The 70,829-nt window shown below is 31.9% G+C and overlaps 6 protein-coding genes across 15 annotated transcripts in view; 3 read left to right on the top strand and 3 right to left on the bottom strand.

Moving 5' to 3' along the window:
• Positions 1–13,166, bottom strand: part of LOC111695865 (transient receptor potential cation channel subfamily V member 5) — a 25,886-nt gene extending 12,720 nt beyond the window's left edge. The window contains exons 1-14 of one of the 3 annotated variants that reach the window (XM_023465346.1): positions 12,760–13,166; positions 11,584–11,692; positions 11,463–11,533; positions 10,368–10,407; positions 9,606–9,611; positions 8,717–8,813; positions 7,977–8,028; positions 7,756–7,789; positions 7,231–7,267; positions 6,540–6,598; positions 3,365–3,438; positions 1,570–1,594; positions 1,351–1,434; positions 567–638 (exon numbers count right to left, since the gene is read on the bottom strand). In XM_023465346.1, the coding sequence (XP_023321114.1) occupies positions 567–638; positions 1,351–1,434; positions 1,570–1,594; positions 3,365–3,438; positions 6,540–6,598; positions 7,231–7,267; positions 7,756–7,789; positions 7,977–8,028; positions 8,717–8,813; positions 9,606–9,611; positions 10,368–10,407; positions 11,463–11,533; positions 11,584–11,692; positions 12,760–12,815 (816 nt within the window). In that variant the 5' untranslated portion in view covers positions 12,816–13,166. The remainder of the gene's footprint in view (positions 1–566; positions 639–1,350; positions 1,435–1,569; positions 1,595–3,364; positions 3,439–6,539; positions 6,599–7,230; positions 7,268–7,755; positions 7,790–7,976; positions 8,029–8,716; positions 8,814–9,605; positions 9,612–10,367; positions 10,408–11,462; positions 11,534–11,583; positions 11,693–12,759) is intronic. The other 2 variants (XM_023465332.1, XM_023465339.1) reach the window with 2 other exon arrangements.
• Positions 13,167–18,343: 5,177 nt separating this feature from the next.
• On the top strand, positions 18,344–22,876 carry LOC111695589 (uncharacterized). Of its 2 annotated transcripts, none has more exons than XM_023464977.1 (4): positions 18,344–18,606; positions 20,749–20,807; positions 20,862–21,051; positions 22,529–22,876. In XM_023464977.1, the coding sequence occupies exons 1-4, from the start codon at positions 18,509–18,511 to the stop codon at positions 22,683–22,685; spliced, it is 504 nt and encodes a 167-aa protein (XP_023320745.1). In that variant the 5' UTR covers positions 18,344–18,508; the 3' UTR covers positions 22,686–22,876. The 2 variants fall into 2 exon arrangements, with proteins under 2 accessions (XP_023320745.1, XP_023320738.1); XM_023464970.1 differs by having other exon boundaries at positions 18,345–18,606; positions 20,862–21,058; positions 22,536–22,876.
• A 9,484-nt stretch (positions 22,877–32,360) lies between these two features.
• LOC111695560 (nucleolin) lies at positions 32,361–43,148 on the top strand. 2 transcript variants are annotated; one of them, XM_023464935.1, is made up of 12 exons: positions 32,361–32,639; positions 33,886–33,923; positions 34,577–34,639; positions 35,651–35,687; positions 37,596–37,667; positions 38,925–39,037; positions 39,221–39,421; positions 39,482–39,579; positions 40,522–40,604; positions 41,792–41,922; positions 42,454–42,618; positions 42,993–43,148. In XM_023464935.1, the coding sequence occupies exons 1-12, from the start codon at positions 32,508–32,510 to the stop codon at positions 43,036–43,038; spliced, it is 1,179 nt and encodes a 392-aa protein (XP_023320703.1). In that variant the 5' UTR covers positions 32,361–32,507; the 3' UTR covers positions 43,039–43,148. The 2 variants fall into 2 exon arrangements, with proteins under 2 accessions (XP_023320703.1, XP_023320695.1); XM_023464927.1 differs by having other exon boundaries at positions 32,362–32,639; positions 41,786–41,922.
• Positions 43,149–45,123: 1,975 nt separating this feature from the next.
• On the top strand, positions 45,124–52,735 carry LOC111695852 (T-cell activation inhibitor, mitochondrial). Its single transcript, XM_023465312.1, has 16 exons — positions 45,124–45,128; positions 45,307–45,372; positions 45,687–45,861; positions 46,296–46,376; positions 46,520–46,588; positions 46,820–47,008; positions 47,852–47,879; positions 48,500–48,566; positions 48,719–48,774; positions 49,649–49,731; positions 50,036–50,128; positions 50,720–50,787; positions 51,403–51,476; positions 51,595–51,705; positions 52,365–52,447; positions 52,592–52,735. The coding sequence occupies exons 1-16, from the start codon at positions 45,124–45,126 to the stop codon at positions 52,715–52,717; spliced, it is 1,374 nt and encodes a 457-aa protein (XP_023321080.1). The 3' UTR covers positions 52,718–52,735.
• A 3,775-nt stretch (positions 52,736–56,510) lies between these two features.
• On the bottom strand, positions 56,511–60,420 carry LOC111695914 (Krueppel-like factor 6). Its single transcript, XM_023465388.1, has 4 exons — positions 59,956–60,420; positions 58,926–59,570; positions 58,433–58,533; positions 56,511–57,455 (listed from the first exon to the last, which is right to left on the bottom strand). The coding sequence occupies exons 2-4, from the start codon at positions 59,241–59,243 to the stop codon at positions 57,335–57,337; spliced, it is 540 nt and encodes a 179-aa protein (XP_023321156.1). The 5' UTR covers positions 59,244–59,570; positions 59,956–60,420; the 3' UTR covers positions 56,511–57,334.
• A 3,321-nt stretch (positions 60,421–63,741) lies between these two features.
• Positions 63,742–70,593, bottom strand: LOC111695943 (uncharacterized). Of its 6 annotated transcripts, none has more exons than XR_002763976.1 (10): positions 70,500–70,593; positions 69,977–70,184; positions 69,679–69,782; positions 69,337–69,379; positions 68,561–68,655; positions 66,953–67,084; positions 66,657–66,723; positions 65,137–65,209; positions 64,867–64,982; positions 63,742–64,226 (listed from the first exon to the last, which is right to left on the bottom strand). XR_002763976.1 is itself a non-coding variant. In XM_023465432.1 (10 exons), exons 1-9 carry the CDS (start codon positions 70,559–70,561, stop codon positions 64,899–64,901), a joined length of 873 nt encoding a protein of 290 aa, XP_023321200.1. In that variant the 5' UTR covers positions 70,562–70,593; the 3' UTR covers positions 63,743–64,226; positions 64,867–64,898. The 6 variants fall into 6 exon arrangements, 5 of the variants coding, with proteins under 5 accessions (XP_023321200.1, XP_023321192.1, XP_023321219.1 ...); XM_023465432.1 differs by having other exon boundaries at positions 63,743–64,226; positions 65,137–65,214; XM_023465424.1 differs by lacking the exon at positions 63,742–64,226 and having other exon boundaries at positions 64,857–64,982; positions 65,137–65,214.
• Positions 70,594–70,829: the final 236 nt, after the last annotated feature.

The raw sequence follows: 70,829 nt of genomic DNA, 5'->3' as shown, positions 1-70,829 counted from the left end.
TATGATTCGCAGCAGGCAAACATTGTAATTGAATAAAATCCCTTAACCTCATTTCCCTGAGGCACTTACACAATTGCAAGAGTGCACAGTTCAGATGGAGACCTCAAACCGAATCCCTAATCTCTGCGAATTCATAAAAAATAAATGTACATGATAAGCAAAAAAGAGACAGATACTAAAAAAAGTTGTCAATTTTTGAACAATTTCAAAATGCTTTAGAATTCAGTGTAAACCGTGTGATTCGATTTTCTTACATATTTCTTTTGCTTCTTTTATTTCTTTTCAATTCTGACTTTGAAGCGTTTCGAATAAACTTCCATTTATCTTAGATATGCTTTAAATATTTCATAAATCATTTTTTTATCATGCAATACAATGTCTTTTTATTTACATGCATTTACAAAGCGAGGAGTTACATTAATGAACTTAAAAAATCCAATATTCAAAGATTTAATTAGTTCCTAATTGCTTTAAACATTTCTCCACCTCCCTTACAAAATACTTGAGTTGCGCCTCTTGGCATTGTTTATGTTTGCTCATGGTGCATAAACATTAAGAATATTTACCAATTGTACTGTGACCACGACCATGTGAAGGACTGTGTTCCCGTATGCGTCCTGATCATCAGGATTTGCGTCCTGTGTAGTAAAGAACAGTATTATACGGAATATCTGTTTCATTTTTCAAACTTCTACATTTCACTTTAAAAATCTGTTTTCTTAATATTGAAAATTAACTTAGAACATTTTAATATTCTTTACAGTAAAAACATAACTAAGAAACCGTGTTTAAGGGTTTCAATTTATCTTCTTTTTCAAAAAAATATTTTTTAGATTTTTATCTTTTCAGAATTCAAATATCTACCAAGGAGAATTACCAACTAATGTTGAATTAATCACTTAAAAATCTTTATCCTGAATGTGTTTTTTCCTCAAGACAGCATCTTTCCTATCTATTTATTTTATTTTGTGAAGATTTGAATTCAATGATCGCAGTCATGTTTGCGCACACAAGGAATTGCAGAGTTAAAATTATTTGAACAATTTAAATACAGTTTAGAGTTGAAGTCCTGTTTTCATTCTGCAAATTCTTACAGGCAGATTTTACAATATTAATTTTAATTTAAGGAATTTTAGGAATCTAACCTATAAACACTTTGAATTTATTGTCTAATTTGATTTAGACAGATAAACTTGATGTATACTATTCTAGTTTACCAATTATAGGACAGCTAGAAGCAGGCCACAGTCTAAGATAAATTGTTGAAATTAGACAACAATTTACTTTTCCGTTGTCTCATGTATACTAGTTCTAATAGTATAGTCATTTTAACCGCAGTGTCGAGTTTACCTGATCTAAGAGCAGATTATAAATGGTTTCATTTCCTAAACATGCAGCCCAGGCTAGCGGATACTCGCCCATATACGCCAACCCCTGTATATTCAACATAGGCATACATCTTTTAAATTTAAATTGATCTATTCTTCAAGGGGACAAAGTTGGATAAATTGGAAAAGACGGTAAAAGAAATTTTGAAAAATGAACCTAGTTAAAGAAATTAGATCTTACCTCATAGGTTGTATTTTTTACTGGTCTATACAAACCTTACTCTTAAACCATATAGATAATATTTTACTTGACTTTATTTTGACTAATAATATGAATGTTGATCCTATAAAGTTATGAGTATATATAATAGTATATATCTTTATTTTCTTATTTATAGATAATGCAACTTTAACTTGATTGATTTGTAAATGTAAGACCTGTAAAATTATCATTTTACAAACTTTAAAGGGGCTAAAAATGAAAGGGGCTATAGGTGGATTGCAATTTTCTCTATTTGGGTGGATGCTACCTTATTTAGTAAAATTCGTTTTTAAAAATTTTTTCTTTACAGACGCAACAGATAGAAGTAAGATTAGTAGCGATCAAAAGCACTTATTTTTTCACCGTATGCCTATACCCCCTTTCATTTTTCGCGAACACTCCCTTTAAGTTGGCTTTTCATGTGTTCTAAGAAAAAATGCACGATAAAAATCTTATTTTTCTCTGAAAACCATTCGCAATGTTCATCTGGAAAAAAAGTTCCTTTTTAGGTAGGGATAAGTGAGGTAATCGTATTTTTGAACGATCCTATGCCTCAAATTATAATCCAAACGTCATTATATGCAATCGTACGAAAGGAAAAAAAAATATTTTGGAAGGAAGAGGGAAGGTTATCATTAAGTATCCATGCATAAATGTCAGAACACAAAGTTTGTATGTATCATCAAGATTAAGAAATTTCATTTTTGAAAATAATGGATTTGAATGTGCCTTGAAAGTACTATTATTAACCACTCTGATTGCCTTTTTTGCAAAGATCTGATTTTTTGCAGTTTAGAGTTTTTAACCCCTTCACATGTAACAATTCCATATTCAATATGAGGCCTTACAAGAGAGTTATAAACAAGTAGACGAATGTTTAATGGTAAGATATTCTTAATTTGAGACAATGCAAAGATTGAGCTAGCAATTTTATTCGAGATATGTTCAATTTGAAAATCCCAGTTTAAAAATTCGTCAAGTTTAAGTCCAACAAATTTGAAATATTTGTTCACACAGTCATAATCAAATACCAATCCTTTAAGGTATCTCATTTCCTATTAATATATAACAACTGTTGGGGTCAACGTGCATATTTCTATTTCTAAATACTATATACTTTGTTTTGGAGATATTTAGTGACAAACGATTTTCCTTGAAACCATTTTGCTGCTTTTTTTAGTTCAGTGTTTGCATCAAGTATTAGGCTTGCAATGTCAGGAGATAACTTTAAACAACTAGTATCATCTACAAACAGGCTGGTAAAAAAAAGATGTTGCTAGGGGCAAATCGTTTATATAAAGCAGAAACAGCAGGGGCCCTAGAACACTTCCTTGAGGAACACCTGTACATGTTATAATTCTTTCTGTTGAAAATACTCCATTTATACATACATATTGAGCTCTATTAAGAAGATAAATAAACCAGGTGTTGGCCACATTTTTGAAACCATAATGAATTAGTTTTTTAAAAGTAAATGTTTAAATCACAACAATCAAAAGCTTTCTTTAAGTCTAGGAATATTCCAAGAGTAAAATTTTAAGCTTCATACAAAATCATCTCAGGTATTCATTTTTATCAAAAGATCAGTAATTTAAGTTTTCCTCAATTTACTTAAAGCGTGTGTCTAAAACTCATTTTCTTTCTATTTTTTATACGTACGTGAATTGTTTTTTAAAAATGCCGCAGGGTTATCGATTGAAAAACTAAATTATCTCTATTGTGGATTGGATGCAGTTATTGTTTTCAATGAAGTTTTGCTTAAAAGTAAGATTTCCTGTTGCTCTGTTGATCTCTGGGCAGGAAAAAGACTCCTATGGCTCTCTCTCGGATTGATGCCCCACAGCTAACCTGGAGTTATATTATCTGTTAAAATCATGTGATCAGAGATCAGAAATTTTGTGCGGATATTGTTAATCTTGAACACTTGATCTCGATATGTGGGCACTTTTAAATTTTGGGATTAATGCTGGATAGCTTCATTAAAGTTATCCCTGCAGGGTATGACTATCACGAGCTGATGAAAGAGGAATTGAATTAATTTGTAAATGGAGATTAATGCTTGAAACCCGAGCTTCAGAACACAAAGTTTTTGACTTGCGATTAACTTTTAAGAAAACGAACTTTTAATCTATTTTTAATCAATTTCGTGTTCGTCGCCATTACTTATCAAAGTGTTAGTAATTTCAAATATTAAAAATCATTTATTTTAATAATATTTTCAATTCTTCAGAATGTTCGAGAATATTGCAGCTCTACCTGAGCCTGCGATTAAAAAAAATCGGGTAAATACGACTCAGGTCTAAGCTGTCGTCAGGCCTTATTTACGGCTTGAGCTTTCGAATTCAGCTGCATCTTATTTTCCACAGAATTGAGTTAAAAAGAACCGGTTTATATTCTATTTGGCGGATTTTCATGTTAGGAATTGGCGCATTCCGAGTTTTGATGAGAACAAGACTTAACATTGAGCCTTATTTTCCCCTGAAACCAACCAAGGTCGTTTTCATTTTCATTGGGCCTAACTCCTTAAGTCGAGCCGAAGATTTTTCACCTGTTAATCACGTGACACAAGCTATCGTCAAGTTGGGTCGAAGATTGGGTCTTAAAGTCGGGTTCAAGGAATTACGACTCGAGCCGAAATTTTTAAATCGCGGGCTGAGTTCGAATTTAAATAATTTGAGCCGCTTCCAAAATTCCCCAAAACCCGGTTTAAATTGAGTGCTGGCTTAAATCTTGAAACATTTAATAAGATTTTAAGTGGAACCAACCATATTTTCGTCGTCGCGGCTTAAATGCGGCCTCTGTCTATTATTTTATTTCAATTTCGATTTCTAAATCTTCTCATCTTTTCATTAATTTCATTTGAGAAATAATTTCTGTTTAAACTTAGAGTAATTACCATTATTCACTGAATTTATATCTGATTTAATTATCTGAATATCTTATTAAAAGAAATTCATGACAATAGAACATTTCCAAACCGACTATTTAAAAAGTGTATATATTCAGTCTTTTCAATTCTAGTCTACTGGTGGTCCTATAGACATGAGAATAAAGTGACAATATTAAAATCGTATTCTATTTTTTTGCCTCCCAACAAATGTCTTACTTTTCCTCCTGTAATATAGAAAACGAACTTTTCTAAATACATAATTGTACATCAGACATTTTTGAGATGCAAAAAAAATAGGCGACACAAATGTATCATTTTCTCTCGGGAGTCAATGAATCACTCGGACAAGGGTTTAATTTCCATTGATTCTAATTTGTAAGGAACTGAGCTTTTGCCGCAAACTCAAATTTTCTCATTTAAATATCTCTGCAACCTTTGAAATTTCAAACTTAGCTTATTTGATCTAACAGGATTAATAGTTTGAAATATCTAAGGTATAGGGGTAAGAATATTTGAATTTGTGGCAAAAACTCAGTTCCTTTGTCATATGTAAATGACGTTCCTTTGTAAAGAGCTGGTTTTAACCTGTGCAAACATTAATAAAAAATTTATTGAAACCTGACGGGATTTTTCATTTAACACTTAATTAACTTATCTTAGAAAGGCGCAAATTATTTTTTACAAATATCGCCAATTCAAATATGAAATCAGTCAGTTCTCTTTAAGCATTCTACGTGAACAGTCGCACTTTTATTATACTGTATCAAGTATTCACGATCTATAAGAAATATCTACGAGCATGGAACACCTTCATTGTCTTCAAATAAACGAGATGGATTAAGTTGAATCAAACTGGGCCAGTCCTATTGGAAAGCTGACTATATACACTCTACTTCAAATCGTCAGTTCATCGCCAACATCAAACATAGACATCCGCACCTCTGTCACTAATTTCCAGTGTCTATACGTCAAGATGAACGAGATTTTCTTTGGGATACATCTACGAGCCTAAAACAACTGTATGGGTTTCTCCGAGCTATCTTCAGATAAAATAGATTCTGCGTCAGCTGGAATTAAACTGTGCCTTGTGGAAATCTGACCTGTTACTGTTCAAGGCTCATCAGCAACAAAAGAAGCGTGCGGAAAATGGGGCTATAGTCCCTAGAAAATGAGGACAAAACTATTGCAAGCCATTTACGATAGTCCAAGAGAATTGAAAGTTGTTGTAAACCCTCACACATAATGCCTGTCCGTCATTCTCACTAAAGCTGGACCAGGAGAATATCAAAATAAAGAGCTATAGGAATAGTTTTTGGTCTATGAATCCGAGGAGGGAGGGTGTGCAGGGCCACCATGAGCCCCGCGAAATGACCTTGAAGCCTCATGGCACACAGAATGACCTCCAAGCACGGCAAAACCGTCTCCGCTCCTCTCGCTAACTCTCCAAGCCTTCACCATTCTATCTCCATGCCTCGCAGTTTAAAATGCGGGGCGCGGAGACAGAGGCTTGGAGAAATAGATAGAGGCGCGAAGATGGTTTTACGGGGGTTGGAAGAAATTCTGTGTATTCGTAGGCTTTGAAGTCATTTTACAGGGCTCATGGCGGCTCTGCACTCCCTCCCTTATCCAAGGCCCATGAACCATTTAAAACAATGAAGAAGTGAATGTTATTCATTAAAAAACTGATTACTCGAGATTCAATCTTAAATTCTTTGGATGATGATTGTGGAGATTATTCCTACCCGCCGGCCAAGTATTGTAGTTTTAGTTAAACCGAATATGAAATTTTCTGATAGGAAAACAACCCAGGAGCATGTTGTATATATTCCAGCAGTCAAAATTGAAAGAAATTGAGTCTTGCCACAAACTCGGGTTTTCTATCTAATCCCTATATTATTACAACCCAATGTTGGAGACCTTAGATATTTCAAACTATGAATTGGGTTAGATCAAATAATCCAAGTTTGAAATATCAAAGGTTGTCACCATCGGATTGAAACGATATAAGGAATAGAAATCTGGATTTGTGGCAAAGACTCATGTTCCTTTTGTAACTTACCAGTATATCTGCTAACTCATCGTTACCGTATGCAATAGCTAGATGCAAACCGGTTGCGCCTACACATTAATATTAAAAGGCGTAATTTCAAGTGACCCTTAATTTCATAAATGCTTTGACTGATCAAACATGTCGGACTCATCCGTATTAATCTCAAGAAACTCTTGCAATTGTTAAACATTTGATTTGCAAGCTGTTTTATATTTAAGTAATGTTTCTGTAAACTTTCTAGAAGTTGCAGAAATAAATTATTTACATTCAAATTTTTGAAAACCGCTTTAAGGACATAGAATATTCAGCATTTTCAAAATATCCATTTAACGTATAGCTGAGTTGAGTTCATGTACGCTAGCGTACACTCCCGTTTGCGGCAATTCAAATAATTTATGAGATATATGCATGAGTCACTTGAATTTATGCTTACAGTCCCTTTTATAATTTGGAACATTTCATGGACATAATAAGACATTAAGAAATATAAAATTATGAATTATAGAAAAAAACTTATCTAAAATGCGAAATAAACAATTCAAACAGTTCCACTTAAACCTTTATCTCTGAGGTTTTTCTAAGGTGACAAAAAAGTGATCTTTTTTACTCTACAGAGGTTTGGTCCATCACCATCACCGAATTTTAAAGATAATCTTTATATTGCAAAAGTTATACTTACGGTTCCATGTATACAGTTTACCTAGATATTCCTCTCCCTCTACTCTATCTAAGGCACACTAGAAGCAAAAACAACAAACTTTTTGTTGAATAATTAAAAGAATTTCTATTTTCTATGGTTCAACACACAAATTCAATTTAGACCAAAAGTTATTTGGAATTAAACTTTGTTCATATTTATTTTGCTTTAAAATATCAAGAGATATGTTTATCTTGCTTTTTATAGTTATTATTTTTCTGTTTAATTTAGCTGACTTTTTCTTGTAGAACCTTCAAAATTATGTATTGTTACTTTTCTTTTTAATCGGAAAACATTTTTATAAAAATGTTAAATATTTTTTTATATGAATGAAAGCTAAAACAACCATAAATAAAAGACAAGGCGTTCAAAAATAAAAAAAAATTAGGTATTGTTTGTTTTTGATTGGTATTATTCATCGGGCAACATTTGATTAAAGGGAACGCCATACTGGTAAAATAAGATTTGAAGATTTTAAATGAATGTTTATTCTAATTTCTTTTTTTTCCAAACAAAGCTTGAAAGTTCCTTCGGAAACACTTTTAGCAGCAGCCGAGCTATCCTGTAATTATTTAAAGATTCATTATCTTATTTTTTATTTTAAATGTGATAAAACTTTAGTGCTAACTTGTAAATTTTAAACAAGAAAATTTATCAATATCAATTGTACTTTTTGTCTTATGTTATTATTGTGGAAAAATGAAATTGAAAAGTTGATGCAATATTTCTATATTTCTCTGAAAAATAACCTGGTGTGAATAGGACTGTCACAGATGATAAGTACATGCAGTAGTGATTCACCTGCATTGAATATAGGTTTGCGAACATAAACAGCAAGAAGCCAAGCCATCTATATATACTTTGCTTGTCTGTCTTGGTGTTTGTTCGTTTGTTTGTATCCAATAAACGTCAAAACGGCTAAACCGATCGGGCCAAAAAAATTTTGTGGGACCTCGCGTGACCCCAGGGAAGGTTTAATGATGATCTAATTTCCAAAAAATCGCTTCTAATAAAATACAATTTTGGAAAATGTATTCAAAGAGAAAATGTTTACAAATGAAAGAAAAGATGGGCGCGAAGCGTCCTTAAAGCTTAGTATAATCTTTTTGTTTAAATCAAAAGTATTGATCTTGGTGAGCGGTGACATAGCTGGTTTTCTGACATTTGTTTTAACAGAAAAGAACTGAACACTTGCCACAAATTCTAATTTATATTCCTTAAATCTTTGCCAATTGATACTTATACCTTTATTTTTAGAATATTGAATTCGTTCAGATCGAAGTGTCAGAGCAAAGATGTGAGGGCCCAAACATTAGAGTTTGTTGCATATGTTCCTAATTCCTAAAGCAACGTCTTTGAAGCTTACGATATTTTTATTATACAACCTCTTTTATGAGCTAAATTGGCGTGAGCTAAGCAATTTTTTTTGCAAACGTAAACATGGATTCGTTCAAAAACAAATGTTTATCATGAACGGCTTTGAACTAACCTAAAGATCCCCTGTACTGCATCCTCCAGCAGGCTTGATGATCCTCCCAAGAGTTTAGAGGATCATATAAAGTTTTCATTTTCTCCTCAATATTTATCTGAGAAATGCATGCCACAATAAAATCCAGTGTTTTAAGAGATTTTGTGAAAACACCGATTTCCTTACATTTGCGAGTATTCTTAAGTATGGGAATTTTATGCTTTAAAAAAATGAGATTTCTTTAGTTTTGTAAATATTTGAATACCGGTAAGCATTTTAAAATTAATAAAAACAAATTCTGACTCACTTTATGAAATATGTCTAAAACTGAAACTTATTTTAGACATTATACACTTTAAGCGTTAATTTAAATAATTGGAGTCTTTGCTACAAATTCGATTATTTTTTAATCCCATGTAATCTTTGCAATTCAAATCGTAGACCTTAGACATTTCAAACTATGAATACTGTTAGATCAAATAAACTAAGTTTGAAATATCAAAGGATTACATCATGAGGCTGCAAAGATATATGGATTACAAAATTTGGGTTTGTGGCAAAGGCTCAATTTCTTTCTATGATTGAAATCACTAAATAGTATCTATATATAACGTAGTAATCTTTGTTTGTTTGTTTGTTTGAATGACCGATCATAACTCAGGAACCCCCGACCAATTTGTCTAAAATTTTACCCAACAAAAATGACGATATTTATTATTTTTTAAATGCGTTAATTTATAAAAAAAAGTTGAGAACGATTAAAAATGGCTAATTTCAGAGCAACTGAGGAAAGGGGGCGCGAAGCGCTCTTAAAAGCTATAAGTATAAATAATGGCAATAGTTACGAATTTTAAAAATTGTAAAAATATTTATTTTAAAAAATTTTTATAATATTTATTTGATAGCTGACCTTATTCTGCAGCACACAAAAAAAGAAAACATTACATTGTCGAATTTGTTTTCGGTCATGTTTTCAAAAATATTGATGCGAAATTGTAATTTTTAATAGTTTTTTCAAAGCAAATTTTTCAGGCTTACATTTGTACATAAAGATATATCTTTTATTTTAGTTTCATCTTTTTAAAAGGGAGTAGATAATTCAAAAGCCTGCATTTGATTTTGAAAATAGATCTTAAGTGTTTGGGAATGCCGAGATCCATTTCATTGATTTCTAGATTCAGTCAAAAATTCCGATTTTTGTATTGTTTTCTAACTGGGTTTAAGATTTATGACTAAAAAGTAGATCCAGTGGCCGAATTTAAAGAATTTGAGCGGCGGTTTAAATTTAAGCCGCGGTTTAAATGTGGCTCGTTCCACTTAAAATTGTATCAAATGTTTCAAGATTTAACCCGCGCTAAATTCAAACCGGGTTTTGGCGGATTTTGGCGGATTTAAACCGCGGCTCAAATTCTTTAAATTCCATCTCCGGTCTATGGAACAACTGAAACTAAAAGAACCTAGTGGATCTCAGGTTTACTATAAAAGTATATTCTAAACATGTTTCTCAATTTTCAAAATAATAGTAAGCATTCTTGTCTTCTTCCTTTCAAATAATCAATCTAATATTTGGCGGCACTTGCTTAAAGCGACTTGCTGACATGATTTAATAGGAAACTAATTTGTGATAGAAAAGTGAAAATTTTAAACACCATTTAAAAATAAAAAATTTCACCTTTTCATTGTTCCTGTACTTCCATCTTAGATATTCCGTCCTAAATCATCTTAACTCAAAATGGAGTTTTCTCATAGGATCCCTGAATTTGATACAGTTAAACCTTAAATAAGCCATACATCAAAAGAATTTATCAAATGTCGTCTTGATTTAAAAAAAATATATTTTTAAACTATTTTACGTAAATCTCAGTATTTGCGAAAATAAATAAATAGCCATGAATATGCGGGAACAGTTTTAAAGAGCTTCACACAATCATTTAATTGAAAAACTAAAAATCTGCAACAGTGAAGAATACGACATTTGATTAATTCTTTCGATGTATGGCTTATTTAAGGATCAACTGTAGTATTTTTTTAAAACACCCTTCGACTTTAGATAACTTTATATAGCTGAATTGAACTAAGCTTTATTTAGTCTCGTTAGGATGGTTGAGTAAATTCCATACACAATAAATAGATACGGTACGTAGAATTTACATGAAAAAGTGCAAAACCGGGATTTTTTTAATACCTGCATACTGCAAAGTGCATACTGCATGCATGTTAGGACATTGTTTTGCAAAGATATAAGGATTAAAAAATTAGAAAAAAAAATCAGTTCCTTTATGTTTATAAAAAGGTCAAGAGCAAACTTTATTCAATAAATATAGGTAATGACGAGTTAGATCTGTGTATTGTATAAGAATACTTGTACAGGGTTACCCACAAAGGATGAGACTTCAAAGGCGAATGGACGGAATTTATGCTGACTGTTTCCTTACATTTTTGATTTCCTGCAACTATAAAGGATTTGATTCTTGCAATCAAATTTCAAACTATAAATTCTGTCAGATCAATTAATCTAAGTTTGAAATATTAAAGGTTTACACCATCAGATTCCAAAGATATAGGGATTAGAAAATTTGAGCTTGTGGCAAATACTCAATTCCTTTCTTTCTTTTTTGTCAAATCATTAAATAGGCCATTTAAAGACCACATTCAAGATAGACGACGTAATCTAATCTTGGGATTGTCATATTTGAAGAGTTTTAAGTCGTCTTCACTTGTCTCATCCCTTGTTATGATTATCTATAATTGAGTTAAGACAAGTATCCTGGTTATTAGTTCTCCCTTCCCCTGATTGTACATCAGTGGATATAGTTTCTCGCGAATAATCCTTTCAACCTGGAAATAATATCATTTAAACAATTTATATATATCATTTTTCAAATTACCTCTTTTGAACCTCCTGTATTAAAAGCTTCGACCAGCTGACCACTTTTCTTGAAGTTAGCAAGCTTATACAGTAAACAATCATCTTCAGGGCTAGCACTGGCAATAACTCTGTAAAATATTCAGAGATCAAACAAATATTTATTCTTGATTAGAATATAAAAAAATATGTTACCAAATGATTTCAAATAATTCCGAGATGTGTTTATGTGCGGTGTTTGTAAAATTGGTAAAAAATTTTCATCTAACCTCTGTTAATTAATATTTTTTCTAACGTTCTTAAATTCCTTTAATATCCTAGGATCTGATGAAATATCTTAGAATCTGGTGTAATATCCCAGGGTCTGGAGAAATATCCTAGAATCTGTTGTAATATCCCAGGATCTGGAGAAATATCCTAGAATCTGGTGTAATATCCCAGGGTCTGGAGAAATATCCTAGAATCTGGTGTAATATCCCAGGATCTGGAGAAAGATCCTAGGATCTGGTGTAATATCCCAGGATGTGAATAAATACCCCAGGATCTGGTGTAATATCCCAGGATCTGGAGAAACGTCCTAGGATCTGGTGTAATATCTCAGGATCTGGAGAAATATCCTAGGATCTGGTGAAATATCCCAGGATCTGGAAAAATATCCTAGGATGTGAATAAATACCCCAGGATCTGGTGTAATATCCCAGGATGTGAATAAATACCCCAGGATCTGGTGTAATATCCCAGGATCTGGAGAAATATCCTAGGATCTGGTGTAATATACCAGGATCTGGAGAAACATCCTAGGATCTGGTGTAATATTCCAAGATCTGGAGAAATATCCTAGGATCTGGTGTAATATCACAGGATCTGGAGAAATATCCTAGAATCTGGTGCAATATCCCAGGATCTTGAGAAATATCCCTGGATCTGGAATAATATCCCGGGATCCTTGGAGTATTATCCCAAGTTCTGGATTAATATCCCAGGTTCTGGCATAATATCCCAGGATCTGGAGAAATATCCCAGAATCTGAAGAAATATCCCAGAATCTGGAGAAACATCCCAGGACCTGGAGAAATAACCCGGAATCCATGGAGCCATATCCCAGAATCTATTGCTCTAGCAAGTTGATGGAGTAAATCTTGGTTTTCTTCTCTAATTAACCTAAGGATATGAACTTTTATTTTAGAAAATTTATTACCTATCCAAAACTGCTCCAGGATTAAAAATGTTCTTCTTGTTCATACAATTACCCATTTTAAGTATCTTAAAAACCAGCTGAAAGAAAAGAATAAATAAGTAAGGATTTCAAAAGTTCTTCAAAGGTTCGTCGATCCTTTCTTCTTGTATGTAAGAGAGAAAAGGAAGAGATTCTGATTAAACAAACCCGTTTTTGTGTTTATTTTTCAGGTTTTTCCACAGACAAGAGATTTATTTTCTCTGTAGATTATTTTATTAAAATTTACAATTTTAGTATTCGTGGTGTCAAGAACACTTAATGAGTGCTCTACGAGATATTATTTATCCTGTTTACAAGGACAAACAGGATAAATAGAAAAAAAATATATTAAGGAAACCCAACACAAATTAAGGTTTTTGTAAATATATGCATATTTACAAGTCTATCTCTCAATGGCTTAAAGTATTACCCCCAACCCATGTAATTAATTAAGACTTAAAACTGTGTCTTTTCCACATCTAATTTTTCAGTTATCTGAAAAAATTATTTTTTAACATTTATTTTCTAATTTTAATTTTACCAAAATTTTAAAATACAGTAGTGAATTTATTCTCTGGCTTTTGTATCTTCTGAATAGCTGATATTACATTCGGTGATGGTGATGGACCTAACCTCTGTAGAGTAAAAAAAGTAGATGTTAGTTCCACATTTATTAAAAATATATTTCGGTCTGGGTTGACCCTCGTCAGTTCTAACGATAATGAACATCAAAACCGATAAAAATAATTGAAAATTGTTAAAAACCACAAGAAAATAAACAAACAAAAAAAAATTTAAAACAAAAGTTTGGCTGTCAAATGGACATAAGGGAAACGAACTCAGATTATCAGATGGAAAAAAGATAATTTGCAAATATTTTCTTTTACAAAAAAATGTTTTAATACAATTATTATTCCTTGGGATTGTTTCTGTCACAAAGATTAAAAACAAACTGATTAGATGTATGTGTATTGTGTATGTGGCTAAAGTTTCTCTAGTTTGCCAGTTTAATATCCTGTATCTCTGAATACTTTCAGAAGCGTCTACGAAGGCCCAGTTGTTGCTTCTCTGAAAGCTGAATGTACACTGCTCAAAATAGATTATTTCATCATTAAAAATTTGAGAAGGAAGTGTGTTTTTCAAATAACCAAACAATTTTTTTCGATCAGAAGTAGTGAAGCGGAACTGAACACTTGACATAAATTCTAATTTTTGAATTCCAATATTTTTGCTTCCTTATGTCGTATACATACAAAATTTCAAATTATAAATTTTAAATCCAAAGGTTTTCACAAAGAGGTTGAAAAGATATAGAGGCGGGAAATTTACAATTCACATACTCTTTAACTCATCCAACAGAGTTTTTTAATAAGTTGTCTCTATTTAGATCCATATCATATTCTCACAAACAAAAAATTAGACTAAACATGGTACTTGTTGAGAACTTGAGATTTATTCCAGACTACGATTTAGGCAACCTTAGATGTATTTAACTGAGAATCAGTCACGATATTCCCTCTGCTTTGAAACCTCTGTTTTGTCAATATATCCCCTTTTCTCTGGCAAGGAGCGTAGTATTTATGGCTGAAAGGGGAAGGGGTGCTGATTTTTCACCTGTCCCCCCTCCATTAAATAAAGTTTCCCCAGAATAAAAAATCTTTCTTAGTGTAAAAGTATAGCATCCAGTGCCAACCTTAAAAAAGGGCTTTAAAATAAAATGCGAAGTTGTGATGTAGTCATCATGCATGTTTCAAGCTCAGCTCATTTTTTAAAAGTTCGATAATTAAGGTTGTAGAAAAAACTGGAAAAAGTCTGTTGAACTGTCCTTTTTTTAATTATCATATACATTCATGAAACATGTTTATTTATATCCTTTTCAGAACATTTACTATGTACATTTAAAACTCACAACCATAGATAGAACACTAGATGTCGTCTTTTCAAGATTTTTGGGTTTTTCGTTCACAATAACCCTAGACAGAAGCCCAAAGGATTAACGCTTATGCCGCGTAGAATAGGCTTTTTTTTATCTTGTAATTCAACGCTCCATGCGAGTAACTCCTTTGGGCTTCTGCCTCAGGGTTATTGTGAACGAAAAACCCTTAAATCTTGAAAATTCGAATCTGTATTGTTAAATGATCTATGCTCTTAATTTAAATATTTATTGGTTATTTTTTATGACGCCTACAAGAGTTCTAGGCGAAATTTTACATACTAGCCTTAGAGGGCGCTTTGCGCCCATCTTCTAAATTAATTGTGAACATGTTCTCTTTGTGTACATCGTAAAACAAAACAAAAATAATTCGCGGATTTTCAAAATTTTCAAAAATTTAATGAAGATCGAATTTTGATGGAGACAAATATTTGAAATTTTGATCATTCATGAACCTTCCCTGGGGTCCCTAGATGTCCCTCAAAAAATTTGGGCCCGATCGGTTCAGCCGTTTTGACGTTTATTGGATACAAACAGACAAACAAACACACAAACACCCAGACAAGCCAAATTTATATATAGATGAAAGGAAATGATATTTTGTCATAAAGTAAAATTATGGTGTAAACCTTTGATATTTTGAACTATAACTAATTTGTCTAATAAGGTTTAAAGTTTGAAATATTCCTGTAGGGGCCAGAAACAGGGATAGTTAAATGGATTATTACTAGGAACCTTTCCTTGAGATACAATCGAACTTGACGCATTTCTTCTAAATTTTGCTTGTCAATATTTGCTATATGTAGTAATTCACAATTGTTATAGAAAGTGCCACGGATCAATTCTTTTATAATATTATCAGCTAGATGTGAAACGGCTGTGACACTCATCTTAGAATGAAGAGTTATTTAAAAATTACTTTGTAACATTAATTTAATATTGTTGCAAAGATGTTCTTCAACTTAATTGCACAATTGGCTAATCTATAAATTTTCTCTTTTTTTGTTAGGGATTTTGAAGTAAAATTAATTTTCCTTATAATGTGCTGTTTGGTGAAGTGAGAAGATAAAATCAAAAATAAAAGAAAGGATTTACATGTTTCTGCCAAATCTTAATTGATACCCGAGAGATGGGTTGTTAGTGAAGCATGAACCAGGAACCAGGGAGCCGTGAAGAGATGATACAGAGTTGGAGAGTAGGTTCGGAGGCTGGAATACTTTTCTCCGACACTAGTTAATACAGAACTTTTCATATGATCAGTCTGATTATATCAATGGTTCAACATATTTTAATTTGAGTTTAAACGCAGCTATTTATCTACCTTTTTTGAAATGGGCAACAATTTATAACAAACACAAATTTATGTTAATATCATATTTCTATCGATCTTTATAATTTTATTGTACGCAACAAAAAATGTGAAAAGAATATACAGAATGAAAAATGAGACGAAGATTTAAACGTACAGCAAGTAAACTCTTGTTTACTAAAAAGTTTCTTCCATTAAATATTGATTTAATGAATTTTGTTTTGCTAATTTAAAACTTTAAAGTGGTAAAGAAGCCATATATTATATTTAATCGCGTGTTTTTCTAAGAGAAATTTTGAAATTACAAATAAAATTCCAGTTGGTAAAACAATCTGTCACCATTATAAAAACATGTTGAAAAATGCAAATATTTTTTTCCCTCTTGTTAAAAATAATCTATAAAAAAAATATTTTTTTGGAAGATTTAATGTTGTATCAAGAGTCATAATTAAAGAATTGATACGGTTGATTTTGTAAGCATGAAGAATATTACTTAATGTCTATTTCAGGTTCAAAATAAAAGACTTTNTTTTTTAAAATACAATGAGAAATAGATAACTCTGAAATAGAAAGATGACTTTCAGACTGAAGTTATGAAATCCAAATAGTCCAAAGAACAATAGACACAGCAACAGCAGCAGACCTATTTAACTTAATATGTGATTTCATGAGTTAACAATTTTAAATATACGAGAAAAGTGCTATAATGTCGTCTTCCTGTTTTACAGTTTTCAGGTTCTCACTGTATTGCTTGCAACTATGATAAATTTTAATTTGTGGCAAAAACTCAATTTCGTTAAAGACAGCTGGTCAAAGGGGTTATTTACATTATTTTATATAACGGTCTAATGATTTAATGGCAATTCTAAATTTAGACTTTTATGTCTTTCCAAAAAGTTGTTTTTCATTGTTTTTAGAATTTTTGATTGGTTTCGATAAAAGGCAATTAAAAATTGTCTTCTATCATTTCTAAACATTAAAACTTTATATCGTTTGGAGCAATGGAGATAGATATTCTATAACTTCAATATATATTCATTTAAAATATAATATTTTCATCACGTTTCAACCATAAAGAAGTATCAGAAAAATAGTAAAGAAAAAACCAAAACGAAAATATCTTAATCCTTTATCTAAAAACATTTTCAGAACCATTTAATAAGCTGCTGCCAATCAATTGTTTACTGCACATGAAAGCATTTCTACATTCCAATGTAGCAAGTTTTTAAATGTCAAAACTTTGTCTGATTTCAAATTATTATCCAATGCAAATTGTACAGCGGTAGCTTTATTTCATACCTGCAATGAAAATCAGTATTTATAGTTTTTTTGGGTTTCTAGTTTTAAGATTCTGAATAATTTCAGAGTTACCAAATGATGGAAATGCGAAGAACGATTTAACAACCAGAGGGGTAGAAAACTTATTTAAAGGAACTGAGTTTTTGCCACAAACTCAAATATTCTTATCCCTATATCTTGGCAACCCAATGTCGTAGACCTTAGATATTTCAAACTATCAATTCTGTTAGACCAAATAATCTAAGTTTGAAATATCAAAGGTTTATACCCACTGGTTGCAGAGATATAGAAATCAGAAAATTTGAGGTTGTGGCAAAAACTCAGTTCCTTTATTTGTTCTTTTTTGTAAAAAGCTGAGGCCACAGGTTTCCTATAAAATGATTAGTGGAATACGATTAAAAAGACAGTCACCGTTATTTCAAGTGAACCGCGGCATGTACGTGTAAAAGTCACAACGGGAGCCCAAAAACAGTTTTTAAAAAAAAAACGAGAAATACATGTCTTCATCTTTAAAAACTTTTTTACATTTAGGGTCCATCCTTAAAAGTAACTTTCGGATTTAGCCACAAAAATGGAGGAAATTGTAAAAGTTACACACTTTTCATGATGGAACAACATCGATATTTTCTATATTAACGATCAGACCATGGCCATCTTTAAAGGGAGTGCTTGCGAAAAATGAAAGGGGGTATAGGCTTACGGCAAAAAATTATCGATAGTGATCGCTACTAATCTTACTTCTATCTGTTGCGTCTATAAGGAGAAAATTGTTTAAAACGACTCTTACTGACTCGTACAAATTCAGAAAGATGCAACATTCGACTCGGATCGTAACAAAATCAATTTAATTCCTAGCAAATCATTTAGATATTACAACTTATAATAATCGATAATTTTTCGACGCATTGGTACTAAGTTGATATTTCATAATATTTTTTGTTTTGTTTTATATGCAATGCACTTAAAACGCCCACAAGTTGGCTGCCAGGTGTATCTGCTCTCGATGCTGTGAATGATTCCACGTGGCAGAGACACCTCGCGAAAAAAATTGTCGTTTTAAGTTTATTGATAGTTATTCGCAATAAGCCTATAACACCTTTTATTTTTCGCGAACGCTCCCTTTAAATAGACGGTCACTTAAAAATTACAATTACAGTCCCTTTTAATGATACTTTATAAACATTTCTTCTATGCATATTTCAGCAAACCCTGACCATGTGATGATCCCAATTCTTGTAAGTATTTCTCTGGTTCCGATGATAGTTCTCTTCTTAATATGTGTTATCAGGTATTCCTTGCTTTTCATCTAGATATATATTTTTCATAAAAAAAATAAACTCGTGGATATTCTTGGGGATGACATGAGCTAAATAAATTTTAAGTTTTTTGTTTTAATTCGATTTTTAAAATTCCACGGGCATCCCTGGAACTTCAGCTAGTTTTTTATAAAAAGAAAGATTACAGAACGGCGGTTAAGTAAATTAGATCAAATAAAAAAAAAATGGTCTTTCACTACCTCCAAACTTGGCATTTAAAAATAATTGTTTTACTTCGCTATCCCTGATAGCGCCCATCCAATTAGGATGAATGTGCATTCTAAATAGATTTTTCATTCGGACCTCTGTCATGGTGGCTCTGGTTTACGTATACAATCTTCATAGTGCTCTAAATAAACAGCAAACTAATCTTTTATGTTCTTCACTCTTGAGTTTAAGATTTGAAAAGTGTGAAAGATCTGAGTTCTAGGGGGGCACTTCCCCCCTTGCCTCCCCTGTATACGCCCTTGGCTATAGACAACATAAACTTGTATACAAATATTCAAATATATGCATATATGAGGGAACAGAATTATTATATGAATAAAACGTTGGTAGATACTAATTGTAAGTAGAATACAATGTTATTGAAAGAAAGAAGATTTTAATAAACATAATGTTTTCCGTTGTTCTTATCTTTAGTATAGTTCTGTCTACATTTCTATTATTGCAAATGTATCAAACAATATGTATAAGTTATAAGAAACATGTATATAATATGTTTTTATGCTCTCCTCTGGCTGTTTTGGTTGCTGGAGATAGTTGGAAGATAACGATCATTAATGGTTTCTTTACAATACCATTCTTAGTTATCATTTGATTCTCACTCCCCCCCCATAGTTGGCATATATCTCCATAGCTAAAAAAAGATGTGCAGGATATGCATGCACACTTGTACGCGTAAGACTTCGTTTCATAGGTAGAGTTTTTTTTTGCTATTTTTTCTTCAAATTATGAGAATCATTTTTTACAATTTTTGTTAGAAGAGCAAGGTAATATGAAACCTTAGATTAAACCTACTGGTTTTATTGCCTTCATATTTTAAATATTAAACCACGTAGGAGTAAAGAATGTACTGTATTATATACACATTATACACTTTACACCCCCCTCCCTTCCCCTTGCAGGGAAGCCATGAAAAAGCTCATAGGTGTTCTTTTTCTTTTAAAAACCATTAATGTTGTTTTCCTTATCTTAGCATTGTATTCCACTCAGGAAAACATGATTTTTGGACATTTTTAGCTAATTTAGCAGCAAAACCATTTCTTTTTTATCGCGATGCATTTTCTCCTTGAAAAAATATTCTTAATTTATCTTCAGAACTGGTCTATCTATGAGCATTAAAAAAAACGATAGGAAAATCTCAAGTTGGTTTTAATTTTGACCGTGCTGTAAAAGTTTGATTTTAACGTTTGTAATTGTCATAACTTTGTCAGGTTTTGACTGCCATGCAGGGTGAAGTAAAAGAAACAATTGCGGAAAATTTTCTTTGATGACGGTCAATCTCGAAACATTAAAAATATGTTTTCGCGTGATTTTTAAGAATTTAAATGTATTTGATTTTTAATATCTTGTAAAGGTTGTAAAATTCCGATATTATTTTATTTGTAAAAACTGATATTCAGACCGAAATGTATTTTAACTTTTTACGTTTAATTGCAATATTGAATGGTTTCAATTTTATAAAATAGCATAATCTTTAAAATGCTTTTAAGTTAAATGGTTTGTATTAGAAAGTTGGAATTTCCATTACTATGTCAAAAATGATTTATTAATAAAGTAGCTGGCGTTTTTTAAAAAATCCTTAAATTATTTTTTTTTTTTTAAATGCCCTAAAAATCAGGTTATTTTTCTGATGTTAAGCGAAATAATAATACACAGATTTAAAATTTAGGATTCATCTTTCTTGAACAACTCTAAACAAGTTTTACGTATCCATTAATCCCCCCCCTTTCCCCATATATAAAATCCGTAGATTAGAAAACAGATAAATACAACAATAGATGATATACACATTGTCTACGAGTAAATTACTAATGATACTTAATGAGGTTTTAAAAGTGTCGTTTGATTTTGTGTAATGTGTATGCACGAAATCTTAAACTATTATTTAGGTATAAGAATGAAACAAGAAGAAAAAGATCCAAACTTCTCTCAACGGTTGAAGCTAAGCGTAAGTTTTAGTTGATGAAACTTTAGTTAAAAAGTTGAAAATTGTTTTATTTAGAACCAGTCCGAATTGTCAGATTTACAGAATTTTCTCTGTACACAGTGGACGAGGAGGGACGAGTTCAATCCTCTCCGGACCAAATGAAATCTACTCCGTTTCCTCCTTCCCATCCTTTCATCTCCTCAGTCGAAACTCAACCTGAGAACGACTTAGAGATTTCTGAACATCTCTTGCCAGAAAGTTCTAAAATTAAGGGAGACAATTTAAGATCTTCATAATAAGTAATTTAGGGAGAAATCGTGAATACAGAATAAGGATCTAGATTATTAAGGCAGAATTGTGATTTAAAGGGTGTACACTGTCTTTTCAGTTTTTTGTCCACATATCAAGAAATTGAAGAAAATGAAGAAAGACATGACAAAATAAAGCATGCATAAAAGCATATTTACTTTAAAATGCTATACTTAGGCAAATTCTTAAGATAAGTAAATTGTAAGCAAATATTATAACAATTTTTCTACAGTACAAGAAACTAAAAAAAAATCTTTTATTACTTTATAGTATGTGGAACAAGGAAAAGACTGAAACATTCCTGAGGAATTATGATGATTGTGCATTGTGCCCTCAACAGCCATTTAAAGTTCTATATTCCGAAACACCCAGCTATTTATATTTTGAAATTTTAAAAACTGTTTTATTAACCTTTTTTTGGGAAAACTTTCGGTTTTTCAGTTTTATATTACTGATAAACCTTTCCCTTCTTTTTAGTGAAAATATGTCGTGCAGCTGTACCCTCTGAGTAAGATTTTCCTGAAGGCCTTTTTTTTCTGTTTTAACCTAATTTCTTCAGAACTTTTTATGGTATCAAGGAATTTTTTATACTTTTGTTGATAGATGGTGCAGATTATCATCTTTTATTGATAGATGGGGCAGGTTATCATCTTTTATTGATAGATGGGGCAGGTTATCATCTTTTGTTGATAGATGGGGCAGGTTATCATCTTTTATTGATAGATGGGGCAGGTTATCATCTTTTATTGATAGATGGGGCAGATTATCATCTTTTGTTGATAGATGGGGCAGGTTATCATCTTTTATTGATAGATGGGGCAGGCTATCATCTTTTGTTGTCCCCTACCTCCATTCTATATTTCGTCGACTGCAGGTGTTTTGAAACAATCTAACGTCAGAATTCATCAAGGAATGTTTTTTTCTCTTCCTTGTTTCATATGTACCAAATATTTTGCGAAATTTTTGGTTGTTTAGTTGATTTGTATGTGGCCTAAAAACTGAGAAAACAGGGGTTTAGGTGTAAACTAAATCGTTTACAATAGAGATACATTTATCTTTTGTGTTTATATATAGTTTAAATATTTTATACGTAAAGTAAAGAGCTCCTTATAAAATACATAATTTTTTTGCTTTTGCTATTTATTTTTATTTGCTTTTTAAGAGCTAATATTAATCTTAAATTATTTTTTCTCCTTCTTAAATTGGATTAATCTTAACCCAAGGGCACCTTGAGCGCTTGAAACTTGACTTCCTTGACTCCTTAGAACTTTTAAAATTATGACAACCAAGAAACTCTCATATATTAACAGATTTACACAACGTGTTTGTTCAAGCTGATCCCTAAGCTTTACAAGGAATTGAGACTGATTGATATACCCAATTTATTGATAATCTTAACCCAATTCCTTTAGTAAAAGATTTACAATTTTCTCCATTCAGAACCCAGAGAATAGTTGGAGATGTAAACATCATCAGAAACCAAAAAGCAAGCACAGTAAATGTGTACAGACGTCGCCTAAAGAAACTCAACGTATGCCTTGTATAGATCCAGCTCCCAAACAGACATTGAGGTTCATTCTCAGACGATAAACTGCAACAAAACATGAACAAAATTCCTGTCCTGGTTCCAGTAATGGTTTTAACTGAATAATACCGTCGTGGATTTTCAAAATTTGGGTTTAAGTGAATGACCGAAAAGTTTTTTTGCTGACATACAAACGGAATGCAAGGAAATGAAAACATTGTGCAGTGTCTTTTCTTAAAATAAAAACTTTAAATGACTTTTGGTTATTAAAGTATAGTGTTTACATAACGAGGAGGTGTCTACACTGCATTAATACACTGCTATATAATTATTCTTGATAGACCACGAATATTACAAGGTCGCCACATTTTCAATCAATTTTGTATCTAGGCTTAAAATTAAATAGAAAAACTAAATGATTTGATGATTTTAGTATTTTACAACTTCTAAACCCTTTTCTCCAGAATTGCCAAAACTTTTACAAAGGAATTGAGTCTTTGCCACAAACTCTGATTTTCTAATCACTATATCTTTGGAACCACATGTTGCAGACCTTAGATATTTCAAACTATGAATTCTGTTAGATCAAATAATCTAAGATTGATATATCAAAAGTTTACAACATCGAGTTCTAAAGATATTGAGGTTTAAATATTTGATTTTGTTCCAAAGACTCAATTTCTTTCCCTCATTAAATGCTCTTTCATGCAGCATAAATAAAATAAGAAAAAGTATTTAAATATATAGAAAGGGATTTTTTTCTGTTGTTTAATTTAAGCACTTCTTTGTTTGTTTTTCCACAGAAAACACTAAACAAGTACGTAAATCAACCTAGAGAACAAAGGCCCGTTTTTAATTATATGAGATAAATAAATGTATTTGACACAAGAATAGTTAACATGTTTGATAATATATCCAGATCCTTAATAAGGGATGAAATGGAGGTACAAAAGAAAAGAAAAGATGTAATTGTAAATGAGAAAGTTTATTGTTGGAATAAATAAAATACGTTCATTATTACATATTAGTCTTCAGACTTCACTCAACATTATTAGTTTCTGGGTTAGAACAATCGTGTAAGTAAAAGCATGACAAACAAATGTCAAAAATAAAGCTACACTTTATCTATGGAAAGATTGCTTTAGATGAAATTGGTTTACTGGATCAGATTGGAAATAAAACAGAGATTAGAAAAAAGTGTTAGAGATAACTTTTATTCGTATTTATTTAACGAACAACAATGCCAAAATAATTTATGTTTTTGTTCACTAAAGTTTTTAAAAGTTTGAAGATCAAATTAGAATGACATTCCGTTTATCTATTTCTGTCTCTGCATAAAGTTGTTTTTGCTGGAAAGTAAAATTAAATTTAAACTCTTTACAACCTGCATTTTATTCTTTTATTATAAGTTTAGTGGATAAAGTAGAAAAACGGAAATCAATTTAGAGAAGATTTATTATTATTATAGCAAGATTTCTCAAAAAAGGCTTAACACTGTAAAAATATCTACAATTCTATCGCGATCGTCGAAAATAAATATGGTAAAAAAATGAGATAAGTAGTTCAAAACTCTCTAAAAAAGAGATTTAGTATTAATGTCTCTAGCATCTTGCTTATTTTATCCATTTTGATGTGTGTTTTCCCTTTCTTTTGTTGTTCAAGGTTCGATAGTGAATTTTTTATGCAGAATTGAAATCCTATTCCGATGCCGTTTTTTAATATTTTAAATGAATCCTTTACAACATTGTTTTGAATATTGAAAATTTCCTCCTTTTAAAATGAAATACAATATTTTTTAATTAAAGTAATATTGACAAAATATTCAAATAACTGGCAAAAAAACTTACTTTTCCTTCACCCGGCCAGGCCCCCTTCATTCCCACTGTCTCTAGGGTTCTGCAATACAGATAAGTTATGTTTGGAAGTAAACCTAGAAGAATCTAAAATATATATTGAATATTGGCTACTGTTACCGGAAAGAAAGATGATTAAAGTATATATATTTCTAGATTCAAATCTCTGCCAAATATACAATTCTATAAACTATTTTTTATCAATTTGGACAATTATGATGCTTTCACATGTAATTTTTGATGCTTTGTGTAACCTAACATAACCCAAGCTGCGGAAACTCTAAAATATCATTAAGCTGTGTAGGAAAGCATAAAAAATGTTCCTTTTTGAAAATACTAAAGCATCAAAACCGTCACTTAAAGATATAATGGCCACAGAATCCAGATTAAGTTACAAGAGGACAAAAACACCTTCCTCTACATCAGAGATAGACAAGAAGTTCACTATCAGAATAATATTTTAGAAGTTTTAAGGATGAGGAAGTTGTAGACCCCATACGAGTAATGATAGGGAAGTTTGAAACTAGGCAATCCCAAACCATCACTAAGCCCTGGCAAGAGTTTTAAAGGTAAATATGAACTCCAATTGCTGTGCTCAAGGTGTTTTTAGGTTCCTCTACCTATTTTCAATTTAGAGAAAATAAATCTCCCAGTGGTTAATAAACGGCAGTTAAAAGTGTGTCCAATTTGTGAAGAACTAAACAAACAAATGACCCGTCATATCAAGGTAACATTTTGAGATAACCATATTGTTTGTTTTTTCTTTCTTGCAAACATGAAGGAATTTCAACTGTATGTATTTAGACAGTTCACAAGAATGTTCCCCAAACAGAAACCAACGAACCTTTAAAATATGTTGGATTTTACAAGAAACAGCCAGGACCAAGTAAAGGCAGATGGCCCATCTGTAACGAGTATAGATCAGACTTACACATCACTTGAAAAAAAAGTATCTGTCTTTTTTTTTGGCCAAAGCAGGCTCAAGTTTCATTGATGGAATCAGTCCTAGGAAGAAAACTCCCTTACATACTTCTTTGGTTAAAAAATGTATTGATTCCAGGTAAATCACTTTGTCACAAAAGGGTTAAGAGAATACAACCTTCAACAAAGTACTGTAAAAAAGCGAAAACTTGGATATTAAAGTTCCATACTAGAATGCTTATGAGTGCACGATTTTTCAGACCAAAGTGAAACATTTTTTGATAAAAAACACAACATTTCTATTCAAGGTTATTCAAGAACTAACGGTTTTGCTTATTTTCTATATTGAAGATAGACAATTCCAATTTAACTTTTATAGTATTCATTGGCTCAAAGTAGTATTTTGAAGAAACACATGGAAACTTCATTTATATTCAAAGATAGTCGTGAACTGACGGTTTTCTTTATTGTCTAGGCTCTAGGTCATCCTGGGTCAAGATATTGAAGATGCCGTTACTACAGATAAACAATCCCAGATAAAGTTTTATAATATTCATTAACCCATTGTAATATTCTGAGAAAGCACATGGAAACTTGATTTTTATTTAAAGTTAGTAATCGACTTGTAAAGCTATGTTTCTTACACAGTACTAATCATATTACCATTTAGAAACCAGACCCTGAGGAAGGCCATCCAAAAAAATGGAATATGAAGACAACATTATAACAATACTTAAGTACATTTGATGTTGTTACAGAGCAAATAGTTTTCAGTGACACTTATTAGATCACTTATTTAGTAAAATAGGTCTTTACATTTTACACTGCCCAGTTGCTGTGGTTCATTTGACTTTTTTAAGATAAACCTTGATTCTTAAAGGGAGTTTTTGCAAAAAATGAAAGGGGGTATAGGCATACGGCGAAAAATAAGCGCTTTTGATCGCCACTAATCTTAATTCTATCTGTTGCGTCTATAAGGAGAAAATTGACTCTGATTGTAAAAAAAATCAATTTAATATCAAACAAATCATTTAGATATTACAACCTTTATTTATCGATTATTTTTCGATGCATTCGCATATAGTTGAAATTTCATAATATTTTGTTTTTGTTTTATATCGATGCTCTTAATGATTCCACGTGGCAGAGACACCTAGCGGAAAAAAATCGTTGTTTTAAGTGTAAATAAAAGAAGTTAAAAATATTATAAAAATTTAAATTTATACAAATGTGGCGAAAAAAAATCAATGGCTATAGGTTGTAATATCTGAATGATTTGTTTGAAATTAAATTGATTTTTTTACGATCCGAGTTGTGGATTGCAACTTTTTCAATTTGGGTGGATGCTACGTTATTTAGCATCAGTAGTTCTTTTTAAAAATTTTCTCATTATAGACGCAACAGATAGAAGTAAGATTAGTAGCGATCAAAAGCGCTTATTTTTCGGTTTAAGACTATACCCCCTTTTATTTTTCCGAACAGCCGTCTTCTTATTCCAAAGTGTTCTGGTTATCACTGTACTTCGCACTATTCTCATTTTCTACTTGGCCACCCTCAAGAATCTCCAGAAGGCCTGTGACCATCTTCCAGAAAAAAAGTAAATAGAATGCTGATAGGCAATGTGTACAGGGAAATTGTACAGTCCCCTCAAAATTTGACGAAAAGGTCAACATGTACATATAAAGAAGAGGGGGATTTTTGTAGACGTTATTTTGATTATGAACCAAAATTATGAATCAAAATTTAGAAAATAGTTTTTAAGCCTTTGTCCATGGTCCAAGGAACTGTAGACGTAATATTTAGTTCATAGAGGGCCCCTATAAGCTTTGTATTATTAAAAAAATGATCACGATATTTTAACTTTAAAAGTAAAAGGAACTGGCAAAAATGGTCAGAATTCAAACATTTTCCAAGCTAGCAAAACGACGATATCTTTCAAATTATTGATCAGACAAAGGTTTTAAAGAGTACCGTTGTGAGTAGGGCACGCCCCTCTTTAAATGAAGGGTAAATAAAATTTATTACGATAAACAATTAAAGCTTTTGAATTTTCAAAAAATCCATTATCATATACAAAACTTTTTTGTCCAAAAATATTTTTATGTGCTTCAATTTAAAAATTTTACTCAGAAAAACTGTTATTTTTTCTCACAAGCAATTTCTATTTATATTCATATGCATGATAGAAATTTAACATCCAATGTGCCTCTGTTCATGTGATAAGTGAATTAACTTGGAATGAAAGGCCAAAAACGAAAAATTATAGGGAAAAAACAGTAAAAATAGCCATGTTTTTATTTCTTTTTACTTTAAAAAGCTTATTTGTTAACTGAACGGAGAGTACTAGACAGTAGACACAGTTAAATTAAATGGTAAACCAATATCTAAAATCTTTATACATTATCCAACTAGAAAGAAACAAATTCTAAATCTGACGAAGCTGTAAGAATAGTTTTATAAAGAATGTACAACATGGTGGGCTTAACCATTTATTAATGAAAAAAAAACAATATTTTAATTGGGTTTCTAATTATTGTTAAGTACTCCGCAACTCCATTTTTTTCTTTTCTCAAAGATTTCTTGAAATAGAACTTCATGATTTTCCTGATTTCCTTCACTTGTGAACTTCATGCAGATTATGTTTAAGCTTAAAGTATATGATTATCCCTTGCCATCTTCCTATTACAGGGGAAATGTTAAAGTTCAATCTTATGAAATCCTACATTTATAGATGACGGTATCTTTCTGTATTTTATAAAGATTTAAAAAAAATGTATGATGAAAAACGTTGAAAATATGTTGCCTGATGACGCTTACTTTTACAATTCTGTATAACAAATGTGATATTTATGTGAACATCAGAGCATAGCTACTTGTCCGCAAATAGTACAGGGATTGGAATTCTCTTTCAATTACAATTTCTACTTATTTTAAAATTGCATAAAAAATGTGATGTTTCATGTAATCACCGGAGTTTAGCAAATAGCACAGGGATTAAACATTTTCCCCTTTCAATTTTAATTCTTTAGATTAAATGTTTTTCGTAATATTTTCAAGTGCAGAGTAAGAAATGAGGTTTCATATAATTCTTTTATGCATTTTAAAAAGAAGACTTCCGGCAATCGGATCTTCTCCAGGCTGTTAAAACTAAGTTGTATTATACATTTTTTTCATATTATTTTATTTTCATTTTTTAAAAGAAGAATTCGAGCATTCGGATCTTCTCCCGGCTATTAAAAATAAGTTGTTATCATAAAGTAATAAAACGAAGAGGTGAAGCTTAGCTCAGATGTACGCAACTGACCAGAGCCCGAAATTTAAAAGAGTATCGTTGAACGAAACTTCCGAGTTTCCTTTTTGGGGTCTTATTATTTGTGTAGATTTTGATTTAAGAGATTTGATAAAAATGGTAAGATATAGAGGATTAAATAAAATAATATTTCTAAACTAAAAAACTTACTTTTTTACAAGAAGAATTTTTCACAAACGATATCAAAATTTGGTCATACTTTTTATAACATAAACAAACAACTGAACTATCCATATTCTGTATTAAGTGTCTATCTAATTATCGATTCTAATTTTCAATTATCTACATTTTATTACCCCAAAGAAATACGATCAAACTCTATACCAGTGTTAGATTCTTAAACATATCGTGATGTACACAACCGACCTCTCTATTAATTAATTAATAGGGTGGTCGGTTGTGTACATCTGAGGTTAGCTTTACCTCTTCGTTTTATTACTCTATGGTTGTTATATAATTGTATAATAACTGTGATGTTTCATGCGATCACCTGAGCTTGGCTACTTGCCGCCAAATAGCACAGGGATTGGAGGTTTTTTTTCTGGATTCTTTTTAATGAAAATACCGGGCAAAACTGGTGAGTTCCTGGTCCAGTCTGGTGTTCAAAATGCCAAGGATGGATTCAGTGACATCCTCCTGATTCTGGATCCCGGTTCTCAGGTAATAAAAGGCCTTTTTCTTCTGAGAGTAGAGGAGATCTTGACAATCAGTGAACCGGTTGGATGGACGCGTCCAGAACCTGGATTCTGGTTGCTGACACAACCATGTCTACAAGGGCCGTGGTTTGCTCAAACCTCCTAGCTTCAGCAATGGTTGGTGCTAAAATGTGAGAAAAAAAATGCTATCTTCCCACACCAATGTGTGATAAATGCTTTTGTATAACTGAAACAAAGAAACTGAGATCTTGCCACACACTCAAATTTGCTCAGCTTATTTTCTTTGCACACTTTTATATTTTAAATTTTGTCTGTTTGATCCAAGAGAATTTATAGTTTGAAAGGGTCTAAGACATCAGGTTGTAAAGATAAAGGGCTTAAAAAATTAGAGACAAGATCTCATGGATTTTGAAGTCTGGCTCTGATTGGATTTAATCCTTTGAGTATTCTCGTACCTGGATGGGCTGAGGCTTGATGCCTGGCAACATCTTGAAGTGCAGCATATCGAAGGTCACAGACCTGGCAGACATATGGGTACTACTCTCTCCGGTTGCGTTTTCTAAGCTGGTCCCCACAGTAATCTTTTGATACAGTGGTCTCTCAAAAAAATCTTTTGATATAGTGGTCCCCAAAAAATCTGTTGATACAGTGGTCCCGAAAAAAAACTTTTGATACAGTGGTCCCCCAAAAAAATCTTTTGATAAAGTAGTCCCAGAAAAAGTCTGAGAATACTGTGGTCCCCCCAAAAAAACTCTTGATACAGTGGTCCCCAAAAAAATCTTTTGATACAATGGTACAGAAACAAATCTTTTGATGCAGTGGTCCCCAAAATAATCTATTGATTTAATAGTCCCCCAAAAAATCTTTTGATAGTTTCCCCCAAAAAAATCTGTTGGTACTGTGGTTACCAAAAAAATCTTATGATACAGTGGTCCCCAAAAAATCAATACTAGGGGAGCTACGAGGTCACAAAGTCGTACCAGTAAAATCAAAACTAGAGGAGCAACGAGTTAACAAATTCGTACCAGTGAAATCAAAACTGTAGGAGCTACGAGGTCAAAAAGTCGTATCAGTCTAATCAAAAATGGTAGAGCTTCATCAATCATCAATCATCATCAATCATCAATCATCAATCATCATCAATCATCATCAATCATCAATCATCATCAATCATGATCTCCTTGACCTCAGATCTCTGCAGAACAGAATACTGAACGGAGCAAGGTTCTTGGAAGTAGCCCAGGGGGCGCAACCATGACATTTCAAGGTTTCAGGAATAGAGCTTTCACGACTGCATATCCGGGTAGTACACACATCCTTAGGATACACACAGAAATAATATAACTTGTCTTTATCTATTTGTTCCATCTCTCTGCAGGACTCATTGAGAAGAATGCCGCACAAGTATTCAGTTCATGCTTGTGATCACCAATAGGGCATGGAAACTTCAGATTAAGCCGTTTACTATTGCTTGTTGTGATACGTTGCAAAGACTTCAGCACTAGTATCATCATCAGACTCCTGGATCTTGAAAGCAGACTTGGGTTTGGATCTGGGAGATCTTGGTTTAGATCTCAGGAACTAACTCTCTCCAGAGCTCTGGAACCCTCAGAGGTTCTTGAATACAGCATAAGCTTCAGCTCCAGTAGGATTCTTGTAATCCAACCCATTCTTGGTCATCTCAAATATCCAGGTCATATGGCTTTGTTAGGCAGGATCAGAAACAAACTATTCAAAGTTACTCTGAAGTACAAACAACTCTTAAGCTCCAGCTTGTTTATCTCAGCTATCATTGATAATCTCTCCACACGTTATAGAGCACTGGAGATATAAGAGAAGAACAAGTACTTGGGATTACTATCATAAGCTCCAGGCTTATGACGGAGAGATAGATCATTGATAATATCGCTGATAATCCTCGAAAAAATGTCAGCCCATTAGGTTCAACTGTTTGGCCGGCTATTAGGAACATATATATACAAATGTCTTGTTTTATAATGTAGATATATATATATACGTATTTATATTTTTCGGGAAAGAAACTAATTAATCATTTCGTGCTCTATTTTTCTGATCCTTATATCTTTCTAACCTGATGTCGTAAACCTTTTATTGATAGAGGTTGAACTGTTTATCCCAAACCATCGCTCCATCTCTTCCCCCCATTTAACACACAGATCTGCTGAACTCTGTACCTCTGTTCCTTTTTATTTCAAAATCTAATCGTAAACTGCATATTAGATCAAATAATCAAAGTTTGAAAAATGCATTTGAAAACTTTCATATTTGGCAAGTAAACAATTCCTTTTGTAGCTGTACATAACATAAATGAAGAAAAAAGATTAGTGTACAAATATTAGTGTACAAATATTAGTGTACAAATATTAGTGTACAAAGTATGTTTTTGGTTTCTAAATTGTAATTTTTCCCTTGAAAAGGAATTGAGTCATTGCCACAAAATATCGTTATAACTTTGCAGCCCAATGGCGTAGACCTTAGATGTTTCAAACTATGAATACTGGTAGTTTTACACTATCCAGTTGCAGAGATATTGGGTTTAGAAAATCTGAGTTTGTGACAAAAACTCAATTCCTTTGTAAATTTTTCGATACCAAATGTAGAATTTTTTGTAGCAAATGTAGCTACCAAATCGGTCTGTTTCCAAATTGCCACGTTTCCACAATGACAGTTAAGTTTCATAAGTTGGCGGGATACAAAATCTGAAGTTTACTGGAATGTTTGGTTACAAAGTTGTGAGGTAACCAAATTGTTAAATACAAATTATAAGTTACCAAACTCCGGCCATAAAAAGAAGAGTTTATGTATCGACTTATTAATATAAAGTAAAAGTAAATTAACATAGTGTAAAATGGAAACTAGGGCAAGGATTGTGTTGTAAAGGAGATTTAGGCTGATTATAGTTCAGTCCTATTTGTATAAAGATGGATTCGATAAGAATAATCAATAGACCGAGCACAACCTCAAAACCATTCCTCCTTTAGTTGCAACATTGATGCAAGGAAAGAAAGACAAAAAGTTACACATTTATTATAAAAGATGCATAAAATCATGTGATAGGTCTAAATATATATCTCCTTATTTGAACAAATCTATTGAATATTTTGTTGTTTTAAACAAGTTTTAAAGATGTCGGATCGAAGGAGAGAATTACCTGAAGAAAAATCAGAAGAAGATACTGAAGAAGAGGAAGAGGAAGAGGACGTGGAAGATGAAGAGGATGAAGAAGAAACAGAGGATGATAATCAACACACAGAAAAAGTATTTGTTTTTTAATCAAAAAGCTACAGAACCCTTGTATTCATAATATCCTGTCTCCTTAAAGGGAGTGTTCGCGAAAAATGAAAGGGGGTATAGGCTTATTGCGATAAAAAAGCGCTTTTGATCGCTACTAATCTTACTTCTATCTGTTGCGTCTATAAGGAGAAAATTGTTAAAGACGTCTCATACCGAATAATTTAGCGTCCATACAAATTGAGAAAATTGCAATATACGTGAAGGACTGCAAACTAAAATAAACTTTCGATTTGTACTGCTGTGATCTGAAGTATCCCTGGCCGAAAGAAAACAAGCTTTTAGTGGAGAGTAAGTGACAGGCTGGGTATGGTTTTGGAAATTAGGATTAGAATATTAGGATTAACTACGTTATATGATTACTGCGTAAGAGCGTGAAAGCATTTCTTAACATTTCGCCAGAAAGATTTGTAGAGGGAGTCCGCCCCGTGAAGCGTATTTACCAATTGTTTGATAATTTTAACGAAAATCATAAAATAGGTTCTGCAATGAACTAATTCAGTTTTAAGGAACATATTTCATCAAAGGAAATTATCGATAATATTAAATCAATGTTAGAATTGATTTTTTTTTCTCATCATTATCTTGATTTTTAAATTTTTTTAAAAATGAATTGAGTCTTTCCCACAAACTCTTATTTGTTAGTCTCTATATCTTTGCAACCCAATGTCGTAGACCTTTGATATTTCAAACTATGAATTCTGTTAGATCGAATCGAATTTAATTTTCAATTATCAGGTTGCAAAGAAATAAGGATTAGAAAAGGTGAGTTTGTGGCAAAAACTCACTTCCATTATTCGCAGATTTCATCAAAAAACTTTAAATGTCGCTTTAGAGAAATCTATGTTAAATATTTGGGATATTGGTACAATTTTACAGAAACAAATGATTTATAAAGTTTTCTATATTATCTATGGTGAGAGCTAATTTTTCGTTTCTTTCAATCTTATGTAGCAATTTTAAAATGTAAAAAACGTTTACAGGTATCAAATGAATACTGATATTTTATTTTACAATAAATACTGCACTCTCAATTTAATCTCAAAGCCTAGCTTGTTCCTCCCTTTAAAGGATGTGTTCGCGAAAAATGAAAACGTAAATCTATACCCTCTTTCATTTTCGCGACACTCCCTTTAAGAAAGCCATTTTTGTGAAATGCCACCATATAATTTGTTTATTATTTTATCGATTTTTATATTTTATTATTTTGAAGAAAGAAGATGCAAGATATTCTGAAGCTAAATTTGACAGGTAAAATGGGAGAAAGTCTCTTATACTGAAGGTTGGTTCGGTTATGCAAGAAATGTAAAATATAAATCTCTTTAATGTTGTTTTATCCTCCCAGACAATACAAAAAAAGTTTAAAACAACAAGGAAAGAATTAGTTTTACCCCCCAGAGTAATAGGAAGGGTGGCATATCCATCAGATCGATCGTTTCCTAGCCATGCATTAATGTTTAAAGATAAAGATTTTTTTACGGGAACACAATACAATTCTCAACTATTGAATATATGTATTTGCATTGTTCATTGAGGGGCCTTACACTTCAATCTTAATACGAAACATCGCTTAAGCAGTACGGCAATACTGTACACTGCACAGTTTATACATTTGATATATTTAATAACAAAATCTTTAAAATGTAAATAGAATAAATATTAAATAAAGGAACAGTTCTGGGGAAAATTTAGGTAACTAAGATGAAAATGTGAGTTAAGAACCCAAGCTCTTGGCTACATTGCTGTACTGATTAGAAACAAATGACATCTAGACTTTTGCAATATGAATTTATTCAGTTTGCGTAATTTTATTAGCTCGAAGTTTAAAGTATTCCGCAAGCTCTATTTATATATGTGCAATTGCAAATTTTCAAATATCATTTTTACTCTGAATTTAATTGAAGGAAAGAGAGATTTTTTCAAACATCGTATGAGAGGAGAGAAAGAGAAACAGTTTACTCAGGAAGGTAATAATTTTTTTTTTCTTTTTCAATCTTGAAATTCTTTAAATGTTACTGGTCAAGTCAAACAAATTTGTTGCTCTTTTTAAAATACATATTTATGTAAGTTTGGAACTTTTTTTGGATACCCATAACCCCGATCCACAGATCTCGATATCCACAATAGGAACTTTTGAATTTCACGGACAATCTGCTTGATTTATTGATTTCGAATGTTGCTTTCTCTTTTCTTTCGTTGGTTTAAGGAAAAAATTCTTGGTTTCCGATTGGCAAATAATCAAATAAATCGGTTTGAAACATCATTAGATCATGTTGCAAAGGAGTTGAGTTTTTGCCACAAACTCCAATTTTCAAATCAATTTATCTTTGTAACCGGCTGCTGTAAACCTTTTATATTTCAAACTTAGAATATTTGATCTGTCAGAATTCTTAGTTTGAAATGTCAAAGGTCTACAAGAACGGGTTGCAGAGATACAGGGATTAAAAAATCAGAATTTGTGGCAAAAGCTCAACTCCTTTGTATACAGGAATAAGAAAGGAATTGAGTTTTTGCCACAAATTGGTATTTTCTAACCCCTATATCTTTTAAACTTGATAATGTAAATCTTTGAAATTTCAAACTTAGACGATTTGATCTCACAGAATTAACAGTTTGAAATTAAGCAATTGTTTGAAAAATCAATGTTAATTTGATTTGAAGAAGTAGGTTTTAGTTCATAAAGAATTGTGAAATCTTCTTTTCATCAGACAGTGGTATAAAAACTTGACTGAAAATGTCTAATTATCTTGTTTTATTATAGTTTTTGTCGACGGTAAAATAAATACTAAATATCGCGAAAATTTTTTTTTTTTTAATTTAAAGTAGAATATTTTCGATGCCTGGATAATCCAAATAAAGAATGAAGTGAGCTGATGACCCCTTGATATATCGTATTCCAACAAGAATAAAAGTTTTTACATTGATATTTGCTAAAACCTTAACGAGAAGAATAACAGTAATTTGAATGACAAATTCAGGGACGGAGAGAAATGGCAAGAAACTGAACAGAACAAGGAAACAGATTTCATAAAAAAAAATTCAAACCAAAACATCGATCAATCTTTTGGAATTAACTTTCATGAAATTGAAACTTTTCACTTTATCAAATTTCAAACATTCCCGGTCCGATTTAGATAAAAGTAGGGTTTTAAACGCAATTTTTATTATTTAAGCGAGATTGTGCAAAGAAAATAAAGAAAATAAGAATTGTCGAAATTTAGACTATACATATTGAAATTTTTTTTTATTTTTTCGCCACGCCCTCGGGTTTATCATTGAATCCCTCGAGGGTTTAAATTTCCTTTGATACTAATTTGTCTGAGAGTAAATGATAAAAGTTTCACTATTTCTGGACAACTCGATGTAATTTGTTCATAATTTGTCCTCTCTTACGAAAGTAACAATAAACTATTACTTAAATGTTTTCAAGTCATCCAATCAAAATACTAACTAATATCTCTGGAAAACAGTGTGACAATAAGAGAATAACTATAAATATGAAACTAGTACAATATTTAGTACAATATTATAGTTTCGCTAAAAATCCAACATTGCACATCGTCAGGTGCAATATCGCTCAAAGTAATTGGAAACCTCAAATAAAAGTGTATTAGTATTCAGGGCTCTTATATAAACTGTATTATAAACTTCTTAATGTCATAACTTTTACGACATCAGGTTGCAAAGATATAGAAATTAGAAAATTGTTTTTGGTTCCATTTTCACTAAATTGGCGACAAAACACAATATCGCCGAACGTAATAAAAGCGATATTTAACGTTCTAAGAAAGCATGCAGCCCAGCGTTTTATTTTATACTTGAGTCGAGTTTTGTATTTCTACACATGTAGTAGGTCTCAAGTTTATAAAGGTTTCAGTTTTTTTCATTATATTAGATGAGCTTCAAGCATTTTCAAAAATTTAACTTTCTTTAGTTTTAATTCTTTAAAAATGATTAGTTAAGTTTTGATATATAGCATTTATTGTCACCTACAGTGGTATTCTGACTCATAGGAAAAATGTTTTCGGACAAAAGAACTGTGAAAACTTGCTTAAAACTGCAATGATTGTGATTAAAATATTGTGATTTTGCGGCATGCGTTCTGTTTCTATCCAATGATATCAGAGATGCTTTTTTAATTTAAAAATTAATTTGTCCTTTTAATAGTTAAATGCTCTGTTCTTTCTATTCGTTTGTGAGAGAAGTAAACTTATAAGTAGAAAAGAACGACGATCTTTTCAAAAGATTATACAAAAGTACCTGATTACTCATCTCAAAATCTAATTTTCTAATCCTTATATTTATGCAACCATAGACCGTATTTAATAAATTGCGAGAAGTCGTTGCACTATGTAAAAATGGTTCGACCACGTCTCTTATATGTCATGTTCAACTTGAAGAATTTGAAGTTTAAACTATCCTAGTAACTAAGAACCGAGTTCTGTTCCGGCCATTAGATTGATGATACGATAATTTCGGCATACTCTAAGTTTCGGCAAAGTAATTGAGTCGTTGTCGCAAACTCCAATTTTAATAACACAATATCTTTGCAACCAGATGTTGTAAATCTTTGATATTTTAAACTAAGATTATTTATAGTTTGAATTAATTAAGGTCTGCGCGCCATTGGGTTGCAAAAATGAGAAGTTTTGACAAAGACTCAAATCCTTGTCTGAATCTGCAGACTTAATACTATAGTGTTGGTCAAGATATTGAACTTTAAGTTGCTGATTCAGAATTGGATGCAGTTTAGTTTTTTCAACCCTCGAAAGAAATGCAGGTTTGAAAATGCTTGTGTTTGTAATATTTATTGTTTGAGTTTGTAAAAGTTTAGTGGGGGGGACTCTGTATATCTTTGATGTGAACTTGAAACAGATTCATAAAAATGTGTGAAACTATTATAAAATCTGTTGAAAATGGCAGAAAAATGAAATCTACAAAAAGATCTGCAAAAACATCAAACATAATTTAGGACTTATCAGCGCTAACAGAAAGGTTGGTTTTCATTTTTTGCTTTGGCATTTTTTATTTCCATAATAACATATATATGTGTACTATGTATGTATAAACAGTGAGTAGTAAGATATTATATTAGATTCTAAATTCATAAATATATTCAAATTTAACTTTCCACCATTCTGAATCATAGAAAACTTAATAGAACAATTGTGATCGAAGGAAGTTGTGGATGACGAGTAATATAATACAATTAAATATAATGATTTTAAGAATTAATGGGGTCAGATGGGTTTATTTTAAAAATAAGATTGAAGGAGAAAGAAGAATTTTAAGATAATTATGTTTAAAAAAAAATAAAAAAGTAGGTAATTTGATTATTTCGTATAGCCTAATCTCCTAAAAATGACCTTTATAAAGTAATATGAACTAAGTTGGAATGATTAAGATATATCATAAGAGAAAACAAGATAAAAGATAAATCTATTCCCTTTCGTTCTTACAAATTTACTCCCTCCCTCTCTCAATCAATCATTCATTGACTCCCTCACTCACTTACTTGCTCTCTCACTCACTCACTTGCTCTCTCACTTACTCACTTGCTCGATCTCACTTGCTCTCTAACTCACTCATTTGCTCTCTCACTTACTCACTTACTCTCTCACTTGCAATCTCACTCACTCACTTGCTCTCTCACTTACTCACTTGATCTCTCACTTACTCACTTGCTCGATCTTACTTACTCAATTGTAAGTGGCACACTACGTGTAGACTATACAGAGCTCATTGCTGTATATTTTTAGATAGATTAGAAATACACTTTTTAGATTCCATTTTAGTAATTTAAATATTTCTATTCTTTACCCCGACTCAAACCTACTTTTTTTTTTCAAAACTTACTTTATTGTTCCAGTTTACAACTTTATGCTGAGGTTCAGATTCTGTAATATTATAATAAGTAATAAATAGTCTTTTGAGATGTTAAATACGTTGAATTTTGATAATAATTAAAGTAAATAGTAAAAGAGAGGAAAAAAGTATTATTCATATTTTTCACTTTTTTCATCTGAAGCGATGTTCATCTTTCTTTTCCAGTTTTTTAACAAACGAACATTTTTTCATCAATAAACAAACATGCATGAATTATCCTCATACTCAAGGTTAAGGTGGACATTAGTGTTGTATTATTTTGCATTTAAATCATTTTAAAAATCCGCAAAGAAATTGATAATTCAAAAATGGAAACTCTAGTAAAAACTGATCATTAATCATAGTCCTATTATATATCTTTTTCAGTCGACAATAATGAAGGATAGACAAGCAGCATTATTTTCTATAATAGACTCCGCAATAAACGGTCCAATACAGGTTTCTACAGAGGAGGCATCAACAGTTCTTGGGATCAAAAGGAATATTCAAAATAAAACAAAGCTTCCAAGAATAAAGTTTTAGATAGTTTATAAAAGTAAATTAAAACTTAAATGTTTGAAACAATTCCACTTCAAACAAATTTTTGTTTGACTATTTTCAAACCAGTTCTTTCTTATGTTATACTTATCTTTTTTTTGGAATTTTGAATTTAGATCTTTTAGAGAAACAGTGGAGAAGGTGAGAAAACTGTCAGGTTTATCTAAACCTGGTGGAGCAAGAACAGAAAATAAATATCCTTCAAACGGATCAATGGGATCAAGATCAAGTTCAGGGTCTTACCCTTCATCGTTCCCCCCAGCTAAAACCGGAGTGTTGCATCACTTGCGAGATCAATTCAAAATCTTTTCTCGGCTCGGAGACAGGTTAAATATAATAATATTGAAAACTTAGACATTTGTTTGTTATATTATTGTTTAAATCAGACGGGGGAAGGGTAAACATATAACGCTGACTCAATCTGACAAGTGGTTGAAGCAGGCTCGGGTTGTGGATGGGAGAAATATTACAACTGTAGACACAGGAACCACAGTTATAGTCAACAAATGATCAAAGGGAAAAAAATGTTCAAATTTCAAAACATTCAACTTTTGTATGGCCACTCTTATATTAATTTTAAAGTGAAATGAAAGAGACACCTATTTATTAATTTATTGATGCAAGTTACTGGATCCAACTAATAATGGAAGGTGAAAAGTCCTTTGTCTTTAAATATCTGAGTCAAAAGTATCAAAAAGTTCTTATTTTTTGATAAATATGATTGTGAACCTGTTTTTTGAAAACATTTTCCTGTGAAATATTGACAAGTTGAATGAATACAGTATTAAAAATCTATAAAATGTTCGCAAATGACAATAATATTTGATATATAGGCTATTTTGCTTCTTTTATATATATATGGAAAACCTGCATCCAAAGTTTTCAGTTATCTAACAAACAAAGGGATATCTAAACATTTAAATTAATATTTTTCATAGTTAGGAGCTCATTCTTTATATCTGACAGGTTCATAATCAAAATTTAAAAGCATTTTTATTTACATCTGATTAGTGTTACAGATAATAATATCAATAATTCTTTAAATCCTTAAATATACAATTTAAGAAATAATTCCAATGTAAGATTATTTAGATTTTTTGAATTATTCTCCTTTTTGTGTTTTTGTAAAGATAAAGCGAAACCTTTCTTATCTTTATCATAACATCATATTTCAGTTGAACAAAAAAACTACAAACTCTCAAAGAAAGTTTTTAAAGAGATATCATGGTTTTGAGATAGATAAAATGATCAAAACTCCATTATGTTTGGTTAGTTTTAAAACAGAAACTTTATATAATATGAAATACCATATTGTTCGAATATATACCTAATAATAATGACAAAGAGGGTCTCACTGTTTTATTTTTATAAAGTTTCATTATATAATGTTGTACTAAAATTAAGTATTAACTGTGTAAAACTCTAGCCATTCTTTTCAAAAAAATGAGTAAAAACAATGCATGGATGAACTTCAAAGAGTGGAATAACTACGTGCAGCAAATTTCTGAGGTAAAATTTGTTTTATAAATAAAAAAGAACCTGGCTGTAATAAAAGAACCAAACACATGATGATATCTGTTCTCTTTCATTGTGTGTTCACTCCGCGGTTATTATTCTGCATAATGATTTTATTCAGAAATTCTCATAGAGTATGGAAAATTATCAAAAATATTTATCATTATCCCTTTTTCTCAAGCTATGGGATAAAAAGGGCTTTCCTTTGATCCACCTTTAAAAATATTCAAAATATTTTCTTAACGTGTGTGGTGAAATGAGTAGAAGAGAAGGAGCCTCCTTTTGGCTTAAATAGAAGTTTACTACGTTTTTAACAAAAATATAATCAAACTATGTCTTAGTTTTCTGTGTGAGTCTATTTACATTTTGTAGGAAAAGAATGTAATTATTACTATATTTATGTACATTTATCTTCAGAGCTTCTTGGTATAAATATTTCTTGGTTCCTGCAATATTTGCCTCCTGAGAATATGTAAAATATTTTGGCCAAACCCTATCAAAATCTATACGAATAATAGTCGGTTTATATATAGAACTGCAGAATATAATATACAAATCCTATGAAACAGAAATCAGATGGATTGCATCCCACTTGGCAACAGAAAACTGGATCCATTAAAGACCATTTAAAGTACAACGAGATAAATCTATTGTGCCCAATCCATTGACTCGAAGACGAAGTCAAGCATGGTGTTTTTTAAAGAATAAATGTTTTTTTTGAAAAATTTTTTTGAGTTAAATCTTATTTATACGCCAGCTTCGTTCTAAATCATTGATTACAAAGGAATTGAGTTTTTGCCCCAAACTCAAATTTTCTTATACCTATAACTGAGCAACCTGATGGTATAAAGCTTTGATATTTCAAACTTAGATTATTTAATTTAACAGAAGTCATTGTTTGAAATATCTTAGGATTACACCTTCAAGTTGCAAAGATAAAGGGATTAGAAAATCAGAGTTTGTGGCAAAGACTCAATTCCTTTGCAGGGAAACTATAATAGTCCAATCTCGTAGTTTGATAAGTTCATTACAATGATAATTAAATGTTTAATGTCCAGCAAGGACCATAAAGTAGTCTCAGATCGATTAGACTTAAGTCTCCCGGTTCAAAACCAGTCGGGAAAAGGAAGGAAAATAATAGTAAAAGGATTAAAATATTGATTAATAATATTGAGGAGAAGGATCTTGATCTACAAGATATCCATGAAGCTCTGGTTCTATGTGGTAAACCTCAGCTCCCCATCACCAAGTTTGATACAAGCTCACTTACAACCAGACTAACAGATAGCTCTATGTATGGAGGTACTCATAGGTATAAAATACTTTATTACTTTCCAAAATACATAAAAATACATTAAAAAATATTGTCATCAGTGAAAAAAAGAATTAGCGCACGCAAACATGAAACCAGGAAAAATATAAAGAAAATAAATAAATATATATATCTTGAATACTAAATAACAATCGACAAAACCTTCATAAATAAATGTTCTATTTTATACATTTTTGTTTGTTCTATAATGCAGTAGATCATTTTTTTAATAAAAATATACATTTTCAAATTTTATGGCGGTTATATATTCAAAAGGTTTAAGAATTTTTTCTTTTTAAAAGTTTGGAAATATCTTTATTTTTTCATCTTTAGTATCACTAATTAAATCAAAATGATTAAAATCAAGAGGTTATATTAATTTAAGAATATGTATTAAAATAGATTTTTTTGGAATAACTATGATCATAAATTAAAAACAGATAACCGAATTTATTATTAAAAATTAATTTATTTATTCATTAAAGAAACGATCTTTTTCCAAATAAAGTCAAAAGTAACATAATATTCTAGACAACGGTTTGATTCCAACGGGCATGGTCGAGGTATGGAAGGAAGGCGGGATAAAAGGGACCTCCCTATACTGTGGCCAACACCATCTTCCAATGGATTCTTGATTACATCTCCCTCAGCTGTACCAGTAGGGAGGGAGGGAGCAACATCTCCTCGTAGTCCTAGGTGCAGAATATGTTCGAACTATTATATTTTACTTTTTAAACCTACTCGTCGCTTATTTGACCTGTAATATTGATTAAAACCTAAACCAAAGGGGCAATTTTATACGCAGTGATAAATAGTTTTTATGCAGATTAATAGAAGTAGAAATATTGTGTTAACTGGGAATTATTTATCTTACTATCTACTAATTAGGCTAGACATATTGCAAGCAAATTGCAACCTTTTAAAAGATTTAAAAAGAAAATCTGCACGGCATAACTGAACACTACTGTAGAATTGCTGAATATTACCGTGAATGAAGATTGAGGATAACACCTTCTCTTTGTCCGTGTTCAAGAAATGGTTTTATTTTTGCAAAACATATTCTGGTTTAGGAAACAAAGAAACACATATTCCTTGCAGCATTTGTGTCCAATATAACATAGAAATATAATCCAACCTATTTTTACAATATATGTTTCTAAAAATGACATTATACTGTTATGACACGTTTTAACACTTTAGATTATTAAATAAATGTATAAATTTTGTATGGAATAGATAGACCATGAAATTTCTTTTGAAATAGCTAATACCCTGCCTGGTAAGATGAGTTGATTCACTGAAAGAGAAACTAATGAACCTTAAAAATATTAGAGGGTTTACTAGTATAAATGTAAAAAAATTATTTTTAAAACTGTATCAAACTATATATATATATATTCATAGACACTGAATAAAAGCTGAGATTGATAGCTTTCTAAAATGTATTTTGAATTTTCTGTTTACCCTCTCCGACCACTATTTTATAGTAAATCCCGATCAACAAGTATTAAGTCACTGCACTGGCTGGTTTTAAAGAGAGACACAAGAATAATAAATATAAAGAGCCAGCATTCAGAGCAGGATTGATCAAATCTAATAATTCTTTAACCAATTAGTCCTGCCATCCTAGAGACATTGTGATATTGATTTCAACATAATCAGGTAAAAATTAATCCTTTGAGAGAAAAAAGTATGAAGTTTTTTTTTCAACACCCTTCAGGTGATGGGACCCGACTTGGACCACAGAATGCCCAGGAGGATCCTGGAGGAAATCAGGACATATAAAGGGATGGCTAGATACTAGCCTTATTGAATTTATGTATTTAAAAAAATATCATTACAATTTATACATTTACACGCATTTTTTTTAGACACCGGCCAATTCAACTTTCGGGTACCATTTATATGAATATGGTTAATCAAAACCACGTAGAAGGGATAATACACATTTTGCTCGCGTTATTTTATCATATACAATTTTCAAAGTAACTTAGAAAAAGTTTTAAGATTTTAATTTCGTTTGTATTAAAAATAGTAAATTTGTTTTTACAAGGTTATTTAAATAAAAAAGCATGATTAGAGGGACAATGTGAAACTTAATCTTGTTTTAGGTGAATTAGCTCAAAATTCTTCCCCAGAGCCTATATTTAAACTCAAAAATTCGTTGATTAAAATTAAACTTCAGCATAGGAGCTAAAGATTTCAGAAAAAGGTCATGTCAATTATTTTTAGGCCCGTAGCCCGTAGAAATTTTAAAATAGAAGGGCATAACGTTTTGAAATGATCAGAGAGATAAATGGGGCGCGTCAAAATTTTCAGAATTTAGTTTTTAACTCAAAGGAGGTGGTGTTTCTCCTGACATGGGTATTATGTTCCACTAATTACTTACCTAGGCTGTTTTTATACTTATTCGGCAGGTTTAGTGCAGATTTTTTTTCTAGGGGCAAAGACACTTTTAAAACTTTTTTTTAAAGTTAACACACTTTTATTGAAAAATAGGTTTCTACGTTATAAAATAGCTGTAAAATTCGACAGGCATTCAATAAAATATAATGATTCTGAGGGAGCAGCTTTAGTATAACAATTGTTTCGGACCCCATACACTATAAAGAATGATAACAATTTTTGAATTAAACTTTGAATTGTTCAAGTGAAGANGGGTTCTTTTAGTTGCGTCTAAAAATTATTGCTTATAGAAATTTAATGTTCACAATCTTTAGTGTATTAGGAAAATCCAAATTAGACAATTTCCGGGGCTTGGGGGCTTGGGGTGCGACCGGGTGCTGCGCTCACAAGGTTAACTATCAGGTCTGAAATGTAGTACAGCAGTTGTGCGTAGATTGAAAGATTAGACACCAAACAAATAAATAGACAGTCGACTGGAGCATCTATCTTTCTGAGAAACATTTACTTACTCAACTACACTAAAGGCCCTACATTGATATTATCCCCTCAATTGCACTTCAATCGAAATTCTAATCAACTTTAGGTCACATAAATTAAGGCTCCTAGCTTACGGGTCATCAAAATAAAACCAGGTATCTCGGTTTATAAAATTAAGTCCATAAAAGGTAATAATTTTTTTTTTCAAAGTTAAACCAACGTGGAATCAATCAATCAGTCAGACTTCTAGGGACTATATACTAAGTTGGGATTGAAAAAAGGAATACTTGTTTTATTTAAAACTAACGATTTATGTAAATGTTGTAATTCTTATCTTATGAGCTAGGTAGAAAGGCCGGGCTTGTGAAATCGTTTTTAATTTATGTTGATTATTTACTTTAAACCAGTTTATGAAAAGTCCTAATTCATATTAATGAGAAACAAACCATAATCCCATCATCTTAGATTATACACATTGAGGATTATATGAATTGATGTTAGGACTGGAGTGGGAGTGTGCGTGTGGGTTCGATCTTTGTCTTCCCATGAAGTTTCAAATGCACTCAGGTAACACATAATTTGTATCTACATTGTACAATGTACATTGTACGTATAGTATCTTAAATGATTTTCGATGAAATTTCTATTGACCATCCGATCCATAAAGTTGCCCTTACCCTTCGCCTTAGAAAAATTATAAGAGATATTTTTCCTCTGAAAACTAACAATTTGTGAATACCAGCAGCAGAAACAACATAGAAAATTGACAGTTTTAACCATTTATAAGATAGAAATCCTCAGAGTTACTCAGGAAAGGTAACGGGGATTCCGTTCTGAATCGGGCATGCAAGATTTTAAAATTAAAAAAACTGTATTACCAGGCCGTTCTACTTTCTTGTTCATCCCGACCTCTTCGGTAAACATCCAGAAGCACAAGAACAGAACGAGAAAAGTCTCAAGACCTTGAAGAACTATGTTGACTTTCTGACAGAGAGAAAAATACCCAATCCCAAAGATGTGACGTTTTTCATTAAACCAAGGACACAAGAAGAAAAGGTTTTTTTTTCAAACAACTTTCCATGGTATAAAGAGAAAGATAATTGGTTGAACTTAAAAGAAGAAAACCGAAGGCCGCTTGAGTTGGGAGGGGGGACGTTCGTCTCCTGGAAAATTGGGACACAACAAGAGGGAGCAGGCATCTTGCAATTTTTTGATTTTGTATTTTAAGAATGGTTTAAAATTTTTGCGGTAAACCTTAGTCAGTCAAAAAAGGGTAAGAATGTTCCCCTCCCATCCCCACCCATGTCAGGGGTTTGAGATAAAAATTCCAAAATCCCTACATAAAATTCTAGGTAAAACTTATTTATTCTCCATTGGTTAGCGTTTCTTTTTTCTTTTTCTGGTTGTATGAATGAAGCAAAATGCTTATTTTTTGCTTAAAATTTGTTCACTTTTTAGAGATAAAATAATAATGCCCGTATTTCTTGTAGGACAAGCTTGTATTGAGGTCTGTTAGTATTCGACTAAACGAGAAAAATATTCGGCGAACAGTTCTCACCATTCTCAAACAGGTTGTCAACACTCAACAGTTTCTAACTCATGACATTCTTCCTCCTCCAAACAAAAATGATTATAAAAGTGTTCTTTTTTTAGGCTGCATGTTTTACAATTTTTTTCTACCGTAATTGTTTGCAATAAATGTTTCTTTTTTAAGGCTGGTTTACCTACGGGGTATGTTGATAAAATATCCCAGAAGACTCAGGAAAAGGCTTCCGCAAAAAAGGTAAATTGAATAAACAATGTTTTGATTATTTACCACTACTTTGTTTATATCGTCTTTTAAAATCAAACTGCGCAATTTGTAAGTGAAAATTTAGCAGAGCGGAATGTTATTTTACTTAAGAGACAGTCAAGTACCTGTGAACATCCCGATGTTGGGAGAAGTCTGGGTCGGCAGTGTTGTTCAAAAGACGATTAAAACTAATCGTGACATTGAATTGTACTTATTATACAGATTGTTGACGATGTCTCTGGATTCGAAGAAAGGTTTGATGAGGAGATCAATGACAAGAAGAACGGGTTCGGGTTCTCAGCAACAGACATCAGACAACCCTTCGTCTCATGGCTGAATTATAATATTGACAAGGAAAAAGGAACAGGAGTGAATATACAAAATATAATGTGTCACTGTAAATATAAACTTGTTGGATTGTAACTCAATTTATAGGGTTCTGTCTAAACTAATAGGATATACCAACCTAAGAGAACTTCTTTGTATATAAATTCGGCTTGTTTGTGTCTGATTGTCTGTATCCAATAAACATTTAAACGGCGGAACTGATCAGACCCATTTTTTTGTGCCAACAAGGGAAGGTTTATAAAAGGTTAAAAATTTAAACTTTGCCTGAAAAAAAAGTTATTTGTTTTAAATCAATAAACACTAGTCTCTTTTATTTTAGCTTTTAATTCTAGCTATATCTGTGAGCATTTAATTTGGATTTTCAAAACTTTAATAAAATCGAAATTTGTAGGAGGGCAATGTTTTTATTTGAGACCATGCATAAACCTTTCCTGGGGTTATGTGAGTTGCCACTTAAATTTTTGACTTATAGGTTCAGCCGCTTCGACGTTTATAGGATACAAACAAACTAAAAAACAACATACAACATACAACAACATACAACAACATACAAGTAAACAACAACATACAAGTAAACAACAACATACAAGTAAACAACAAGATACAAGTAAAGTATTTTTAAAGATTAATCAAGTTTTACAATCACAAAAAGAATTACACTTGAAATGCAACCTTTAGGCCAGGGGCGGATACAGGATTTAAGTGAGGGGGGGGGGGCAAGATTTTTTAGGAACAAAAATATTTATAATTAGGAACAAAAAATCGCGCCGCAGGTGAATTTTTTTTTACTTAAGACTCAAAAAAGAGTTAAAATTAATGATTAAAGACTAAAAAACTAGATTTTTAATTTTTCACACATTATAGTTTATTAAGACAGATATTTTTCCTGTTTTGCACTNTTACAAGGTAAACATAGAAACAGAGAGATTACAAGGTAAACATAGAAACAGAGAGATTACAAGGTAAACATAGAAACAGAGAGATTACAAGGTAAACATAGAAACAGAGAGATTACAAGGTAAACATAGAAACAGAGAGATTACAAGGTAAACATAGAAACAGAGAGATTACAAGGTAAACATAGAAACATTGATACATGGCGTATCACATGTGATTATTTGGAATAGTGTAGGAAAGGGGAGAATCATTTTTCTTCTCCTTTCCCCCTTTTGAAAACATTTTTTATGGTTTTTATTCGTTGTATTAATGAAAATAAATTATTTTTTTGGGGAAAATCAATGAATTTTTGGGTAAAAAGTATCAAAAAAGAATTTTAAAATTGCATTCTGATGTTCTTTTTTTTCATTTTTTCCCAAATCATCAAAAATTAGGCCCCCCCCCATTGGGTGAAGGGTAATTCTGAAAAATATACATCCCTGAGGGTAGTGGTTGTGTTAGTTGAAGGATTGGGTTTATCAAGATCGGGCGTATTTTCCAAGACCGTAATGATTGTCATTGTATCCTTTATAGTTGAAGAGGGGAATAGGGCGTTCAGTGGGTACTGTTTTAAATAGAATGAGACATTTATCAAACTTGAAAATTATTTAAATCTAGGTGAAATCTGCTATAGTTTCCAAATGAAGGATATTATTTGGGATTGTGGATGGGACACTTTAAACAGGTAGTTTCCAATAAAAGGGTTTTCATTTTCATAAAAAAAATCATACATTTTTTTTACAAAACTTCGCTAATCCTTTTTGTGATTTTGTAAAATATAAGATCTGTCAAAATTTTATTTCTAATGTGTTTTTTCTTCAATCATTTTATTTGAAGACGAGGATCTATTGAAGCATTCAACTGTCTGGCAACACAACATTCTCATATTCAAGGTGAGCTCTTACGCCCTTTATTTGTTAGAATAATGTATATTGTATATATATATATATATATAGGTGTTAACGGTAATTGACACTGTGAAACCTAATTACCCCTGGAAAATTAAGTGTAGGATAATGATTTACTTGGTCGAAAACTGTTCCATATGCAAATTTTGTATTTAAACACTTTGCTCAGTTCTCCGCTCTATGTCTTCTTATACAGAAAATGAGGAGGGACATTACCAAAGTATAATGACATTTATAGTTTTTATTACCAGAAATCAACCGACGGCAATCTTTTTTGGGTGTTGTGAACTCTGTTCTTGTAAAATTCTACTTACATGAATTGTAAATGCATGACCTTTATTTTTGCTTACTAACCTAAATCGGTATACAGATACAATAGTACATTTACTATCAAGAATACCCGCGCTCGGAGATATTTTTTTAAAAGCTGATTTTAAAAATATTTTCACAAAAAAAAGATCAAATTTGGCGATGAAAACGCTACATTTTTTTTCAAAACTTCCCAACGAATTTGATTTAAAAAAATGACGTAAACTTTTTTAAAAATTTTGAGATTAATATTTATTGAGGAGGGGATGGTGTAAATGATTTTATATTAAATATTCATATATCTTCTTTTCATAAGTTCTAGTACATTGTCTATTGTTTATCAAGATTGGTTATTGCTCGACACATTTAGTCGTCAGAAGCATGATTGCGGATTTTCATAAATACAATTGCGCATTTTAACAATATGCATATATAATATATATAAATATCAGTCTTTACTTGTCACTTGTGTGTCGAGAACTCCGTAGAAATCCTTGGTTTTCTACAATTGAAGATAAATATCGTATAGATAAAAACTAATTTTTAACAGAATCTTTGGTTGGAAGAAAACTAGTCTTCGGTAAGAGGAGTGGAGTCTCAGTCGTAGGAGATATAATTTTGTATAGTGGAGAGGTAACAATTCTTACACACAGTAGATATTGATTTTTATTGAAAGTGATCTTCCGGTTCGATTTTTTATGGAGTACCCGTTCGAAATAATTTTGTTATTACAGAAGTCTTAACTTCACAAGGAGTAAATTAATCTGATTAGATTTTGAAGATTTTGGTAATATTTTAGTATGAAAGTTCAACAGTTTATAGAATAGTTACATTTTTTCTAACTTAACAGTTATTTTTTCATGTATACTTGTACAGCTGAAAAAAATTCAGAACCCTTTGTATTCATTTTCAACATTGATAACTTTCTCCTAACTAGGTAAGAAGTAACTGGTTGAATATTATTAACAATGTTGAAAAGTCTCAGAAGGTGCTTTCCTTTCTTCCCCTCTACCAACGTGCTGTTTCTCAGGTTAATAAATGCATACATTTTACTCTTTTAGACACAACTAGTTAGAGGACCCGGCGTTGCCCGTTGAAAATTTTGAAAAACAAATGTTTAAAAAAATATATTTCGAAACAACCCCCGGCAACCCATGAGTGTCCACAAGAAATTTCATTATCGCGACTATACACAACATGTATATGAATGTCTTGTTTTATTATATTGATAAGACAATATTGAGATTTTACTATTAATTTTTGGTTTGGTTTGTTTTTCATAGTTTTAACGCAAGTAATATTTTATTTCCATTAGTTAAGTATAAGCCAGTGCTCAGGATCTGGATTTGCAATATTTTTGCTTCAAATGGAAAAATTTCAACTGAAATACACATTTAACTATCGTGTTCCCTAAGTTTGACCAACTAGAAATTTTCAAAAATCTTGATCTCTCTTTATACAATTGACAAAGAAATTCAGAAATTTTTCCATAGATAAGTAACGTTGGAAAAAACACGAAATAAAGATTCAGGACTGGGGATCCAAATCCAAAGAATTGTCAAAGACTGATTAATGCTACTCTAAAAATACTCATTGTTAAGATAATATGATAAATGTTTAGTCTTTGCTTGATATACAGTTGGTCCATGATGGTACAACTTTAGTTGAAGAGTACAGAACAAGATTAAGGTAAATTTTCTCCCTTCTTATTTCTTCTTATTTACATTCATATTTAAATGCAGTATGTTCTCCAGCCCCTTCTATAAATACTGTACAGATAATCTTCCGGGTTTAAACCAACGTTTGAACTCAGTTCCTGCTTCATCAGATGCATTTATCGAACTGGTTCACACATCCTCCTCTAATACCCCCCCCCCCGTACTTACAATACAAATCTAATTTTCTTCTTTACTCTCTTTACACGATTCTTCAAACACTTAATCATTGACAAATCTCTACTTCTGTCTGCAGGCTTCTCATCATTTTTATCACCCTAAAACCGTTTTTCGATCTCAATTATAAATTTAAATAATTGGTTCAGTTAACATTTTTTTTTCTGTTATATACGGAAATTCCGACTAAGTTATTATTAATATTATATATTGTCTGTTTTAAGTTTTCAGTTATTTGATGTATTCAATTCAATTAAAAAAGCTTGAGAATTCCCTTGGACTCCCTGATCTAACCGCTACGCTATCAGATCTCATTGAGATTAAGGCGCCCTACATAGTTTAGATCTAACGCCGTGGTTTCACGACCAAGTTTTAGTCATTTCTAGTATTTCCTAAATGCTGGTATATTTAGGAAACTTGTGACAACATTAGCTGATTACAAACTTAGAAACAATTTTCCAAGATCCTGGCCTCATGACTTGTCAGGTATAAGTTTGAAAACTCCATTATAAAAGAAATTTGAATTAATTTTTGCTATTAAAATAAAATGTGAAATTCACCGAATAAACCTCGCAAAATATTAAGATATCATTTATTGTTTCAGAGTTTAGTTTGAGTGTTGAGTCTGATGCATGTTCCTTGATGTTAACTCCTGGAGGAGTTTTTAAGATTCCTGCCTCAACCCCAGGCTTTCTCATAGTAGAGTTTATTTCAGGTTAATTACTTCTCCAAAAAAGAATATTTGAAATCATTTCTCCAGTCTTAAAGTCGTCTTCCTATTGGACAGTTTATAAAAAACAAATAAATAATTTCGCTTTTCTGATACAGGGTGTCCCAATAAACATGATAATAGAGAGACGTGTATTTCTGATATTTAATGCATGGCAAAGAAAGTTAAAAAAACGAGGCTGCACGTCTGACGAGTTTTCATTAAGTGCTTGTGACTTCAAATTTGACGAAGATATTAGATATTAAGACAATTTTGATTTCTAAAATAAATTGAAATTTGCACAAATTTTCAATATCTTCGTCAATTTTGAAGATACAAGAATGGTAGACTACATTTCAAAAATCTGAAGACCAGGCATTTTCGATTTCATATGTTTAAGCTGGAATACTTCAATAATTGAGTTCATGAACAAATATCGCCGCATGGATCGAAGATGAAATAAAAGTTGTCACTGAATTCCCATGTTTATTGGACACCCTGTACAAGAAATGGCATCTAAGCGAAACCACCAAAACAATAAATAATTCCTCTGCCAGGGCATTATTCTTTATAGGGGAATGGGGATTTATTTAGTACTGAGAAAACCCCTTTCATTTTATTATTTATCCTGAAAATCTTCTCTTCTTTAACTGGAAACTTTTTAGTTCTGCACCCGTCTTTAATCCCAGTCGTGAGTTCTGACCCTGTAGACTCAGTTTCAGGTTCAAATCTCTCCACTGCACTCCAGGTATACCAGCCATCCGCCATCATTTACATTTACTTTTATCCTTTTTTTCAGCATAAAATCTACCCATGAATTATTCTTTATTATATGTATTGGCGAGATTGGATGTTTTTACGTCCTCCATATTTCTAAATAGTAAATATTCAGGTGTATCGTGTAGATGAGAAGAAATTGATAATTTTCCAGCTCAGATCTGGTATTCTCCCTGGCCAGGTAGCCAATTATCTTGAAGTAGGAAAAAATACACAAATTATTAAATTAAAGGGACAGTAAAGGAAAAATGAAAGGGGGTATAGGCTGAAAGCTAATCACTTTAGCTCTTGATCGCGACCCATGAAAGTCATATCTGATGTTCCTGTCTCGAGAAATTGATATAAAACTGTGTCAAATCTATACGAAAATTAATACATATACAATTTTGTATAAAAGTAGTGGGTTTAAACAGATCATATTCAGCAAATAAGCAACCAATCTGAAAACGATGATATCCCAGAAAAAAGCTAATTGTAATTTAGGTTTACTTTTATATTTGTTGTTTCTATTTTCAATAGATTTCATTCATAATATTATTTTTACGTCCGTATTACTTGACCAGAAATTCCACCAATGGCAGTGCAGTAAAGTGGTCACGTGATACAGGCGGAGACACGTGACCAGTATACTGCTCTGCCATTGNAAACTATAATGTGTGAAAAGTTAAAAATCTAGTTTTTTAGTCTTTAATCATTAATTTTGACTCTTTTTGAGTCTTTTAAGTCAAAAAAAAATTTCGCCTGCGGCACGATTTTTTGTTCCAAATTATTAATTTTTTGGTTCCTAAAAAATCTTGCCCCCCCTCACTCAAATCCTGTATCCGCCCCTGATTACGTACTCTGCTAGCTTGATCAAATAAATTTATAATTTTAAATTTAAACCATGCAAACGTTTAGAAAAACGATTGCTCCGAGTTTATCCTGCTTGGAAGTTCTCATTCACATGAGAGAATTGATTCACAGATATTAGGTGGGAAGCTTAGAATAATTATAGTTTTATAAAGTTAGAAAAGTTACTTAACTAAAATTAAAATTTTGACCTTTCCTACATACTTGAGACATGATTAAATGGTGACATGTTTTTACCACTGTACAGTGTACTGTAGACCCTCCATTTTGTAGAGTGGCATGTCCAATTTTAATGGAATACAGGGTGGCCAAAATGGGATTTTTTATTTTACCAAATAATGTTACGGAATGTACGGATATTGTTTCATAGTATAGGGACTTTTAGCCCTGAAAAACATTTTTTTTCGATTATGACTTTTTTCGCATGAACATTTTTTTCTTTTTTTTGTATGGATTTATTTTTAAAATGTACGGATTGTGCGGATTTTAAAAAAATGTACGGAAATAGGGATATTTTCGAAAATGAAATCAAACATCATCAAAAACTAATTCTCACACCTTATTGGTTTAAGTTGACATATTTTGTTTGTTTTGTTCAACTCGGCTTGAAAGATATTTACACTTGGAAAAGATAACTTTGCAGACTTGGTCCATTTCTAGTGTTAGAAATGGACCAAGTGTTAGTTTTGGAACTAATTTTCCCTGAAATTAGAAAATCAATGAAAAGAAATTATCTATTTTCGTATTAAAATGAGACGAATTCCACTTAATATTCAGCTAGGAAAAAAAATATTTCCGTCTTCGATGATCAGATTAACGGTAAATGGATACAGTTCTGAAATCTATAAATGGAGGGTCACGCGAAGTTACGTCTATGAGGTCACTTTATATGTCTAAATTGAATTAATTTTAGGATCTCCGTTAAGATATCTGACTTCATGGGATAGAAAAGTTCCAACAGAATTCATCAAACTTGAACTAAGAGATAGATTTCCAGGAATATGTCAATTTGTAACAAACTGAAACAGATCCATTTTCTGATTAAATGTAAACAGGGAAAACAAACGAGTAAATGGTATCTATGTATGAGTATTTCTTCCGGTAAAAAATTCAAATTGTCTGCTTTAAAAACAACATTTTTTTAATATGAACTATATTGATATAAAGCCGAGTGTCTAGGAATGAATATAGGAGAGGAAGGCGAGGAAGTATTTATCCCTGGTGGTGGTGTTGCTAAGCGGGTTTATGAAACCTGTCGGAGTCAAGGAATTCATCTATCCGTCCTGCTCAAGTTCTCTTCAGAGGGAGATAATTCCCCTGATGGATTAATGCTGGCTGATTATCTAAACCAGCTGATTGTGTTTAAGGAGACTGATAAGAAGATGAATATTCCTAAATCCTGGAGACATCTGTTTGGTTCTCCGGCTCCAACTCAGATGTTCTGGTGATAAACAACTTTGTTAAAAATTGGATCTTAATAAAATATTTCTTAATTTTCCTTTGATTATCTGTAGTATTGGTAGGATTAAAATGTATTTATTTTCTTCTCAGTTCCGTGCTGTTTATCTATGTATGAAATAAAGCTATTCGCTCATATGCATATACAGGGCTCAAAGGAGTCTTTGCCACAAACTCAAATTTCTAATCCCTATATCTTATGAATCCGATGGTGTATACCTTTGATATTTCAAACTTACATCATTTGATCTAACATAATTCATTATTTGAAATAACTAAGGTGTACGACAATGGGTTGCAAAGATGTAGAGATTTGAAACTCAGAGTTTGTGGCAAAAACTCAATTCCTTCGGTCGTGTGTCCGACGTTAGGATAAAAATATGTCAAGTTGAAAAGCCTTCACCTATAAGGGATTGTGATGGCATACCCCTTGTAGGTCAAGGAGCTGTTGAACGCATCCATAGCTGTATGATATGATATGATATCATATCATAGCCAGAAAGACCCGGAATTAATTGTCAGTTATTCAGACGACTCGGGTAATTTAAACGCATAATAAAGGCAGACCACATTTTGGAATAAGCAGGACTAGGGCTATTCTGTTATTATCGTTTCATTAACTATGTTTGTAAAATTAGATTGTTAAGTTTTCTGATAAATTATAAATCAATTCTGAGTCTTTCTGATTATGTCTGTATATTATAAAAACAATAAACCTAGGAATTATAAGACGAAATCGAAATCGTATTCGTTAAGAATAATAAACTGTTTTTTACTCTGCAAAATGTTGAATGATGTTCTGTAACATTAAAAGGAACAACTGTACTGTGTTTGAATGTATGCAGGAATTCACATTTATTAAGTTTAAAATTATGCAATCAAAACATTAACAAGCACATTCCACCTCCAGCAGACAATATATCTACGGATTATCCACATCCAGCAGACAATATATCTACGGATTATCCACCTCCAGCAGACAATATATCTACGGATTATCCACATCCAGCAGACAATATATCTACGGATTATCCACCTCCAGCAGACAATATATCTACGGATTATCCACCTCCAGCAGACAATATATCTACGGATTCCTAGAAGGCATACTATGTATGAAACTAGTTACAAAGACTTTTAAAATCGTCTTCCAATTCCCATGTTTATTGAGACACACTGTTTAAATATTTATATATATATATGCTCTCGACTCTGTATCTGGCCAGACGACTGGACCGAATTGGCTGAAATTTTTTAAGGAACGCCGGGCACTAAAGCTAAAATTATGATTTAATACCAAAAGCGGGTAAACTGCGGGGTAACTATGCACAGGAATAATAATCTAAACGCCGGGAACAGTTTGTATTTTGTATGAGAAAAGATTATAAAAGTTGAGAAGAAAGCTTTGCGACTTTTTGTAATTCAGACCACTGTCAATGTTGTTGTTGAGACAACTTTATGCTTTTTAGTTGACAATATTTCTTCATTAAAATAATTTTACTTCTAAACCATTGTCATATATATTGTCTATATCATCAATTGAAACATACCCGCCCAATACACATTACAAAGTACCTTAAATTACGTTCTTAAAGCACCCGAAATATTGACGAATCATAGGTATTTGGATAGTCTTAACTCGCAGGCTGTTGTATGTGATAATTTAACTATAACTGTAAATTCAGACCATCGTAAAATGTTACAAAACAAAAAATTTGGAGCTGGTATAAAATCAACTTTTTATTTGACTGATGAGTAAATAAACACAAATTCCAAAACGAAATATAATCTATTCATCTTTGTACGTAATAGTTCATGGGTTTGCAACATTAAATTAGTCGCAGGACTACTTTACTAGTGGTCATGTGTTGTGCAGTGCTAAATAATAACCTACTTCTAGAATTGTCTCTTCATGTGTAGTGCTAGATGATCAGAGGACTACTGGACTAGTTTCTCTTCACGTGTAGTGCTAGATGATCAGAGGACTACTGGACTATTTTCTCTTCATGTGTAGTACTAGATGATCAGAGGACTACTAGACTAGTTTCTCTTCATGTGTAGTACTAGATGATCAGAGGACTACTGAACTAGTTTTTCTACATGTGTATTGCTAGATGATCAGAGAACGACTGGACTAGTTTCTCTTCATGTGTAGTGCTAGATGATCAGAGGACTAATGGACTAGTTTCTGTTCATGTGTAGTACTAGATGATCAGAGGACTACTGAACTAGTTTCTCTACATGTGTATTGCTAGATGATCAGAGGACTACTGAACTAGTTTCTGTTCATGTGTAGTACTAGATGATTAGAGGACTACTGGACTAGTTTCTCTTCATGTGTAGTACTAGATGATCAGAGGACTACTGGACTAGTTTCTCTTCATGCGTAGTGCAAGATGATCAGAGGACTACTGGACTAGCTTCTCTTCATGTTTAGTGCTAGATGATCAGAGGACTACTGGACTAGTTTCTCTTCATGTTTAGTGCTAGATGATCAGAGGACTACTGGACTAGTTTCTCTTCATGTGTAGTGCAAGATTATCAGAGGACTCTAGTGCCTCTTCATGTGTAGTGCTAAATGATCAGATCTTGAGAAGGATCTTGTACAGAGCGGACATTTAAATGGTTTGTTTCCTGTGTGCTTGCGAAAATGTCTGGTTAGCTCGTCAGATCTAAAAGCATAAATATTATCAAATGAAGTTAAATACGCGTGATTAATACTATGTTCGTATTTATAAACATGTACGGCATTAAATGTGGTTTCGTTCAGTGACAGTTCATGCCTTTTAAATTTGTTCAATCGTCTTTGTATCCTAAAGATGAAATTTAGGAAATCTCACCTCGGGAAAATGGGGAAGCCTGAATAGTTATGTATGAAACCACTTTGTGATTATTTTACCAGTTCAGGACTAAAGCAGACACTCCGTACTTATTATAATTATCATATTTCAGAGAAGGGATGGGTGGGGGGGAGGTATGCATAAAGTGCCTAATGAAGAAATAATAGTATTTGACCCTCGAAAAAGGGTGGGGCAGGGTAGAATGNACTTAAAAGTTAGAAACTTCGAAAGCTTGTAGATCATCAATGGATATATTTAAATAAACAAATATTTTCATAAAGGTGGCATTATTTGGCTAAGCAGGAGCAAAAAGGGGGGAAATTGCCTCAAAACACTATCTTTTATCATTTACTTTTGCCATGATGAACTTAAAGATGACACCTTAAAAAAAGTTTTAAAGTTGACTGAGTTTTAACATTTTAGCTGAAAAGGGTAAAAAAAACTTAGTATAGTATAGTGGGACCATACACAAAATTATGCTAAAATGCCAAGTTTTACACTAGAATGCTTCCTAAAAATTTGAAGGTCAAGGATTTTAGGGTCACCCTTAGAAACGTCCATTACTTAACAATATCACGGTAGTTTTAGACTTATTAATGCGGATCAATATTAATCGGGCTCATAAACTGGTTATTTTTATTGAAAGTTATTGAAGTCTGTATATTATGAAATTTTATGAAGTTTTATCCAATGAGACTCTCATCTAATTCATAAATTTTCATCTCAGGAGAAATATTACTCTTCATAGCTCAATGTTTTACAGATGTTGTATAATGTAAGTTGAACAAAAGTTTGAATTAAATTTCCACCTTGAAAACTTCCAATGACATTCTTCCCAGGAGCACCTGTAGGGTTTCTCTCCTGTGTGGCTTCTCTTATGAGCTTTTAAGTGAGAGCTCTTTGTATAAACCTGAATTGAAAAAATTAGTCAACTATATATCGAAAATAATTCAAACATATTTTTTACAAAAGATGAGTAGCTATTAAAAACTTTTATACGTTAAATTAAAATCCATTTTATGGGACCTTAGGAAAAGCTTGTTAACCCAAAAAACTGGTGATCTAGTTCTTACATAGCTTTGTATTTAGAAGGGGGGGGGGATAATGATGGGGGTCTTGAGTCAAAGTATGGTAGAGCAACGCCAATTTTGCAAGACCCGTATATTTTCGAAAATTTGAAAATCTTCACTTCAATGGTTAAGACGCTGGAAATGTATAGAAATAAAAATAAATGTAAAAATTTTGAATGAAACAACTTTAAACCACCAACTAGCCTTTACGCTTTAAAGAAATAAACTACACCTTATCACAGCCGGAGAAATCACATTTATGTTCTTTACGTTGAGAACCAGATCCAGCCAAATCATTCAACGTTAAAACTTGAAGCGAGGACGGATTATCTGAATTCATATCTAAAGATCTCTTGCTGAGGTCTACTGGACCTAGATCGATACAGATAGTATGATCATCCATATCGTCTTCTGGTCCTGGGCTTTCAAAGTTCTTTGTGTTCGCAATGTTTTTAAATTTAATGCTAAGATCCACGGGCTCCTCCTGATCCAATTTTATTTCCTCTTTTAAACATTTAGTTTTATTCAGATCCTGCTTTCCTTCCTTCATTATTATATTGTCGAAGCTGTTAATTAAAGGTTTTAAATTTTTTCTGGATTCCTCGAATTTACAATATATTGGATTGATTGTTAAACCAGAAAAGTTCTACTCTTCTCCACTCCATCTCCTTGCAGATTCTAGATCCCTGAACTACATCCTATCGATAAGATGAATGTTCAGGTTCAGGCCTCAGAACTCTTAGATATTGTTCAACTATCATATTGCAGTTTTTTAGTTTATTGACTAATCAATTCCTTGTGATAAAGGGGTCACAGAGGAGAAAAACTTGAGGCCGACAACTAGAGAAATGGAAACCAGACTCTTCAATTCTGCAATCTAAAATATTTAAGTCGATTAAATTCCTTAATTTAAGGTTTCATACAAATTTCTTTTCACGTACAAACGTAGAAATTAAAATTAATTGTGAATTTAAATGCAAAATTAAATCATCCTCCAGGGGTACTTCAGGTTTTTGCATCAAAATCTTTATAATTTGTAAATACTTATGCCTCTTAAATAATACGACCTTAAGTTCCCTAATTTAACAGATAACAGGTTTATTTTTTAAGCATCAAAATTGCATAAAATTTATAGTTCCACAACGTTTATCTTGACTCCAATTTTCAGAATAAATAAATTATTTCTAATTACAAATATTACTTTCTTAAAAGTTAAATCCATTTTTGCGTATTAATTTAAAAGAAAAACTAATTTATTCCACCTTTATATAATGTTGGGAACTCCATAAGCTGTTTTGATGGGATTCACTGTATGTAGGTTTGAGTATACCCTAGCAACTGTGTAGATCTGTGAAGTGTACCCTCAACTGTAGGGTCTGGTCATCCTTAACCATTCTATCCCATCTTTAGCCCCAGGCCGACACACCCACCTCTAGCCATAGAGTAGAAACGTAACAGAGTTCTCAGTGTTACGTGTTGACTCGAAGATTCATTTATAGAGCGACCATCGTGGATATTTCAGCAATCTTGTGAAAAAACCATGATCGTCAATCATTATTCAAATCTTGGTATATTCTTACCAATTTTCATTTTTCTTTGCGCGTTTGCTTGATTCTTTGACGCCCTTTTCTGTGATGTTTAAACATATAAAATAAAATGATTTTTACATATCATTTGACCGCTTTTAACACTTTACTTACTTTCGGCATAAATCAAGGTAAAAACGAAAGGTCCTGAAGGGAGTGCGGAATCTATGCACACCATAATCACAAGCCCCGTACTTGTCTTTAAGCTGGACTTTCAAACCAATAGCATCAGACCTCAGAAATATTGCGTGAATGCATTATTATATATATACAGGCTATATCTATATTTAGATCCACATCCAGTTAACAATTTCGAGCTCTGTGTAAAGTATACGACAAAAGGAAGTAGAGTGCAAAAGTTTTGCAAAGATTAGCACTATTTCAAGCACAGGCGGCTTTAAAGCATGTCAGTCCTTTAATCAGTTTGTCTTTAACAAATTAATTTTCGATTAATTTGCATTTTTGAGTTCGCTAGTTCAAGGACTTTTCAATAATGTATAAGTTATCGTATTTTCCGCAATTTTTGTAATCGCACATTTTTGCTGAATATCTGTATGCCATAACAAATATTTGGATCTTAGCAATTTTTCTTCATAGATAATGTGTACGGTGGATTAATGGTTCCCGACGAGAGGGTGGAGCTCTGGTAACTCTGCACTTCAGACAGAACGTCGACGAGAAGAAACCCAAGGACCTACCTCCAGTCTCACCCGGATTCTGGAGTTTGCTGAGAACCTGAGAGACACGCAACTCCGACACCTAATCTCTGAAGACTCCTAGTTCAAAATCTTCTAACTTTATCGCCATCTCCTTTGATCCGACATCTAGTCGATTAAATACGCCAGATTGCATTGTTAACAATCCATGTTAACTCATGCACTGACAAAACTCGACTCCAATCTAGTAGAGGAAAAAAACTTCAAATGAACGAGTTTTCCGTTCGTTTTTTTAAATTTGAGCATTTATGCCTTCCTGGCAACCACAGTCCTAAAACAAATGGTTTTGCAATGCTTCGTAATTTCAAATACAACAACTTACTTAAGAGAGCGCTAATCAAGCGCTTTTTCCTAGTCAGCGTCCACTTGACAACCTTATACTGGGAGACCCAATAAACATGGGAATTCAGTGACGAATTTGATATCGTTTTTTAAATAATTCTTTGATCAAGTATAGTGATACCTACTGAGAAAGCTGTAATCTGTAAGAGTTTCGTCTGCTATGTTCACATTTTGTTTGTTTATGTTTTGACCATGCATACGGTTGTACTTAGTAAAACAAGAATATTGCAGTATACAAACAGAGTAAACTTGTCCGTCTTCACTGTTCATCTTGCGGAGACATTATAGACACATCTTTACAGTCTTTTACCCTTTTCATAAAATAAACTCTAGCAGACATAATAATCTTTTATAAATGATTCCTATTTATTTTTCCTGCCAAATTACTGCAGAAAAAATGTTGATAATTGAGACCAGATTTTTTTCGAAACATGGAAAAAAATTGTCAAGATTATACTTTATAAACCAATCGTTTATTTCTCGAATCTTACTAACTATGCAACTAGCTATAGTATTATAACCCATATATATTTGTAAAACATGCATTTTCGTAACCAATAACTATTGTTTATTAAACATGTCAATTTTGTTAAAACCAAGTATCCTTACGAAAATAAAAATTTTTTGTCTAAAAAAAGATAATTTCCGATAATGTATGAGTGCTATGGTAACACAGTAAGAACATAGAGAATTTGAATGCCGCAAAGATTTCAAAGTGCAAGGACGATCTTCCTGTCGTCACTAAATCGTCATGTTTTGTTGGACGACCTGTTTTATACTTTTGTTGGGAGACAGAAATGATTAAGTTAGGACATTTATCCTACATATGTTTATTGGATTAAAATCTTAAAATTTAAAAATTCGGCTCTGTTGTGCTTAATTTGTTGTATAAAGATTGAAGACCTTCGTAGTGCACACAAAAGAAATTGAACCCAATTGTTTCGGTTAATATTAATATTTCACACACAATAAGTTAAACGCCTTTTTAATAGTTTAGTTTTAATTCCGGGAGCGTAAATATATATGCAGGTGGCGACATAATCCACTCCGTACTTTTAAAAACCTGTAGGACTGTTAGAAATTTAAACGTTTATCATGCAACATGATATTCAGAAGAAGAATATTATTTAGCGATGAGAAATATGGACAGACTAAAACTAAGTATATTCTGTGAAAAGGAGTGGGAGTATGTTTGTGTAATTTCTTGTATATAGGAGGGGCCGGATATAGGGTTCGGTTCTGGGTGCGGTTCAAGGAGTGAGAAATCTAGTATTTGATCCATGGTAACTTCCAGTTTCTTCACAAAATTTTTTTTTCAACAATTTGGGCAAACCATAGGCCTGGACGATTACTGGATCAGGATACCCATAAATATTAGAACATGAAATAATTCATAGTCTTGTTTCAAAAGGAAAAAAGAATAGATATTCATTAAATGTCTTGTATTCATCTTACATTACCTATAAAGTTGGTTGGACGTATTTGCATATTCATGACAGGAGTCATGGTTACCTTTTACTTTCTGGCGCCTGTAAATGTAAATAGCTAGTAATTTTGATTTAACAAAAAATGCTTACTAGATACATATTTAATTGAGATAACTTCATACATAGTTTTTTTATTAATACAATTCAAAGATAACTGTTTAGTTAATGCACTTCAGGGGTTTATATTTTTTTTTTTAAATCCCCCCCAGATACTTTTTAAAAGGATTAACTCTCTGCTTTGGGGGAAATAAATGAATTATTTGGGGAAAAGATTATGTTACATTCTAAATTTTTACCCCTAGAGCATAATGAATTATTATATATATATATATATATACATATATATATATATACAAGATACAATAAACTTCAATAGTTTGAATACTTATTTTAATATATATTATTGAGTCTAAATGAAACTAACTAATAACAATTTAACATAACAAATGTATGAGTAACAGTTTCAAATAATCACAGAGAATAGAGTATATATTAGAGGGGAATTTTCTAGAAAAAAGTGTAAAACGGCCATTTTGTTATACAATTTTCATACTGCAGGTGTACTTCACATATTTATGCTTTATAGTATATAACCTTTTGGGCCCTGGAATATCATTTTATAGAAAATCCCAAAATGATGTTAAAAGAAAACCAAATTATGTAATAGGCTAGTTTCATAATTGACCAATGATCATTTCACATAGACTCTATGCCTTTCACTTTACAAACGATGATTTCCGTTATAACTATAAATCAAATGATGTTTTTAATTCACCTATTTCATACAAAAGTTTATTTAACAGCTTTAAAAATTGCGAAATTGAAATGAATAGTATAGGCAACATACTGTATTAATGTACTCTACTGCACATAATTTGTGAACATTTACATGATTTGTACACTGAACTGAAAAAATTCATACCGAGAGATTATTTAAATTCCTCTCTAATATATATTCTATTCTCTATGCAAATAATACTAAGTGAGATCAAATTATGATACAAATTAAAAATATTGTGTAAGTATTCACATGTCGTTGGGATTTTAGGCCTTTAATCCACTTCTCCAGTTAGTAAAGCATAAACTGGAAAAATTATCAATATTGAACTAATTGCTAAATTTTCTTTTTCAACACTATTTCAACTATTTCAATATAAAGTAAAAGAAACTATTTCAATACTATTACTTTATAGTAGAAACTATTTCAATACTAAATAAAGTAGTTCTACATTTAGGATTCTAAGTATCGAACTTATAAGTCTCCACAGGGTACTTTGTCAGACTACTGCAATGTTTATTAATCACATTTACCAATTGGTTTGATTCACAGAATTAAAGCAGTTCCCTTCCTTACATAAGTAATCCGGAAAACAGTTTGTGGCTTAAAATCATTGTTTATTCTCTCATTAAAGGGACTGTAAAGGAAAAATGAAAGGGAGTATAGGCTAAAAGCTAATCACTTCAGCTCTTGATCGCGACCCATGCATGAAAGTTTGATCTGATGTTCCTGTCTCGAGAAATTGATGTAAAATTGTTTTAAAATTATACGAAAGTTCATATATGTAAAATTTAGAAAATCTTAAACTTAAATCATGTGACCAGAACTATCACCATAATGGCAGAGTAGTATACTGGTCACGTGTCTCCGCCTGTATCACTTGACCACTTTACTGCACTGCCATTGGTGGAATTTCTGGTCAAGCAATACGGACGTATAAATAATATTATGAATTGAATCTATAAAAAATAGAAATAACAAAAATAAAATTAGAATTGGAATAAACCTAAGTTACAATTAGCTTTCTCTGGGATATCATCGTTTTCAGATTGGTTGCATATTTGCTGAATTTGATCTTTTTAAACCCACTACTTTTATACAAAATTGTATATATATTAATTTTCGCATAAATTTGACAAAGTTGTAAATCAGTTTCTCGAGATAGAACATCAGATATAACTTTTATGGGTCGCGATCAAGAGCTAAAGTGATTAGCTTTCAGCCTATACCCCCTTTCATTTTTCCTTTACAGTCCCTTTAACACTTTAAAGCTAAAGCCTCAAACTGGATGCACATTTAAACCAGCTGGTTCAATTGTTTTTTAGTTTCCAGGAGATCCAAGTTCCTTCTTTGTTCTAATTTCAGTTCGAATTCTACAGCCTGAAACAAATATTGCAATCAATTCACTTAATTTCGCTATCTTGCTACATTAAAGGGAGATTTTATTAGAAGTCGAGGGGTCCCCTTTTAATTATGCAGCTGTTAAAAAAACCTTTATTCTAGTTAAACATTATTAAGAATATTTAAGACTGACCTGGAGAGTGCGTTGAAGAACAAGACAATGCTTCTTTGCTGCTGTCAGGATTCTTATCTTGGAAGTCCCGCTCCTATCCTAACATAAATCATTATTAGATAAATTGCAGTTTTATTTGGACATTTTTTGCTTTCTTCTTTCTACTTTTAAATCGTGATCTATGTACACAGTTTAATTAAACAAAAAATTCAAATCTTACTTTTAGACCAAACGAAACAACAAAAGTTTCACGTTTAAATATAAATTAGGTCTTAACGAAGGCTTTTTATTGTTATTTGTCAAACTCAAGTACATAACTTTTTGAGTTGAGTGAGCGGGGAAGGCAGGCGGTCATGATAAATAAATTATTTCTTTTCATCCTACATATTAGCTTTTTTGTCTCCCGGCAGCCATGACTGCGTTTTTCAAAAATCTGGCCACGCTAACAAAAGATATTTATTTTTAACGTACTTTTAAAGGTTTAACTAGAAATAAAAATGTTTATTTTTACTGATAAGAACACAACTTTTTCCCCCAGATATAAATTCAGTTCTACCTATCAAATGGCTGATTTTTTAAAGCAAACTAAAGAAACCAAATAATGCACCATAACACAAACTATAAGTCTGAATGTTGCAATGAACTAAGAATTTGCACTATTTATGGAGAACTGAAACAAAGTCTATATGTTTTTTTACCAAACTTATAGTGTATAGAGTGATGATGTACGCTAATCCTTTACTAATTGTATAGGCCAGGAACTATACAGAGAGCGTAGTGCATATTTGTTTATTATAAGTTGATTCTGGCCTAACCTATAGTATATCAATAATAGTAAACAGTCGTAAGTGTACAGTACAGCTAACTGAGCACACAGGTAGAGAACTATCATCCCCCCCTGACTTTACGACATCAAATTAACACACTGTTCAGCGAGATCAGTCAAAATGTCAAAATATCATTGCCTTCTGAAAATTGCAGTTAAAAACATTGACTTTTCTTTATACTTTAAATAAAAATGGCTGGGAGACAAAAAAAAACTGACTTTGAAGAGCAAAAAATTGTGGCTCATGGCCGCCTGCCTTACCTTGCTTGTTGAGAAGGGAATATTTGCATCGTCTGTATGATAATTGTTTGTTCCTAATGGGGGGGGGGGTTTCCCGCGCAATATTTCAATTATCCCTCCCCCCTGGAAAATATCATAAGCCGGCCATGTCAACACGTTTAGTTTTTTGATGATTTTTAGAACATAGTAAGCAGAAAAATTAACAAAATGGCAAAAATCCGGATATTTATTGCGAAATCCAGTTTCTCGGCAAAAAAGCGAGGAAAAAATCCGCGGAAAACCCTTCACCCAGCAAATTCAACTATGTAAAAATATTAGCTAAATTTTGAAACCCTTAAGAAAATATTCCCATTAAAGGTGTCTGCGCTAAATGTTTGTTTGCAAAACTTTCGCAATCTGCTAATTCGATAGTCTCCGTCCTTACAGTGTTCAAATTGCATCTTTGTCTTTGTCCCTCACTGTTCTATAACTATACCTTTCCACTGTTGTAGAAGTCTGGTATTAGACAGCTTAGATCTTTAAAAGATTTAGCCTGTTGAATCCTAAAATAGAGCGCGTTAACAACAGTCATAAAGCACTTATCCTAAGGGAGTGTTAGCGAAAAATTAAATTACAAAAAAGCTAGTTTTTCCTGACAATTCCAGACTGAACTAAATTACATAAAACATTTTCTTTGAAATGCTAACAAGTTTGTGGAGATTGAGGCAGGAATTGATTAGGGGTGATATTAGTTACCCCACCAGCAGTACGTTCCTTGATTTTAAAAATCACCTTCTAATTTTCTCCGCATTATTATGCTCTTTCCTTTTCGACTTCTGTTCTCTGTCCCTAGTTTCGTCTCCGCACTTCCTTATCTCGTCTGGCCTGAACCCATCCGCTATTCTTACCCAGGTATCATATAGAATTAAAGGGACAGACCGGCTAGTTAAACTGAGTATGCAGTGTTGTGGACAGATTCTTTAGGATTCATTTGAGACATAAAAATTTTTAAAGATCGGTAAATCCTGAGTTTGTGAGCAAAGTCGACGTTCAAAATCGTACTATTGGGTGGATAAGTTTTCAGAAATGTTTTTTTTTTTAATTATTAGATAACGACGACAAAAAATGTAACCAAAAATTCTACAATAAACTAATTAGTTGTTTAGGAACAGGTTGAGAAAATAAAAATCGACTCTTTATCATCAAAAACAAGTAATCTTATTCAATTATTAGTTCCTATAATCTCACTTTATCAAAGATTTTCTGCAGATTTTCTGAAATTTTTATTAAAACGACGACATTTGAAGAATTTGAAGAAATCTGCGAACAAATTCACAGAAAATAAGAAATTCAATATAATGATGAAAAAGGAAATAATTAATTCTAACTTCGATTTATTGACAAATTTCTTGAGAAATATTTTCCTTAACATCCAATTAGTTTACTATAGAATTTTTACTATATTTTTCGTCGACGTTATTTAATAATTTAAAAAAAACTATTCTGAAATCGTACTCATCCAAATTAGGGATTTTGAACGTCGACTTTGCGCTCAAACTCCGTAATAATACATCGCGGAAACGTTTTATATGTCTCAAATGAACCCTAAAGAATTTGTCCACAACACTGGATTCTCAGTTTAACTACCTTACATAGCCGGCCTGTCCCTTTTATTACATAAAATAACAAACATATTATCTTCATCAGTTCATGATAAAACCTTAGGAATGTCCGAAATAAAGAGGGAAGGATTTTCGGGGCCCTTTTTTGCATTTAAAATTCTAATACAACTGTTAATTCTTGAGAAGTTCATTCGAAGCCTTCTTTTTCTTGAGGGTCAAAATATCAGTTATGGAGTTTAAATGTAGCCAATATGACAACAAATTTACAATAATAAATTTATTACTTTCAAAACTACTCACTAATTAGGTCAACAGAGGGCTGTTAAAAGTCGACATGGCTTAATTTATAGTTTCCTATAGGACAAAGAAGCTTCCTTCATAGTTCTTTAGAGTATTAAGAGAGAAGGAACTCGGAATTTTAAAACTTCATACACAACTTTTCTTGGAGTAAGTTTGTGGGTCAACAATTTGCAAAAAAAATTGATAATGAAATATTTTGTGACTTTTCAAAAAAATCTTTTAATCGCTTAGTCATTAACGGCATGAATTTGTTTTAAGAACAACCATAATTCCTATATCTTAAACTTCTTTATAATAGAATTAATTGGGTTTAAAATAAAAAAAATCTCGAAAAAACACCCCAGTCCAGACGCAAAAAAGGCCTCAAAAACCCTACCAATCATACTTTTTTCTGTGACAGGCTGTACTATTACTTATATTGTTTATATTACTTCCACCCAACTATTTCTCAGTGAACTTGTGAAAGAAACAAAATTACCTGGAGATCTGCTCACGGATTGATTCCTGTTTGTCATACTCCGGAGAACTTGGTGCATTATTGTATTGCTGGAGCAAACTCTCTATGTTCCTCAACTTATTTAAGTACAATATTTGAATAAATAATAAATATGTATGTTGAAGGGACTGTGGATATTATTTTAAGCGACCCTCCATTATAATTATTTCATCTGCAGAACCGCTTGTAAATGTTGACAAGGTTTATCATACTTTAAAGATATTATTATCTATTTTCCAAGTGTAAAATAAAACATTTTTTTTCATTGCAATTTTTAAGAACAGCGTAGGATGTAGAATTTTGATATTTTTTGTAAATATATTGAGTCATTTGCTTGGTGTTTACTGTTCACACTGTACACTAGTGTGAACCGGTATTGTTTACTGTTCACACTGTACACTAGTGTGAACCGGTATTGTTTGCAATTTGCACACGATGTTTAGTGAGAAAAACATAAATTTCTTTACAGTCGATGATCAAACAAAAATTAAAGAGTAACGTTGTCAATCGAATATGCCACTCTAAATATGGAGGGACACTGACTATTACATCCGTCGTTCATGACAATAAAAATCCATAAACCCATTTAAAAGAAACCCTGATTCAAATTAAAGAGATTATAATTTTTTCAATTCTGTTTTTTAACAAAAATAATTGTACACCCAAAAATGGAAACTCGGATTTTCAATGGCAGGTAAAAGTTTCTCCTAAACTTCCGTCACTGAATTGAAAATGAGAAAATCCTCAAAACTGTTTACCTGAAATTTTCTGGGATTGTCCGAGGGATTATATGCCTGATTTCTGTACAACAAGTCTTTATAAACACAAAATCAATTGTATATTTATAACAAAAATATTTTTGCTCGCATGTCTGTTTTGTTTGTTTGTATCCAATTAACGTCAAACCGGCCGAACCGATTAGGCCCAAATTTTAACTTATCTGTGTGTATTCTTTGCTTTTCTGTTTGTTTTTGTATCTAAAAAACGTTCAAACGGCTGAACCGACCCGGACCAAATATTTTGTAGGACCCCGCATGACCCCAGGTAGACCAACAATTAAAAGTTAAAATTGAGTGTTAAAATTTAAGCTCTAGTTGTTCCTTGGTTCTGAGCCAGAGAGAAGATTCATGTCAGAAGATTTGCGATTGTACTCCAGGTTTCCCTGGTTCTCCTTCAAGTCTCTACTCTGTTTACTCATCTCAAACTGAAGATATTGAAAATTGAATATTATTTAATTCTAATATTTTCTTTCGCATAAAAAAAGGCATTCTTTTTTATTGTAATTAATATGCTCAAAATAAAAAAATTCCTATTTTTGGCTTTATTATTTCAGATCAAAAAGATAACAAATTTTTATGTAAATATTTTTGTTGAAAAAAATTCTTTTTTCTACTGTACCATGTGTTCAGGTTCCTTTGTCAACTTCTTTTTCTTGGATCGATGATATCTCGAGTGATCAATTTTATTGACTTCCGTCGATCCAACCGAGCACATACCATCATTTTTTATTACCAACCGCATAAACTGCCGACCTGGGTCAACCGCTGATGTTTTATTTCTGTTAAAAGGACAGCAAGCAGCCTGGTTCGGCATCATCGCGTCACATCTAATATCATTTTATACTTTTATATCAAAAACAAATATCTTTTAAGTACTGTAGCAAGATTTATGCAGGTCCATGCTTTTCACAAAGGAATGTCATTTACTTTAATGACAATTTCCATTGATTAGAATATTTCTGAGATTAAATGATCCAATCATCATAGTTCCTTAATTCTTAATTGACAAATTCTATTTGCATTTTTGAAAACGTGTCCTTAGAACTTTAAATTCAAAACTTAAGCCAAAATCTTAAACAAAACTTTCATTTGAAATTTATAACCATTTTTTAACTTTTCGTAACTGGTTTAAAAAGATATTCCTTAGAGGATTTATTCCTTGCTTCATCCACGCTTCTTTAATCAAAACTGATTCTCGAGTCATAACTCCGTCTAAATAAAAATAAGACTAAAAATTGGACTTATCCATAAAAAAATGAAGAAAAACCTTACAATTTCCTGGTAAGGATTAAAAAAACAATTAAACAAAAGAACTGAGTGTTTGCCACAACCTCAAATTGTCTAATCCCTTTATGCAACTAGATCAGGGGCGGATTTAACCATTATCTCAGGGGGGGGGCCTACGCGCTCAAAAAATATGTCGTGCCCCCCCCCCTTAAAAATTAAACAAAAAGCCGTAAATTCCTATTTCT

The sequence above is a fragment of the Eurytemora carolleeae genome, unplaced genomic scaffold (assembly GCF_000591075.1).
Source record: "Eurytemora carolleeae unplaced genomic scaffold, Eaff_2.0 scaffold11, whole genome shotgun sequence".
In the NCBI taxonomy this organism is placed as follows: Eukaryota; Metazoa; Arthropoda; class Copepoda; order Calanoida; family Temoridae; genus Eurytemora; species Eurytemora carolleeae.
Note: the sequence above shows the minus strand (reverse complement) of the source record. Positions and strands in the feature narration are given on the sequence as shown.

Coding starts and splice junctions, on each gene's coding strand:
- LOC111695589 (XM_023464977.1), top strand. CDS start 18,509: ATGCATATTTCAGCAAACCCTGACCATGTGATGATCCCAATTCTTGTA. Junction 18,607..20,748: donor TTCTTAATATGTGTTATCAG/GTATTCCTTGCT, acceptor ACTATTATTTAG/GTATAAGAATGAAACAAGAA. Junction 20,808..20,861: donor CTCAACGGTTGAAGCTAAGC/GTAAGTTTTAGT, acceptor TGTTTTATTTAG/AACCAGTCCGAATTGTCAGA.
- LOC111695560 (XM_023464927.1), top strand. CDS start 32,508: ATGTCGGATCGAAGGAGAGAATTACCTGAAGAAAAATCAGAAGAAGAT. Junction 35,688..37,595: donor AAGAAACTGAACAGAACAAG/GAAACAGATTTC, acceptor TGAAAATGGCAG/AAAAATGAAATCTACAAAAA. Junction 42,619..42,992: donor ACATCTCCTCGTAGTCCTAG/GTGCAGAATATG, acceptor ATTCTGGTTTAG/GAAACAAAGAAACACATATT.
- LOC111695852 (XM_023465312.1), top strand. Junction 51,477..51,594: donor CTGGCCTCATGACTTGTCAG/GTATAAGTTTGA, acceptor TTATTGTTTCAG/AGTTTAGTTTGAGTGTTGAG. Junction 51,706..52,364: donor CATAGTAGAGTTTATTTCAG/GTTAATTACTTC, acceptor GAAACTTTTTAG/TTCTGCACCCGTCTTTAATC.
- LOC111695914 (XM_023465388.1), bottom strand. CDS start 59,243: ATGAAGGAAGGAAAGCAGGATCTGAATAAAACTAAATGTTTAAAAGAG. Junction 58,534..58,925: donor ATTTCTCCGGCTGTGATAAG/GTGTAGTTTATT, acceptor TTTTCAATTCAG/GTTTATACAAAGAGCTCTCA. Junction 57,456..58,432: donor TGTCATTGGAAGTTTTCAAG/GTGGAAATTTAA, acceptor TTATGCTTTTAG/ATCTGACGAGCTAACCAGAC.
- LOC111695943 (XM_023465432.1), bottom strand. CDS start 70,561: ATGACTCGAGAATCAGTTTTGATTAAAGAAGCGTGGATGAAGCAAGGA. Junction 68,656..69,336: donor ACAATCCCAGAAAATTTCAG/GTAAACAGTTTT, acceptor TACTTAAATAAG/TTGAGGAACATAGAGAGTTT. Junction 64,983..65,136: donor TTCTTCAACGCACTCTCCAG/GTCAGTCTTAAA, acceptor TATTTGTTTCAG/GCTGTAGAATTCGAACTGAA.